We start from the raw sequence: 72,089 nt of genomic DNA, 5'->3' as shown, positions 1-72,089 counted from the left end.
ACATCCTCATTGATAAAACTAGTAAAGCTTCAGGCCTTACAGCTGATTGGGTCGAGCACAGGATATCTGTAGAATCCCAGGTTGGAGACCTTAGCGGAGAAGGGTTTGGAACTGGACTTGCTCCCACATCAGCGAAATCTAAGAAATTTAAAAAAAAGAACAAAGAAACAACTGGCTCTACCAAGAAGGAACGTGCTCCCGTCGTAGGAAAAGATCCTGAAATGATAGCCCAAGCAAAAGAACCTGTGCCTGATGTTCCTGCAAAACCTATAGCACAGAGAGAGCAAGATGCAGCTAATGCTGAGTCACTGTCACTATCTGGATCAATTGTCAAAGCGGAGGAGATCGGACCTAGCACTCCTCCACAGAAGTCGGTGATGTTTGAAATGTTCAAAGCAGGGAAAGGACGTGAGATTAATCGAATTCTTATTGAGAATAGAAGTATTCTCATTGAAAGGAAGAAGAGGATGAAGGAGCTGACTGAGCGAATCAACAACACCAAGGAAGAGATTGACATCACTAAGCGGTCACTCAACATCAAGAAACGGGGGTGAGAAGATGAAGGTGAATACATGAATGAACAAGATGAGCCTAAAGTTGATGAAGATGAGTTCAACCTGATCATTCAGTTGAAGGATCTGAAACAGCAGTACCGACAGGTTTTGATGTATTGCAAGACCTGCGAGTGGAGGTGCAGTACTGCCAGAAGCTGGTGGTTCAATGCAGGCTGCGGCTGCTGACTGAGTTTGATATTTGGTACAACGAATCCTCTCTGATTTCCAGTGACACTCAACTCGCACCACAAATGGATAACATTCGGCCAGGGTTGGTCCCCTATCCCACAATGATATCTTTGGAAGAAGACGATAAAGAGAAATTCCAACACATCCAACATGAAATCCTGGTGTTGAATCCAGAGTCGGTGTCATTTTACAAAGCACGAATGAAGCTGGAACAATCGCACAATTATATTAAAGTCGTGGCTCAGCCCCAACCGATAACCATAAAGAAGAAACCAGGAAAAATCACCTCAACTACCAAGAACAAGCCACCCTCCAATCTTCAATGTCATTAAATTCCAAGTTACAAGAAAAAATGACCAAAAGGAACCCACTCATGTCTTCTGCATGAAGAATATACAGTATATTATTTAGTTTTGAGATAGGGGCTGAAATTACTATCAAAAAAATTAAAGCCAGGCCCTTCTGAAAACAAGTACTGTAGAAAGTTTAATAAATCAATTAAGATTTTTTAAAAAAAGAAAAATTGTTCTGGTTAACCTATATGCACCTAATGTAGATGATCCTTTTTTTAAAAAAATGTATTTGCTTTATTGTCGGATTTAAATGAATATATGTTAATGGGTGGTGATTTCAACTATTGTTTAAATCCTTTGATTGACAAGAGTTCAACCAATCAGCGGCTTCCGAGTTGTTCTGCATCATTTATTAACTCTTTTCTAATTGATTTTGGCCTGGTTGGAGACATTTACATCCTAATGATAGAGATTATTCTCTTTTTTCACATGTTCACAAAAAATATTCAAGAATTGATTACTTTGTAGTTGATCCCCAATTTTTGTCCAAAGTCCAGAAATGTGAATATGATGCTATAGTTCTCTCGGTTCATGCACCTTTAAGTTTAGCTTTTGAATTGAATGATGTCGCTATTGCAAATTTGCCTTGGCGTTTCCAGAAAATTTATTACAAAGTCCATACTTTGTAAAATTTATTGAGACTCAGATAAAAGATTTTTTTCTTTTTAATAATATGGGAGATGTGTTGAAATTGATTTTATGGGATACATTTAAAGCATATTTGTGCGGACAGATAATCTCCTATTCAGCTAAGCTTAAGAAACAGACAAAAACAGAGTTAGATAAGATTTCCAAACAAATTAAAGACCTGGATGATATGTATGCAAACTCTCCTAACATTGATTTATTTAAACAAAGAGTTGAACTCCAATCACAATATAATTTATTATTAACTTACCCTATTCAAAGAAATTTGCTTAAATTGAAAAGTCAACTCTATGTGTTTGGAGATTTAAAAAAATAATAAGCTATTAGCATCTCAATTAAAAACAGCTAGAGATAAAAGACAAGTTTTAAAAATTCGTAAGGGAGATAGCAGTTTAGCATGTAATTAGGAAGATATTAATAACATTTTTCAGGACTTTTATATGGAACTTTATGAATCTCAGTTTCCAGTTGATTCTTCTGAAATGATTGCCTTTTTACAAAAGATCGATTTTCCTCGAAGTTCTGCTAAAGATCAACAAACTTTTGATGCTCCTATTACTGAAAGCAAAATTTAGAAAGCTATTTTTTCAATGCAATCTGGAAAAACTCCTGGACTGGATGGTTATTCTGTAGGATTTTATTAAAAAATTTGAAAAATTGCTCTCTTCATTTATGTTGGAGTCACTTAAAGATTCTTTATTGATAGGGGAGTTACCTCCCACATTTTATGAAGCTTCTATTTCTTTAATTATTAAGAAAGATAAGGACTGTACTGACTGCTTCATATAGACCTATTTCATTATTAAATGTGGATGCTAAAATTCTTTCAAAAAATAATGGCTAATTGGCTGGAGAATATTCTAGCTAAAATTATCTCGCAAGACCAAACAGGTTTTGTAAAGGGTCGTTATTCCTTCTCTAATGTTGGGAGACTCTTAAATGTTATATATTCATCTTTTTCCAAGACTCCCCAATGTGTTATCTCTCTTGATGCTGAAAAGGCATTTGACAGAGTTGAATGGACATACTTATTTAATGTTTCAGAGAAATTCGGCTTTGGTATTAATTTTAATAAGTGGATCAGAATGATATATAAAAGGCCTATTGCTACCGTTATTACTAACAATTCCAGATCTCCTTTTTCAGCTTTCATGGGGTATGAGACAAGGATGTCCATTAAGTCCTTTGTTATTTAATTTGCTGCTGGAACCCTTGGCTATTGCACTTCGTGAAGCTAAAGATATTCATGGCATTTTCATAAATGGGACTGTTCATAATATGTCACTTTATGCTGATGATCATTTAGTTTATATTTCGAATCCTGAAGAATCTATTCCTAGTTTATTGAAAGTATTAAATGATTTTGGAAAGTTTTCGGGATACAAGCTTAACCTTCATAAAAGTGAATTTCCCCTAAATGATTCTGCTTCTATATATGATAACATTCCTTTTAGAGTTACAGACTCATTTAAATACTTATGTAAGTATTATTACTAAAAATCATAAAGACCTTTATAAAGCTAAAATTATGGTTCCTTTAGTGGATCTTATGAAGCAATTATTTTGTAGAGGGAATCCACTTACACTTTTGTTAGTCGGCCGAATTCATGCAGTTAAAATGATGATTTTACCAAAATTTTTATATGTATTTCAAAATATCCCTATTTTTTAACTAAGAAGTTCTTTGATCAGGTTGACTATTATTTCATCTTTGTTTGGAATAATAAAAGACCAAGAATTGGTAAATATCATGTACAAAAATTTAAAAAAGATGGAGGTCTTGCTTTGCCTAATTTAAGAATGTATTATTGGGCTGTTAATATACGTTATATGTGTTTTTGGTTATATTGGGCTGATAAAAATGAATGACCTCCATGGGCTGATTTGGAATTGAATGCTGTGAAACAATTTCATTTAACCTCATTATTAGAAGCTTCTCTACCTGTACAACTGGCCAAAATTACTCTTTTAAATTTATATCCAGTGATTAAGCAGTCATTATGAATTTGGTTCCAGTTTCATAATTTTTTTAATCTCAAAAAATGTAAACTTTTTAGTTTAATTTATTGAAATTATTTATTTAAACCTTCATTGAGTGATCCTACCTTTCTTCTCTGGAGGAATAAAGGAGATTATTCCTTCACGGATCTGTTTCAAGATGGCCGATTGATGTCTTTTGAGAAATTAGTAAATAAATACTCTCTCTCGTATTCACATTTCCTGCAATATCTTCAGATCAGACACTTCTTACAAAAATACTTAAGTAATTTTCCATATATACAAGATTCTGACCTGTTAGATATTATTTTAAAAATGAATCCTTTAGTGAAGGGTTTTATTGGGACAATTTATAATCTATTGTTACAACAGGATAATTACCCTTCACTTAAGATTAAGCAAGATTGGGGGAGAGAACTTAACATGACCTGGATAACAGAAGATTGGTTGTGGATTTTGAAGTTGGTTAACTCTTCTTCGATCTGTGCCAATCACTCTTCAATTCAATTTAAAATTGTACATCGTTACTATCTGACAAAGGACAGATTGTCTAAAATGTTTCCTAATGTTGATAGTCAGTGTGACAGATGTAAGACTAAGACAGCCACATTGGCACATATGTTTTGGTCGTGTTCTGTACTGAAATATTTTTGGAAGTCTATTTTTTTTACAATTTCTTTTTTTTAATTGATTTTTAATGCATTTTCTACAACACTACAAATAAAAAAAAACCCAAAACAAAGTAGAAAATTGATACAGTGCAAAATAAACATACAATAATAATATAATACAAAAAAGATAATTGAGAAAGCACCCAAATTGAAGTCATGTAAAGTTAGTATCCTCCCCAAGCCCCACAACAAAAAAAAACTCCAGACCAACCACGACAAAATGTAGAGAATATAAATCAGGACATTCAAACCCCCAAAACTGTAAATACACTTGAAAACAGAAGATAATAATGACTACTACCAAAAAAAAGAGCTGAAAGCAAGGGACTGAAAAATAAACAATTAAGAGGAAAGTTATGAAAATACTCAATAAAAGGTCCCCAGACCTTATGAAACTTTATATCCAAATTAAGAATTGAATAATGGATTTTTTCAAGGTCTAAACAGGACATAATATCATTAAGCCATTGAGCATGCGTGGGCGGAGCAACATCTCTCCATCTAAGGAGGATTAGACGTCTAGCCAGGCGAGAAGCAAAAGATAATATTCGACACTTAGTCGAACTCAAACGTATATCTGTCTCACCCAAAAAACCAAACAGAGCAATTAAAGGGTTAGGTTCTAAGTGGTGATTCAGAATACAGAATAAAGTTATAAAAACATCTTTCCAAAATTTCTCTAAACTAGGACAGGACCAGTACATATGAATAAGAGAAGCCTCGCCCCTTTTGCATTTATCACAAAGAGGACTAATATTAGGGTAAAATCGAGATAATTTAGATTTGGACATATGGGCTCTATGAACAATCTTAAACTGTAAAAGGCAATGGCGAGCACAAAGAGAGGTTGAATTAACCGATTTGAGAATCGAGTCCCAAATCTCATCAGATAAAGAGATATTTAAGTCATGCTCCCAAGCCATTCTAATTTTATCCACAGGGGCACGCCGTAAGAATGCTAATTTATCACGAATAAATGATATTAAACCTTTACCCAGTGGATTAATAGAAAGAAATAAATCCATAACATTTTTCTCGGGCATTTCAGGGAAGTTAAGAATTAAAGGATTGATAAAGTGTCTAATTTGGAGATATCTAAAAAAAATGGGCATTAGGCAGATTGAACTTAGCAGAGAGCTGTTGAAAGGATGTGAAGCGATTATCGATAAAAAGATCTTCAAAATGTCTAATGCCCTTCCTATACCAATCACAGAATGTTGAGTCATACATAGTAGGTAAAAAAAGATGATTATGTAAGATAGGACTAGAAAAGGAAAAACCATAGAAACCATAAAATTTCCTAAACTGGGCCCATATTCACAAAGTGTGTCTAACAAGAGATTAACAATTAGTCTAGACAAACTACTAGGGAGTGCAGAGCCAAGAAGTGCAGAAATAGATCTTTAGTGGAATTCAACTCCATTGCCACCCAATTAGGGCATTCGGGTTGGCTATGAAAAAAAGACCTGGGGGGGAACATCACGTGATGACGTAGGATCGAGAGGCTGGAACCCAGCTCTCCCGTAAAAAGTTAATAAATTAATGTTTAAGTGAAGAAAAGTTAGTCAATACTTTCTAAAAGTTACTTATAAACTACTCCGGATTGTTTCAAGCTATGCCTCAAAAACAGAAGATGAAGAAAACTAATACTGGGAAGACAACGCAAGTTGGAGCAGGAGCAAGGCCCACGTCTACCAAAGAACCGCGGACTCAGGTACATTATACCACCGGCGATACGGAACAGGAAACTGCGGCAACATCGGCCATTTCTAAAGGAAAAGACCAACGAGAACTGCGCAAACGTGAAGGAAGGAGCATGCGCAAACGGGAGCAACCAGAACTACAAAGCCCAGTTACGACTGCAACTGAAAGTGAAAGTGACTCTGAGGGAGAGTCAGATTCTCTGGAAAGATCAGACGAAGAGGGAGATAAAAGTTCTTCTGGAAATATAGAAAAGACTTTGAGGCAAATAATGCGTAAATTAGACGCATTAAAAGTAATCAAAAAGTACTCCAAAAAATGATAAATATGGAGATTATGCTTGATAAAATGACAAAGAGACAGGAAAAAATGGAAAAGAGAATTATGGACTTGGAAACTAAAACGGAAGACATGGTTGAAAGAATGGACAAAATGGAAAATGAAAATACTGCTTGGACATCAGAAAGAAAACAATTTATGGAAAAAATTGATAAGCTTGAAAATTTTAGTAGACGAAATAATATTAAAATTGTTGGACTTAAAGAAGATATAGAAGGAGAAGATCCAATAAAATTTTTTCAAAAGTGGATCCCTGAAAATTTGGAAATGGAAAGAGAAACTCCAATTGAGATTGAAAGGGCTCATAGATCCTTAAGGTCAAGACCTCAAGCTGATCAAAATCCACGATCAATTTTGATAAAATGCTTAAGATACCAAGATAAAGAAAAGATCCTGAAGGCGGCTGTCCAAAGTGCCAAAAATAGAAATGGGCCATTGATGATAGAAGGGAAACCAGTTCGTTTTTATCCTGATATAAGTTACAACCTGTTGAAGAGAAAGAAGGAATTTAACCCAGTGAAAAAAGCCTTATGGGAAAAGGGTTATAAATTTATAATGCGTCACCCAGCAACACTGATAATTTTTTTGGAGGAGGGAAAAAGATTTTTTTCCGATTATCGAAAAGCGGAGGAGTTCGCACAAAAACTTTCATCTATTGACTAATTACACATAGAGGCTTTCAAACGTAATGGATTAAAGATGAAGATAGAGTCAACGAACAGAAGTGATGGACATTTATGGATATTATAGAGAAAAGCAAAATTTTAGAAATACTAATTGAGAATAGTATTTTTTTTCTTATATATATACTTTTTTATGTTGTGGGGGGGCTGGGGAGCTTTGGATCGGTTACTACGGGATTCACGTGTGTAATCATGGCGATTGCCATGACCCATACAACAGAGAGGGGTAATGTTGTGTTTTTTTTCACAACATTAGTAGGGGGGTATTTTGTTTTTTTCTTTATATTCTATTTTTCTTCTATCTTTTTGCCTGGATGATTGGTGGGGACACACATAGCAACATGGAGACTTTTATAAAGATTTCCCAGGATACCACAAAAGTTGAAAGATTAGGTATTATTATAGATTGGAGTAATATGATTTAAAAAATAATGACAAATCTACTGAATTTTTTAAGTTTTAATGTTAATGGGCTTAATGGGCCAGTAAAAAGAAAAAGAATTTTAACATACATTAAAAAAATGAAAACAGATATAGCTTTTTTACAAGAAACTCATTTAACAGACATAGAACATCAGAAATTAAAAAGAGACTGGGTTGGAAATGTTATTGCAGCTTCATTTAATTCAAAGGCGAGAGGAGTTGCAATTTTGGTTAACAAAAATTTACCAATTAAAATACAAAACGTATTAATTGATTCGGTGGGGAGATATCTAATTATATATTGTCAAATTTTTTCAGAACTATGGACCCTTATGAACATTTATGCACCAAATGAAAATGATGTAAAATTTATACAGGAGGTCTTTTTGAATTTGGCTAACGCACATGATAAAATATTAATAGGTGGAGATTTTAACTTTTGTCTAGATCCAGTTTTAGATAGATCAACAAAGGTTGTCACAAAATCAAAAGCAGTAAAATTAACTCTATCATTGATGAAAGACTTAAATTTGATTGATATATGGAGAAGAATTAATCCAAAAGAAAGAGATTATTCATTTTATTCAAATAGACATAAAACATATTCAAGGATAGATTTTTTCCTATTATCAACGAATATTCAAGATAGAGTGAAAAACGTGGAATATAAAGCAAGAATATTGTCAGATCATTCTCCTTTAATAATGACAATGATAATGATAGATAAAGAGGAATCAATTTATAGGTGGAGATTTAATTCAATATTATTAAAACGTTAAGATTTTTGTGATTTTATGAGAAAACAGATCAGTTTTTTTTTAGATATAAATTCACATTCAGTTGATGATAAATTTATAGTGTGGGAAGCAATGAAGGCATATTTGAGAGGTCAGATAATAAGTTATACTTATAAAATTAAGAAGGAATATATGATAGAAATAGATCAATTGGAAAAAGAGATTACAAAATTAGAAAAAGAATCCCAAAGAAATATGACAGAAGAAAAACGAAGACAACTTATTAATAAGAAGTTACAATATAATACACTCCAAACATATCGAACAGAAAAAGCAATTATGAGAACTAAACAGAGATATTATGAACTAGGTGAAAGATCACATAAGGTTCTTGCATGGCAGTTAAAAACAGACCAGATTTCTAAAACAATAAATGCAATTCGAACAAGAGTAAATAAAATTACTTATAAACATTTAGAAATTAATGAAGCTTTTAAGTATTTTTATTCTGAGTTGTATAAATCAGAATCACAAAATGACAATGTCAAGATAGAAAGGTTTTTATCACAAATAATTCTTCCAAAATTAAATACGGAAGAACAGAAGGGATTAGATATGCCTTTTACATTGAAAGAGGTTGAAGAAGCCCTAGGATCATTTCAAAGTAATAAATCTCCAGGAGAAGATGGTTTTCCGCCTGAATTCTATAAAAAGTTTAAAGATTTATTAATTCCTCCTTTTATGGAGTTAATACACCAAGCGGAAAGAACACATAAACTTCCAGAATCTTTTTCGACAGCTATTTTAATAGTATTGCCAAAAAAAGATAGAGATCTTTTAAAGCCAGCATCATATAGACCTATTTCTTTATTAAACACTGATTATAAAATAATAGCAAAAATCTTATCTAATAGATTATCTAAATGCTTACCAAAATTAGTACATATGGATCAAACAGGATTTATTAAAAATAGACAATCGACAGATAATGTAACTCGGTTATTTAGTATAATTCATTTAGTGCAGAAGAGGGAGGAAATGAGCGTGGCAGTTGCTTTAGATGCAGAAAAAGTATTTGATAGATTGGAATGGAATTTTTTATTTAAGGTATTGGAAAAATATGGATTGGGAGCATCTTTTATAAAATGGATTAAAACCTTAAATACTAATCCCAAAACTAAAGTAGTGACAAATGGTCAAATTTCAACACCATTTCAGTTAACAAGGTCAACTAGGCAAGGTTGTCCATTATCACCTGCTTTATTTGTGTTGGCGATAGAGCCATTAGCTGAATTGATTAGAATGGACCCAGATATTAAGGGTTTCAGAGTTAATCAGGAAGAATACAAGATTAACTTATTTGCTGATGATGTTCTGCTTTATCTAACAAACCCATTGCACTCGTTGCGTAAATTATCCTATAGATTAGAAGAATATGGGAAAATATCAGGTTATAAAATAAATTGGGATAAAAGTGAAATTTTACCCCTTACTAAAGGAGATTATAGTCAATGTCGATTAATAACCCAATTTAGATGGCTGGCAAATGGTATAAAATATTTAGGTATAAGAGTTGATAATGACATAAAGAACTTATACAAATTAAATTATTTACCACTATTGAAAAAAATTCAAGAAGATCTTGATAAATGGATGGTATTACCAATAACATTAGTAGGTAGAGTAAATACCATAAAAATGAATATATTCCCTAGATTACAATATTTATTTCAATCACTACCAATACAGTTACCCCAGAAGTTTTTTCAAGAGCTAAATAAATATGTGAGGAAGTTTCTTTGGAAAGGTAAGATGTCAAGAATATCGTTGGAAAAATTGACATGGAAATTTGAGCTAGGAGGGTTACAACTTCCAAATTTTAAGAATTATTATAAAGCAAATCAACTTAGATTTATTGCATCTTTTTTTGAGAAAGATAAACCAGCATGGATTAGAATAGAACTAGATAAAATAGGAGAAAACACACCAGAAGATTTTATATATAAATGGGAATCTAAATGGATACGGGAAAAGAAAGAATCTCCTATATTAAAACATTTGATTGACTTATGGAATAAGATAAATGTTGACGATGAGACAAAGAAATCCTTATTAGCAAAGAGATCTTTAATTCAAAATAGACATTCCTTTTACAATGGATAATCAACTTTTATATAATTGGTTTCAAAAAGGGATTAGATATATAGGAGATTGTTTTGAAGGAGGTATATTAATGTCATTCGATCAATTAAAGAATAAATATAAAGTATCAAACAACACTCTTTTTTGTTACTTTCAACTAAGGGCTTATTTAAGAGAAAAATTAGGCCAAACAATGTTATTACCGAAATCCAATGAAATAGAAACTTTAATTCAAAAAGGAAAGATTAAAAAATTTATCTCTTGTATGTATAATTTGATTCAAAAACAGGCAATTAAAAAAGGAGTCCATAAGTCAAGACAAAAATGGGAAAGTGACTTGAATATTAAAATTGAAGAAAAAAATTGGTCAAGACTATGTCTTGAGAGTATGACAAATACAATAAATGTCCGATTAAGATTAGTGCAATACAATTTTTTTACATCAATTATATATTACACCACAAAAAATAAATAAATTAAACCCAAATTTATCTGATCAGTGTTTCCGATGTAACCAAGAAATTGGTACTTTTTTACATTCTACTTGGTCTTGTTCTAAAATTCAACCTTTTTGGACAAATTTAAGAGTTTTATTGGAACAAATTATTGGAATACAACTTCCACATAATCCAATATTACTTTTACTAGGTGATATTGAAGGGATAAAACCGATATCCAAATTGAATAAATATCAGAAAGAATTTATAAAAATTGCATTGGCAGTAGCCAAAAAGGCTATTGCAGTTACTTGGAAATCGGATACATATTTAAGTATAGATGGTTGGAAGAAAGAAATTTATGGCTGTATTCCACTTGAAAAAATTACTTATAATTTAAGAGATAAATATGAAACATTTTTGAAAATATGGCGCCCTTATTTACAAAAGATAGGATTAAGTATATAGGTGCTCCGAAGATGAAATAATTGGTTACTTGGGGAAAGAAATAAATATATATACTAAAGTTATTACGAACTCCATGGAGCATGTGGGGATCTTCCAATATCCAGGCATTCCTTTTTTTTTCTTTCTTTCTTCTTTTTTTTTCTATAGGGATGTTAGGGGGGAGGGGTTAAGGGGAGGGGGGATGGATAACATACATTTTCTTTTTCATACACTTTTATTCTGTAACTACTTGAAAACACAATAAAAGTTTTAAAAAAAAGAAAAAAAGAAAAAAAGACCAAAAGGTAGTGCAACGTATGTTAGCTGCCCAGTAATATAAACGAAAGTTAGGTAAGGCCATGCCACCCTCTTTTTTAGATTTTTGAAGATAAACTTTATTAATTCTAGAACGCTTATTCTTCCACAGATATGACAAAATAATAGTCTAAGGAATCAAAAAAGGTTTTTCTACAATTTCTAAAGTTTTAAAAATTAATTTACAACCTAATAAGTTGACAGTTTTATTTGGTATAATCCCTCAATATATTAATGGTATTTCTCCATCAGACCAACATGTAATTGCATTTGTTACACTATTGGCCAGAAGGGCTATTTTGTTGAAATGGAAAGATGTTTCTGCTCCTACTTTGATACAATGGTTTTCCCAGGTGATGCTATGTCTCAGTTTGGAGAAAATCAGAAGTCGAACTTTTGATCCTCGGTTCGATTTTGAGAAAAGGTGGGGTTCATTCACCCGCTACTATCATCTGATTTGAGTTAATTAATATGGTTTCCTTCCGATTTTTTTTTTTAGTGGATTTGAGTTGACGGATTGATGTTTCATTTTATGGAAGCTTGTATGATGCATAGCTCCGGGGTTGTGCTCCCAATGGTTTTTTCTTTGTTTTTTTTTTCAGTTAGTAGGGGTTCTTTTTTTCCCCCTCCTACTTCTTTCAAAAAAAAAACTCTTAACACTTTATTTTCTCATTATTATTATGTTGCTTAGCTTTGTTAATCAGTTATTCGCTAATTTAATTCCTTCTTGTACATAATGATACATTGACTTCATGTATTTTTTTGTTAATCGTCAATAATAATTAATAAAAAGGATTTTAAACTGAAACGGAGCTTCAGCACGCCTGGTAGTTTACTGCTCTGTACCGGACAGTAAGCCAGCCCATGAAATCCTGCTCCCAGGGCAGCTGGTGCCGGAAGGAGATTAGGCTGTGGAGCATCTGACCCTTAAACTTATGCCTGATGGCAGTGGCCTCTGATCTTACTTGTCTCAAGAGGGAGGGCCTCACTGGGAACGAACGGTTCGGTCTGCCTGAGAGCGATCCATTGTGTGGGAACCATCACCAGCTCCATCTGCAAAAACCAGGCCCCTTCAGAGAGCCCGGTGTACCATCTCATCAGTCAGTCCTTAGGAAGAACACACCGCCTTCCCAAACGCTTTCTCAGAGGCCCAAACAATGCCTCCTCCGACCGGGTCCTCCACGGCCTCCGAGCACTGCTCCGGAGTGAATCCAGGGCGCAAAACGCATTGCAGCCTGCGTTCAGCCTCCACCGACTAAAACAGGGCATTGTACCCTGCGTTCAGCCTCCACCGACTAAAACAGGGCATTGTACCCTGCGTTCAGCCTCCACTGACTAAAACAGGGCATTGTACCCTGCGTTCAGCCTCCACCGACTAAAACAGGGCATTGTACCCTGCGTTCAGCCTCCACCGACTAAAACAGGGCATTGTACCCTGTGTTCAGCCTCCACCGACTAAAACAGGGCATTGCAGCCTGCGTTCAGCCTCCACCGACTAAAACAGGGCATTGTTCAAGGGCGGGGGAAGCAGCCGCCTTTGTGTAGTTCCCCGGAGGTCTGCAACTCCAGGGAGACAACCCGCAGCGGTGGTACTGCAGTCCGAAACGAGAAGCGAATAGAATAGTCATTGCAACAATGCAGGCCCACTGATAAAATCCTGGAGAGAGTAGCATCCCTGGGTGCAAATGTTTGGAGCTTCCCGCAGTTTGCCCACTCCTGCAGCATCAGCAGATCTTGCTGGCCTGGCCTCCCTAACGTTCTGGGTTCCAGAGAAGAGCTGGAGCACGTCTGACCCTGGGAGTGTGTGATTTTACAGTGCAGATTGAGCTTCACTGTGTATCTGACCCTGGGAGTGTGGGATCTTACAGTGCAGATCGAGCTTCACTGTGTATCTGACCCTGGGAGTGTGGGATCTTACAGTGCAGAGGGAGCTTCACTGTGTATCTGACCCTGGGAGTGTGGGATCTTACAGTGCAGAGGGAGCTTCACTGTGTATCTGACCCTGGGAGTGTGGGATCTTACAGTGCAGAGGGAGCTTCACTGTGTATCTGACCCTGGGAGTGTGGGATCTTACAGTGCAGAGGGAGCTTCACTGTGTATCTGACCCTGGGAGTGTGGGATCTTTCAGTGCAGAGGGAGCTTCACTGTGTATCTGACCCTGGGAGTGTGGGATCTTACAGTGCAGAGGGAGCTTCACTGTGTTTAACATCGAATGTGCGCAATGGGACAGCATGGAGGGAGCTTCGGTGATTTCTGACCCCAGGAGTGTGTGATGGGATGGTGTCGAACCTGTCCCAGATGGAGACACCCGCCTTAATATAACAGATATGGTTATCATAAGGGGTACGGAGTGAAACATACCACTTTGAAATGTGGCGCCTGGTCTAAATCCATGCAGTTCAGACCCATGCACAGGCACAAGTGTTGTTTGGAGACCACCACTTCAGCCTCCCCAAGTAGCCCGTACCTATCCAGCCACATGGACACCAGAGCTAAGACAGCTGACCAGCACCTCTACTTCCTCAGGAGATTCTGCATGTCTCCTCTGACCCTCAGTGTTTTTTCCCAATGACCCAGAGAAAGTATTCCACTAGATGCATCATGCCTTGTTATGACATCTACTTTGCTTTAGACTGATCTATCTGAGAAAACTATACAATACATTTAAGTTTAATGTTAGTATTCCGAGGAGCAGATGTAGGAGCCTGAAGGCACACACTCAACAATTCAGGAACGGCTTCTTCTCCTCTGCCAGCAGATTTCTAAACAGTCTATGAACACCACATTTCTATTTCTCTCTCGCTCTCACACAAACCCTTCCTCAGAGAGGAAGTGACGTTCCACTTCAACACTTCACCTTTCACCCTTAACCCATGACCTCTCCTCATTGTCCCACTCAGCCCCACTGTGAAAAGCCTGCTTGCACTCACCCCAGCATAATTTTGGATGCCTCTATCAAATCTCACCTTGATCTTCCACGTTCTCGGGAATAAATTTCTAACCTATTGTAATTCAGATCCTTGCTAGTTTTCTCCGTACTCTTTCAATCTTTCCTGTGGGTAGGTGACCAAAACTGCACAGAGTTAGATCACACCAAACTCTCAAACAACTTCGACTTAATATCTCATCACCCGTACCCAGTACTTTGATCGATGAAGGCCAATGGGCCAAAAGCTTACTTAACGGCCCTCTCTACCTTTGACGCCATTTTCAACAAATTATGGACCCATATTCCCAGATCCCTTTTTTCTACCGCACTCTTCAGTGCCCTCCCGCTCGCTGCTCAAGACCTACCCTGGATGGTCCTCCCAACGTGGAACACCTCACACTTGTCTGCATTAAATGACACTTGCCACCTTCTAGCCCATTTTTCCAGCTAGTCCAGATCCTGCTGAAAGATTTGCTAGTCTTCCTTGCTGTCCACTGCACCCCTAATCTTGGTGTCATCCACTGATTTGCTGATGCAGTTAACCGCATTATCATCTAGATCATTGATATAGATGAGAAACAACAACCAACCCAGCTCTGATCTTTGCATCAGTCCACAAGTCACAGGCCTCCAGTCAGAGAGGCAACTAACTACCGCCACTCTCTGGCTTCTCCCACGAAGTGAATGTCTAATCTAATTTGCTACCTGATCTTGAATGCCAAGCGATTGAACAGTCCTGACCAACCTTCACTGTGGGACAATGTCAGGAGCCTTGCTGAAGTCCATATAGACAACATCCACTGCCTTACCCTCATCCACTTTCCTGGTAACTTCCTCAAAAAACTCTGTAAGATTGACTGGACACAACCTACCACGCTTGAAGCCATGCTGACTATCCATAATCAGTACCTGTCCAACCAAATATTCATAGCTCTGTTCTCTTAGAATACCTTCCAATAACTTTCCCACTGCTGATGTTGGACTCACCAGCCTATAATTTCTGTTTTTATTCTTGGAGCCTCTGGGAACAACATTAGCCATCCTTCAATCCTCTGGTGCCGCACCTGTCCCGAAGGATGAGCTAAATACCTTCGCTTTAGCCCCTGCAGTTTCTGCACTTGGTCCCAGCTGGTCCGAGGGTGCAACTTCTTGGGGCCCTGAGTGATTTGTCCATCCTCATTTGCCTCAGGCCAGCAAACACCTACACATCTGTAATCTGTACAGGGTTCATGACCTCGCAGCTGCCTTGCTTCACGTCCACAGAAGTTCGTCTCCTGATGCAAAAAATCAATTTAAGATCTCCCCCATCTCTTTTGTCTCCACGTATGCATTACCAGCCTAAACTTTCAGAGCACCAATTTTGTCCCTTGCAACCCTTTTGCTCTTAACATACCTGTAGAAGCCCCTAGGATTCTCTTGTCACTTTGTCAGTTGGAGCAACCTCAAGCCTTCGTTTAGCCCTCCTGATTTCTCTTCCATTTCTTGTAATCCTCAAGTGCCTCGTTTGCTCCTATCTGCCTACGCACCTCCTTTTCCTTTTCTTCATCAGGGCCTCCGTATCTCTCAAAAACCAAGGTTCCCTTAAACTGATACTCTTGTCTTTTATTCTGACAAGCTTTGTACTCAGATATTAATTTTCAAAGGCCTCCCACTTACCAAGCGCACCTTTGCCAGAAACCAGCCTTACTAGTCAGGGAAAATGTCACAGCACTGTTCCGTCAGGACGGATTTGAGAGCTCGTCTGGTGAGGTTTTATGGGTGGAACTGACAATAAGGGACTACATTATAGACCACCCAACGGTCTGCAAGATTTAGAGGAACAAATTTCTAGCGAGATCGCTGACTGTTGCAAGAAACATAAGTTTGACGATTTTAACTTTCCACATATTTACTGGGTCTCCCATACTGTAAAAGGACCAAATGGAACAGAGTTCATCACGCATTCAGGAAAGTTTCCTTAACTACATCAAAGTCCCAATCAGATAGTGTGCATTACAGGATCTATAAGGGAATGGGACGGTACAGTTTGAGCAGGGAAAAACTTTGCGTCTAGTGATCATAATGCCACTAGCTTCCTAGTAGTTATGGAAAAGGACAGCTGTGATCTATGGGTTCAGACCACTACGGTCCGTTTTCAATCCTCTGAGATGAACTTGATGTTGATGGAGGTTGCCTTATGTGGGGATTTAGCATTGTACCAACCCAGCTAAGTTAAAGTGTTGTAGGAGCTACATTCAGATAGATAGATAGATAGATAGATAGATACTTTATTCATCCCCATGGGGAAATTCAACTTTTTTTCCAATGTCCCATACACTTGTTGTAGCAAAACTAATTACATACAATACTTAACTCAGTAAAAAGTATGATATGCATCTAAATCACTATCTCAAAAAGCATTAATAATAGCTTTTAAAAAGTTCTTAAGTCCTGGCAGTTGAATTGTAAAGCCTAATGGCATTGGGGAGTATTGACCTCTTCATCCTGTCTGAGGAGCATTGCATCGATAGTAACCTGTCGCTGAAACTGCTTCTCTGTCTCTGGATGGTGCTATGTAGAGGATGTTCAGAGTTATCCATAATTGACCGTAGCCTACTCAGCGCCCTTCGCTCAGCTACCGATGTTAAACTCTCCGGTACTTTGCCCACGACAGAGCCCGCCTTCCTTACCAGCTTATCAAGACGTGAGGCGTCCCTCTTCTTAATGCTTCCTCCCCAACACGCCACCACAAAGAAGAGGGCGCTCTCCACAACTGACCTATAGAACATCTTCAGCATCTCACTACAGACATTGAATGACGCCAACCTTCTTAGGAAGTACAGTCGACTCTGTGCCTTCCTGCACAAGGCATCTGTGTTGGCAGTCCAGTCTAGCTTCTCGTCTAACTGTACTCCCAGATACTTGTAGGTCTTAACCTGCTCCACACATTCTCCATTAATGATCACTGGCTCCATATGAGGCCTAGATCATCTATTCCAGTCATCTGGGCATGGTGAAGATAAACAGGTTGGCTCAGAGCTTTGTCTGGTGGCCTGGAACAGATCAGCAGCTTGCCACGGACTGTGCAGGATGCCAGTATGTCCAAAAGATGCCGAGAGCAGCGCCTCTCCATCCCTGGGAAGGGCCTGCATTGCCCTGGCTGAGGATTCATGTGGATTTTGCCCACCCATTCATGGGCACAAATTTCTTGGTGTTAGTGGATGCAGCTACAGAGTGGCCGGAAGAGTTCCCAATAGCCCCCACAACAGCGTTGGGAAGCCTCTTTACAGGGGCCGGTATTCCAGAACAGTCAGTGGCAGTGGACCACAGATTGTGCAGGGGCAGTGTCAGTCATCCCTAAAAATGGATGGAGTAGACATGATACAACCCAGCTACAAATGACTTGCTGGGAAGGTTCATCCAAAGTCTGAAGAACGCACAGCGAACACACTGTACTAACACTGAACCAGATATCGCCAATTTCCTCCTTGCTTATCGCAATGCACAACCAATGACCCAGCAGCTATGCTGCCCCTGGGCCGTCCTTTGCGTTCACTCTAGGATTTCCTCAAGCTCAATCTCAGAAGGTGTATGCAGGACAAACAGATGAGACGGATTGAAGGCTCCTCAAACAAGGAGTTTTGATGTTTCAAAAGTGAGTATCGAGAGGATGAAGGACAGAACAGGACCACTCTCCTACGCAGTGGAGATTGCGTCTGATATCATCGGGAGACGACACATCAATCTGTTGGGCAGAGTCAACTCTTACAACTATCAGGGAGAGCGCCCCCGAACCTGAGATTGTTTCACAGCCACAAGTCTCACCTGCTAAGTGTAGTGATCCCTCAGTCAGGAAAGACATTATCCCATCAGAGTAAGAAAACCTCCATCCATACTGTCTCAATCTTTAGGCCTTTTAATCTTTAGTAATTAAAATTTAGGCCACTTTAAAATTTACTGTGCTGTGGATGTCTGTCTATAGTAGTTGTATTATATAGTATACTGTGTATAGAGAGTTGAGATGCATTCTCCATTGAATCGGCGTTTATAGCTAAGCAGGTAGAAATAGTGTGCATTTAATATTTCAGTAATTTTGTAAATATATTGCTTAAACATTCTCCTTTGTTTAAATAATTACAGATTATCTGTAAAAATTAAAGAATTGCATACGTCATGAAGCTACCACGTGATACGTGTGTGCCTCGCTTAAAGTTAAAAAAAAGTTAGACTCACATTCCCGCTCCCGTGTCATTCTTTTCATTAGTTTAGTGTTTTGTAGTTACAAAACACAGCAGGTACCCATCTCCACTCATCCCTCTTACCTGCTGTTGATCCATAGCCTCTTGTGCTGTAGTAGTTTTTGATTTATATTTTCAGCTGGTTAGGCACAACATCATGGGCCAAATGGCCTGTTCCTATGCTTTACTGTCCTATGTTCTGTGAGAGACCAAGGTAAACTGACTCGGCCAGTGTGTGGGAGACACCAACACTGGGGGCATAGTGGGCGTGAGGAAGGCTATCAATATCTGCAGCAGGATCTGGATGAGCTGGGGAAATGGCAGATGGAATTTAATGCAGACAAGCATGATCGCACTTTGGGAATGTAAAGCAGGCTCAGACTCACACAGAGTACATAGCTTCTGTTCAGAATGATTCAGGAATTGTGGAATTATGTGAGTGTAGCAGATATTAATTCAATCCAGAACCGGTCTTCAGTGCTTAATGGAAATTGCAGGCAAGATAATCAGCTTGAACATAGTTTTGCTCTCTTTTTGCATGACTTACTTTTATATTCTGTACATTTCTTATTGTAATTTATAGTATTTTCTGCCTTACACTGTACTGCTGACACAAAACAACAAATTTCATGACATATTAAGGAAAGTTAGGAAAAGGGGAAGTACAACGAGATCTAGGTGTCCTTGTTCATCAGTCACTGAAAGTAAGCATGCAGGTACAGCAGGCAATGAAGAAAGCTAATGGCATGTTGGCCTTCATAACAAGGGGAGTTGAGTACAGGAGTAAAGAGGTCCTTCTGCAGTTGTACAGGGCCCTGGTGAGACCCCACCTGGAGTATTGTGTGCAGTTTTGGTCTCCAAATTTGAGGAAGGACATTCTTGCTATTGAGGGAGTGCAGCATAGGTTCACGAGGTTGATTCCCAGGATGGCAGGACTGTCATATGTTGAAAGATTGGAGCGACTGGGCTGGTATACACTGGAATTTAGAAGGATGAGAGGGGATCTGATTGAAACGTACAAGATTATTAAGGGATTGGACACGCTAGAGGCAGGAAACAGGTTCCCGATGTTGGGGGAGTCCAGAACCAGAGGCCACAGTTTAAGAATAAGGGGTAGGCCATTCAGAATGGAGTTCAGGAAAAACTTTTTCACCCAGAGAGTTGTAGGTCTGTGGAATGCTCTGCCTCAGAAGGCAGTGGAGGCCAATTCTCTGGATGCTTTCAAGAAAGAGTTAGACAGAACTCTTAAAGATAGCGGAGTCAAGGGATATGGGGAGAAGGCAGGAACGGGGTACTGATTGTGGATGATCAGCCATGATCACATTGAATGGTGGTGCTGGCTAGAAGGGCAGAATGGCCAACTCCTGAACCTTTTGGCTATATGTAGAGTTACTAAACCCAATTCTGAAAAGAACAGCTTTGCAATCAAAGTTCAAAGTAAATTTATTAACAGAGTACGTATACATCACCATATACTACCCTGAGACTCATTTTCTTACAAGCATTCACATGAAAATAAAGCATGATACAATTTACAAAAAATCTACATGTAAATAAACACCGACAAACAGCTGACGTGCAAAAAAAGACCAATTGTGCAGAAATGGTCTCCTTTCTCCACAAGCTGTTTGGGAATGTTCATTTATTTTGTGTCTTTATGATATTACTTTTAATAACAGTGATAAATGAATTTAACATCACAACTGAAGTAAAACAGAAATACATTCTTAATTAAAGTAACCGTGGACTATTGGAAATACAGAAACAATTACAGAGACATCCCAGGAACCTGAATGTGTCTTTCATTGCTTGGATTAAACCCATTATTACATTCAATTGATGAGAAATAATGAAAGATGAAAGAGTAATATGTTACTGATAATAAACCTGATTCTCATTGACATATACACAGTCTGATTGATTCTAATACCGTGCTCTGGTTCATATTTTTACTGTTATGCTGTATGTATTTCATTTAACAGTTCTGTACGAGCAGTCTGTTCTGTTTTCGGCTTGTTTGGGTTACTGTTGAAGATAAGGGATGAGGAAAAATGTGTGCCTTCCAATTAGGACGGTAGAGCCAAGGGGAGGTTTCTCTGGTGAAGGACACTGAGATTGGCCTTGAGGCTTTTGTTCGGCAGGAGGTGAAGAGAGAAGCCACTGGAGAGAACAGAACGTAGGATTCGACCCGGAGGGCACCGTGGTTCGACGGAGCCAGGGGCGAGATCAATCGGGGAACAGTGAACGTGCTGAAACTTTGAGCTCCAACTTGTGCACATTTGACTTTTTAATTAAAACGGGCCCACTTCTTTTTGGTTTTATTTACTAACCCTCTAGTTAAGATTCATGAATATAATTCCTTTAATCCTATGCAGTGTACTGTCTGTTATTTTGTGGCACTAGTTTGTAACAGGGTAGCAGATGACACAGCATCCACCGAGGTTTGGGGTGGGAGAGCCATCTCAATCTCATGAGTTTGGTGGAACAGGACAGTGTTTTCCCTAGACTCATGCAGCCAAGGAAACCGCGGGTTTCATGAATCATATTTCATTGATAATTTAATCTTGGATTCCCCACCGCCATCACACAACCCACTGAAACCTCACACTCCCCACCACAACCCATGGACACCTCACACATCGTCCATCACCCTGCGATACGTTGGACAAACACAATCTGAGATCTTCCTTCTCATTTCCTTCCCTTGTCGCGTTTGCTCTTGGACAGGTTGTGCTTGCAGGGGAGCTGTTCCCTCAGTATCTCACGTATCTGTGGACCAGGGATGTCGATGGTGAGGGACGGGTGAAGAAACACGGTTAGACCGCACTGTGTGGGGGATCAGGACAGCAGAGAGACCCTCCTCTCATCACCCACAAAATCTATCACTTACCACCAGGAGATTCCCTTCTTCACACCAAGAACTACATTCCCTATACACCAGGAAAATTCAATTCCTCAGAAATCACCATCAACCCCTCCCCAAACCCCATCCCCTCACCAGGAAAATCTGCTCCTCCAAACATCCCACAACAAGGAGCCACCTTCTCTTGGGATCAGAGCTCCAAACTGGGGACAGACCTTCCCTGAAAAGGAATCAGCTTTTCCCTCGGACCGGAGGGAAAAAAACCTTCCCCTCACACTCAGACCAGAGAATGCCGCTCACCCCCTCAAACAGGGGATTGTCCTTATTCCCTGATACCAGGAAATGACTCTCACACCCCAGTCCCTGGACAGGGAATAACCCTTACCCCAAGACCAGGAAATACCTCTCAGCCCTCTCAGATCAGGGGACTCTCCTCACCCACTGAGACTGACCAATGTACTCAGGAACAAGCCATTTAGAGGAATGGTGGAACCACGAAGGGACAATGATAACGGTAAATCTTATATTATGTTGTATAATAGTGTACAATTATAGTTGTATAAAAGTGTTTTGCTATATTACAACTGATGGACTTAGCGCATGTCTATCGAAAAATACCACCAAGAGGACCGGAACCTGGTCGTGGTTTGAAGACTTGCGTGCCTCAGTGTCCATGTTTGCTTGGAGTCAGGGCCTTGTGCCTTCGCTCATGGTAGGGTCGACCATGCCAAACAGGACAAAGGGTAGAGACCAGATAAGAGTGGTCTACGAGTCCTTTAGATTTGGGGGTGTAGCTCAGAGCTAAAAGCCCCGACAGGTCAAACAAATCGTAATGGAAACAGAAACAAAAGATCCAACATCAGTCAGGGACAATGGTGTGGGGTGCTGGACAGTGATGGGGGGGGGGGGGGGGTAACTGATGAGGGGAACAGGACGAGATTGTCAGTGATGAAGGGAACAAGGACGGGGGGGTCAGTGACATGGTGTCGGTGACACGGGGGGGTCAGTGACGGAGGTGTCAGTGATACGGGCACGCGGTCAGTGACGGGGTGTCGGTGATACGGGGATGTGGTCAGTGAGGGGGTTGCAGTCAGTGATACAGGGATGTGTTCAGTGAGGGGGTTGCGGTCAGTGATACGGGGGTGTGGTCAGTTACGAGGATGTCACGCACGTTGGGTGGTCTGTGACTGAGGGGTGGAGTGGTGGTCAGTGACAGTGCGTGCTGGAGAAGGTTAGTCACCGATTTGAACTGAACACTGACCGTGAAAGGGAGTCAGGGACAGTGAGGAAACTGAAAGGGACATGAACAGACTGGGGTGGAGTCGCCCGATATCCACCAGGGTGGGGGAGATGGTGTTTGTCAGCTGGTGGGGCAGTCCCCAGGCACCACACTGTTGTTGGGCATATTTAGGGCAGAGATTGATAGATTCTTGATCAGTCAGAGGGTTTGGATGATGGGACGAAAGTGCGATTTTAGTAAAATATTAGTGCAGCAGACTGATGGGCCCAATGGTTGCAATCTGTTCTTATCTCCTACATTGGGTGGTGACTGAGGACGGGGAGTCTCTGGTGGCTCAGATGTAACCATTTCAGGGTTGGGTGTTTCACCGTTCATCGGGAAGGGAGAGTCACTGATTATTGACCTGGACTGACCAAAGGCACATGAATCAGAATCTCCACCTCTGGGAATGAATGTGGACAACATCTCTCACCTGATTGAGGTAGGCCTCTCGCTCTCGGGGGTCTCCCAGGTTGTTCTGCCCAATGAACAGTACTTGGGCACTGTTGATCATCTCCTCACACTCCTCATCTGAAAGGAGCCCGTTCACTGGAAGATTGAGAGAAGTGTTCAGTCAGAGCAGATCCAGAGACAGCAGACTCACACCGTGTGATGGGTGGTCAGACTGGAGTGTTGGTGACAGTAAGTACGGGGACCCAGGCTGACCCCAGGTTCCCCTCCTGCCCATCGTTCCAGTAACCAGTCCCTCCCACCATCCACCACCAGGCTCTCTGTGTAAGCACGGGGACCCAGGCTGACCCCAGGTTCCCCTCCTGCCCATCGTTCCAGTAACCAGTCCCTCCCCCATCCACAACCAGCCTCTCTGTGTAAGCACGGGGACCCAGGCTGACCCCAGGTTCCCCTCCTGCCCATCGTTCCAGTAACCAGTCCCTCTTCCATCCACCACCAGCCTCTCTGTGTAAGCACGGGGACCCAGGCTGACCCCAGGTTCCCCTCCTGCCCATCGTTCCAGTAACCAGTCCCTCCCCCATCCACCACCAGCCTCTCTGTGTAAGCACGGGGACACAGGCTGACCCCAGGTTCCCCTCCTGCCCATCGTTCCAGTAACCAGTCCCTCCCCCATCCACCACCAGCCTCTCTGTGTAAGCACGGGGACCCAGGCTGACCCCAGGTTCCCCTCCTGCCCATCGTTCCAGTAACCAGTCCCTTCCCCATCCACCACCAGCCTCTCTGTGTAAGCACGGGGACCCAGGCTGACCCCAGGTTCCCCTCCTGCCCATCGTTCCAGTAACCAGTCTCTCCCCCCATCCACCACCAGCCTCTCTGTGTAAGCACGGGGACCCAGGCTGACCCCAGGTTCCCCTCCTGCCCATCGTTCCAGTAACCAGTCCCTCCCCCATCCACCACCAGACTCTCTGTGTAAGCACGGGGACCCAGGCTGACCCCAGGTTCCCCTCCTGCCCATCGTTCCAGTAACCAGTCCCTCCCCCATCCACCACCAGCCTCTCTGTGTAAGCACGGGAACCCAGGCTGACCCCAGGTTCCCCTCCTGCCCATCGTTCCAGTAACCAGTCCCTCCCCCATCCACCACCAGCCTCTCTGTGTAAGCACGGGGACCCAGGCTGACCCCAGGTTCCCCTCCTGCCCATCGTTCCAGTAACCACTCCCTCCCCCATCCACCACCAGCCTCTCTGTGTAAGCACGGGGACTTAGGCTGACCCCAGGTTCCCCTCCTGCCCATCGTTCCAGTAACCACTCCCTCCCCCATCCACCACCAGCCTCTCTGTGTAAGCACGGGGACCCAGGCTGACCCCAGGTTCCCCTCCTGCCCATCGTTCCAGTAACCAGTCCGTCCCCCACCCACCACCAGCCTCTCTGTGTAAGCACGGGGACCCAGGCTGACCCCAGGTTCCCCTCCTGCCCATCGTTCCAGTAACCAGTCCCTCCCCCATCCACCACCAGCCTCTCTGTGTAAGCACGGGGACCCAGGCTGACCCCAGGTTCCCCTCCTGCCCATCGTTCCAGTAACCAGTCCCTCCCCCATCCACCACCAGCCTCTCTCTGTAAGCACGGGGACCCAGGCTGACCCCAGGTTCCCCTCCTGCCCATCGTTCCAGTAACCAGTCCCTCCCCCATCCACCACCAGCCTCTCTGTGTAAGCACGGGGACCCAGGCTGACCCCAGGTTCCCTTCCTGCCCATCGTTCCAGTAACCAGTCCCTCCCCCATCCACCACCAGCCTCTCTGTGTAAGCACGGGGACCCAGGCTGACCCCAGGTTCCCCTCCTGCCCATCGTTCCAGTAACCAGTCCCTCCCCCATCCACCACCAGACTCTCTGTGTAAGCACGGGGACCCAGGCTGACCCCAGGTTCCCCTCCTGCCCGTCGTTCCAGTAACCAGTCCCTTCCCCATCCACCACCAGCCTCTCTGTGTAAGCACGGGGACCCAGGCTGACCCCAGGTTCCCCTCCTGCCCATCGTTCCAGTAACCAGTCCCTTCCCCATCCACCACCAGCCTCTCTGTGTAAGCACGGGGACCCAGGCTGACCCCAGGTTCCCCTCCTGCCCATCGTTCCAGTAACCAGTCCCTCTTCCATCCACCACCAGCCTCTCTGTGTAAGCACGGGGACCCAGGCTGACCCCAGGTTCCCCTCCTGCCCATCGTTCCAGTAACCAGTCCCTCCCCCCATCCACCACCAGCCTCTCTGTGTAAGCACGGGGAACCAGGCTGACCCCAGGTTCCCCTCCTGCCCGTCGTTCCAGTAACCAGCCCCTCCCCCATCCACCACCAGCCTCTCTGTGTAAGCACGGGGACCCAGGCTGACCCCAGGTTCCCCTCCTGCCCATCGTTCCAGTCACCAGTCCCTCCCCCATCCACCACCAGCCTCTCTGTGTAAGCACGGGGACACAGGCTGACCCCAGGTTCCCCTCCTGCCCATCGCTCCAGTAACCAGTCCCTCCCCCATCCACCAACAGCCTCTCTGTGTAAGCACGGGGACCCATGCTGACCCCAGGTTCCCCTCCTGCCCATCGTTCCAGTAACCAGTGCCTCCCCCATCCACCACCAGACTCTCTGTGTAAGCACGGGGACCCAGGCTGACCCCAGGTTCCCCACCTGCCCATCGTTCCAGTAACCAGTCCCTCCCCCCACCCACCACCAGCCTCTCTGTGTAAGCACGGGGACCCAGGCTGACCCCAGGTTCCCCTCCTGCCCATCGTTCCAGTAACCAGTCCCTCTCCCATCCACCACCAGCCTCTCTGTGTAAGCACGGGGACCCAGGCTGACCCCAGGTTCCCCTCCTGCCCATCGTTCCAGTAACCACTCCCTCCCCCATCCACCACCAGCCTCTCTGTGTAAGCACGGGGACCCAGGCTGACCCCAGGTTCCCCTCCTGCCCATCGTTCCAGTAACCAGTCCGTCCCCCACCCACCACCAGCCTCTCTGTGTAAGCACGGGGACCCAGGCTGACCCCAGGTTCCCCTCCTGCCCATCGTTCCAGTAACCAGTCCCTCCCCCATCCACCACCAGCCTCTCTCTGTAAGCACGGGGACCCAGGCTGACCCCAGGTTCCCCTCCTGCCCATCGTTCCAGTAACCAGTCCCTCCCCCATCCACCACCAGCCTCTCTGTGTAAGCACGGGGACCCAGGCTGACCCCAGGTTCCCTTCCTGCCCATCGTTCCAGTAACCAGTCCCTTCCCCATCCACCACCAGCCTCTCTGTGTAAGCACGGGGACACAGGCTGACCCCAGGTTCCCCTCCTGCCCATCGTTCCAGTAACCAGTCCCTCCCCCATCCACCACCAGCCTCTCTGTGTAAGCACGGGGACCCAGGCTGACCCCAGGTTCCCCTACTGCCCATCGTTCCAGTAACCAGTCCCTCCCCCATCCACCACCAGCCTCTCTGTGTAAGCACGGGGACCCATGCTGACCCCAGGTTCCGCTCCCGCCCATCGTTCAGTAACCAGTCCCTCCCCCATCCACCACCAGCCTCTCTGTGTAAGCACGGGGACCCAGGCTGACCCCAGGTTCCCCTCCTGCCCATCGTTCCAGTAACCAGTCTCTCCCCCATCCACCACCAGCCTCTCTGTGTAAGCACGGGGACCCATGCTGACCCCAGGTTCCGCTCCCGCCCATCGTTCAGTAACCGGTCCCTCCCCCATCCACCACCAGCCTCTCTGTGTAAGCACGGGGACCCAGGCTGACCCCAGGTTCCCCTCCTGCCCATCGTTCCAGTAACCAGTCTCTCCCCCATCCACCACCAGCCTCTCTGTGTAAGCACGGGGACCCAGGCTGACCCCAGGTTCCCCTCCTGCCCATCGTTCCAGTAACCAGTCTCTCCCCCATCCACCACCAGCCTCTCTGTGTAAGCACGGGGACCCAGGCTGACCCCAGGTTCCCCTCCTGTCCATCGTTCCAGTAACCAGTCCCTCCGCCATCCACCACCAGCCTCTCTGTGTAAGCACGGGGACCCAGACTGACCCCAGGTTCCCTTCCTGCCCATCGTTCCAGTAACCAGTCTCTCCCCCATCCGCCACCAGCCTCTCTGTGTAAGCACGGGGCCCAGGCTGACCCCAGGTTCCCCTCCTGTCCATCGTTCCAGTAACCAGTCCCTCCCCCATCCACCACCAGCCTCTCTGTGTAAGCACGGGGACCCAGGCTGACCCCAGGTTCCCCTCCTGTCCATCGTTCCAGTAACCAGTCCCTCCCCCATCCACCACCAGCCTCTCTGTGTAAGCACGGGGACCCAGGCTGACCCCAGGTTCCCCTCCTGTCCGTCGTTCCAGTAACCAGTCCCTCTCCCATCCACCACCAGCCTCTCTGTGTAAGCACGGGGACCCAGGCTGACCCCAGGTTCCCCTCCTGCCCGTCGTTCCAGTAACCAGTCCCTCCCCCATCCACCACCAGCCTCTCTGTGTAAGCACGGGGCCCAGGCTGACCCCAGGTTCCCCTCCTGCCCGTCGTTCCAGTAACCAGTCCCTCCCCCATCCACCACCAGACTCTCTGTGTAAGCACGGGGACCCAGGCTGACCCCAGGTTCCCCTCCTGCCCGTCGTTCCAGTAACCAGTCCCTTCCCCATCCACCACCAGCCTCTCTGTGTAAGCACGGGGAACCAGGCTGACCCCAGGTTCCCCTCCTGCCCGTCGTTCCAGTAACCAGCCCCTCCCCCATCCACCACCAGCCTCTCTGTGTAAGCACGGGGACCCAGGCTGACCCCAGGTTCCCCTCCTGCCCATCGTTCCAGTAACCAGTCCCTCCCCCATCCACCACCAGCCTCTCTGTGTAAGCACGGGGACCCAGGCTGACCCCAGGTTCCCCTCCTGCCCATCGTTCCAGTCACCAGTCCCTCCCCCATCCACCACCAGCCTCTCTGTGTAAGCACGGGGACCCAGGCTGACCCCAGGTTCCCCTCCTGCCCATCGTTCCAGTAACCAGTCCCTCCCCCATCCACCACCAGCCTCTCTGTGTAAGCACGGGGACCCAGGCTGACCCCAGGTTCCCCTCCTGCCCATCGTTCCAGTAACCACTCCCTCCCCCATCCACCACCAGCCTCTCTGTGTAAGCACGGGGACTTAGGCTGACCCCAGGTTCCCCTCCTGCCCATCGTTCCAGTAACCACTCCCTCCCCCATCCACCACCAGCCTCTCTGTGTAAGCACGGGGACCCAGGCTGACCCCAGGTTCCCCTCCTGCCCATCGTTCCAGTAACCAGTCCGTCCCCCACCCACCACCAGCCTCTCTGTGTAAGCACGGGGACCCAGGCTGACCCCAGGTTCCCCTCCTGCCCATCGTTCCAGTAACCAGTCCCTCCCCCATCCACCACCAGCCTCTCTCTGTAAGCACGGGGACCCAGGCTGACCCCAGGTTCCCCTCCTGCCCATCGTTCCAGTAACCAGTCCCTCCCCCATCCACCACCAGACTCTCTGTGTAAGCACGGGAACCCAGGCTGACCCCAGGTTCCCCTCCTGCCCATCGTTCCAGTAACCAGTCCCTTCCCCATCCACCACCAGCCTCTCTGTGTAAGCACGGGGACCCAGGCTGACCCCAGGTTCCCCTCCTGCCCATCGTTCCAGTAACCAGTCCCTCCCCCATCCACCACCAGCCTCTCTGTGTAAGCACGGGGACCCAGGCTGACCCCAGGTTCCCCTCCTGCCCATCGTTCCAGTAACCAGTCCCTCCCCCATCCACCACCAGCCTCTCTGTGTAAGCACGGGGACCCAGGCTGACCCCAGGTTCCCCTCCTGCCCATCGTTCCAGTAACCAGTCCCTCCCCCATCCACCACCAGCCTCTCTGTGTAAGCACGGGGACACAGGCTGACCCCAGGTTCCCCTCCTGCCCATCGTTCCAGTAACCAGTCCCTCCCCCATCCACCACCAGCCTCTCTGTGTAAGCACGGGGACCCAGGCTGACCCCAGGTTCCCCTACTGCCCATCGTTCCAGTAACCAGTCCCTCCCCCATCCACCACCAGCCTCTCTGTGTAAGCACGGGGACCCAGGCTGACCCCAGGTTCCGCTCCCGCCCATCGTTCAGTAACCAGTACCTCCCCCATCCACCACCAGCCTCTCTGTGTAAGCACGGGGACCCAGGCTGACCCCAGGTTCCCCTCCTGCCCATCGTTCCAGTAACCAGTCCCTCCCCCATCCACCGCCAGCCTCTCTGTGTAAGCGCGGGGACCCAGGCTGACCCCAGGTTCCCCTCCTGCCCATCGTTCCAGTAACCAGTCCCTCCCCCATCCACCACCAGCCTCTCTGTGTAAGCACGGGGACCCAGGCTGACCCCAGGTTCCCCTCCTGCCCATCGTTCCAGTAACCAGTCCCTCCCCCATCCACCACCAGCCTCTCTGTGTAAGCACGGGGACCCAGGCTGACCCCAGGTTCCCCTCCTGCCCATCGTTCCAGTAACCAGTCCCTCCCCCATCCACCACCAGCCTCTCTCTGTAAGCACGGGGACCCAGGCTGACCCCAGGTTCCCCTCCTGCCCATCGTTCCAGTAACCAGTCCCTCCCCCATCCACCACCAGCCTCTCTGTGTAAGCACGGGGACCCAGGCTGACCCCAGGTTCCCCTCCTGCCCATCGTTCCAGTAACCAGTCCCTCCCCCATCCACCACCAGCCTCTCTGTGTAAGCACGGGGACCCAGGCTGACCCCAGGTTCCCCTCCTGCCCATCGTTCCAGTAACCAGTCCCTCCCCCATCCACCACCAGCCTCTCTGTGTAAGCACGGGGACACAGGCTGACCCCAGGTTCCCCTCCTGCCCATCGTTCCAGTAACCTGTCCCTCCCCCATCCACCACCAGCCTCTCTGTGTAAGCACGGGGACCCAGGCTGACCCCAGTTTCCCCTACTGCCCATCGTTCCAGTAACCAGTCCCTCCCCCATCCACCACCAGCCTCTCTGTGTAAGCACGGGGACCCAGGCTGACCCCAGGTTCCGCTCCCGCCCATCGTTCAGTAACCAGTACCTCCCCCATCCACCACCAGCCTCTCTGTGTAAGCACGGGGACCCAGGCTGACCCCAGGTTCCCCTCCTGCCCATCGTTCCAGTAACCAGTCCCTCCCCCATCCACCGCCAGCCTCTCTGTGTAAGCGCGGGGACCCAGGCTGACCCCAGGTTCCCCTCCTGCCCATCGTTCCAGTAACCAGTCCCTCCCCCATCCACCACCAGCCTCTCTGTGTAAGCACGGGGACCCAGGCTGACCCCAGGTTCCCCTCCTGCCCATCGTTCCAGTAACCAGTCCCTCCCCCATCCACCACCAGCCTCTCTGTGTAACCACAGGGACCCAGGCTGACCCCAGGTTCCCCTACTGCCCATCGTTCCAGTAACCAGTCCCTCCCCCATCCACCACCAGCCTCTCTGTGTAAGCACGGGGACCCAGGCTGACCCCAGGTTCCGCTCCCGCCCATCGTTCAGTAACCAGTACCTCCCCCATCCACCACCAGCCTCTCTGTGTAAGCACGGGGACCCAGGCTGACCCCAGGTTCCCCTCCTGCCCATCGTTTAGTAACCAGTACCTCCCCCATCCACCACCAGCCTCTCTGTGTAACCACGGGGACCCAGGCTGACCCCAGGTTCCCCTACTGCCCATCGTTCCAGTAACCAGTCCCTCCCCCATCCACCACCAGCCTCTCTGTGTAAGCACGGGGACCCAGGCTGACCCCAGGTTCCGCTCCCGCCCATCGTTCAGTAACCAGACCCTCCCCCATCCACCACCAGCCTCTCTGTGTAAGCACGGGGACCCAGGCTGACCCCAGGTTCCCCTCCTGCCCATCGTTCCAGTAACCAGCCCCTCCCCCATCCACCACCAGCCTCTCTGTGTAAGCACGGGGACCCAGGCTGACCCCAGGTTCCCCTCCTGCCCATCGTTCCAGTAACCAGCCCCTCCCCCATCCACCACCAGCCTCTCTGTGTAAGCACGGGGACCCAGGCTGACCCCAGGGTTCCCCTCCTGCCCATCGTTCCAGTAACCAGCCCCTCCCCCATCCACCACCAGCCTCTCTGTGTAAGCACGGGGACCCAGGCTGACCCCAGGTTCCCCTCCTGCCCATCGTTCCAGTAACCAGTCTCTCCCCCATCCACCACCAGCCTCTCTGTGTAAGCACGGGGACCCAGACTGACCCCAGGTTCCCTTCCTGCCCATCGTTCCAGTAACCAGTCCCTCCCCCATCCGCCACCAGCCTCTCTGTGTAAGCACGGGGACCCAGACTGACCCCAGGTTCCCTTCCTGCCCGTCGTTCCAGTAACCAGTCTCTCCCCCATCCGCCACCAGCCTCTCTGTGTAAGCACGGGGACCCAGGCTGACCCCAGGTTCCCCTCCTGCCCGTCGTTCCAGTAACCAGTCCCTCCCCCATCCACCACCAGCCTCTCTGTGTAAGCACGTGGACCCAGGCTGACCCCAGGTTCCCCTCCTGCCCATCGTTCCAGTAACCAGTCTCTCCCCCCATCCACCACCAGCCTCTCTGTGTAAGCACGGGGACCCAGGCTGACCCCAGGTTCCGCTCCCGCCCATCGTTCAGTAACCAGTACCTCCCCCATCCACCACCAGCCTCTCTGTGTAAGCACGGGGACCCAGGCTGACCCCAGGTTCCCCTCCTGCCCATCGTTCCAGTAACCAGTCTCTCCCCCATCCACCACCAGCCTCTCTGTGTAAGCACGGGGACCCAGGCTGACCCCAGGTTCCCCTCCTGTCCATCGTTCCAGTAACCAGTCCCTCCCCCATCCACCACCAGCCTCTCTGTGTAAGCACGGGGACCCAGACTGACCCCAGGTTCCCTTCCTGCCCGTCGTTCCAGTAACCAGTCTCTCCCCCATCCGCCACCAGCCTCTCTGTGTAAGCACGGGGACCCAGGCTGACCCCAGGTTCCCCTCCTGCCTGTCGTTCCAGTAACCAGTCCCTCCCCCATCCACCACCAGCCTCTCTGTGTAAGCACGGGGCCCAGGCTGACCCCAGGTTCCCCTCCTGCCCATCGTTCCAGTAACCAGTCCCTCCCCCATCCACCACCAGACTCTCTGTGTAAGCACGGGGACCCAGGCTGACCCCAGGTTCCCCTCCTGCCCGTCGTTCCAGTAACCAGTCCCTTCCCCATCCACCACCAGCCTCTCTGTGTAAGCACGGGGACCCAGGCTGACCCCAGGTTCCCCTCCTGCCCATCGTTCCAGTAACCAGCCCCTCCCCCATCCACCGCCAGCCTCTCTGTGTAAGCACGGGGACCCAGGCTGACCCCAGGTTCCCCTCCTGCCCATCGTTCCAGTAACCAGTCCCTCCCCCATCCACCGCCAGCCTCTCTGTGTAAGCGCGGGGACCCAGGCTGACCCCAGGTTCCCCTCCTGCCCATCGTTCCAGTAACCAGTCCCTCCCCCATCCACCACCAGCCTCTCTGTGTAAGCACGGGGACCCAGGCTGACCCCAGGTTCCCCTCCTGCCCATCGTTCCAGTAACCAGTCCCTCCCCCATCCACCACCAGCCTCTCTGTGTAACCACAGGGACCCAGGCTGACCCCAGGTTCCCCTACTGCCCATCGTTCCAGTAACCAGTCCCTCCCCCATCCACCACCAGCCTCTCTGTGTAACCACAGGGACCCAGGCTGACCCCAGGTTCCCCTCCTGCCCATCGTTCCAGTAACCAGTCCCTCCCCCATCCACCACCAGCCTCTCTGTGTAAGCACGGGGACCCAGGCTGACCCCAGGTTCCCCTCCTGCCCATCGTTCAGTAACCAGTACCTCCCCCATCCACCACCAGCCTCTCTGTGTAACCACGGGGACCCAGGCTGACCCCAGGTTCCCCTACTGCCCATCGTTCCAGTAACCAGTCCCTCCCCCATCCACCACCAGCCTCTCTGTGTAAGCACGGGGACCCAGGCTGACCCCAGGTTCCGCTCCCGCCCATCGTTCAGTAACCAGACCCTCCCCCATCCACCACCAGCCTCTCTGTGTAAGCACGGGGACCCAGGCTGACCCCAGGTTCCCCTCCTGCCCATCGTTCCAGTAACCAGCCCCTCCCCCATCCACCACCAGCCTCTCTGTGTAAGCACGGGGACCCAGGCTGACCCCAGGTTCCCCTCCTGCCCATCGTTCAGTAACCAGTACCTCCCCCATCCACCACCAGCCTCTCTGTGTAAGCACGGGGACCCAGGCTGACCCCAGGTTCCCCTCCTGCCCATCGTTCCAGTAACCAGTCTCTCCCCCATCCACCACCAGCCTCTCTGTGTAAGCACGGGGACCCAGGCTGACCCCAGGTTCCCCTCCTGTCCATTGTTCCAGTAACCAGTCCCTCCCCCATCCACCACCAGCCTCTCTGTGTAAGCACGGGGACCCAGACTGACCCCAGGTTCCCTTCCTGCCCATCGTTCCAGTAACCAGTCTCTCCCCCATCCGCCACCAGCCTCTCTGTGTAAGCACGGGGACCCAGGCTGACCCCAGGTTCCCCTCCTGCCCGTCGTTCCAGTAACCAGTCCCTCCCCCATCCACCACCAGCCTCTCTGTGTAAGCACGGGGACCCAGGCTGACCCCAGGTTCCCCTCCTGCCCATCGTTCCAGTAACCAGTCTCTCCCCCATCCACCACCAGCCTCTCTGTGTAAGCACGGGGACCCAGGCTGACCCCAGGTTCCCCTCCTGCCCATCGTTCCAGTAACCAGTCCCTCCCCCATCCACCACCAGCCTCTCTGTGTAAGCACGGGGACCCAGGCTGACCCCAGGTTCCCCTCCTGCCCATCGTTCCAGTAACCAGTCCCTCCCCCATCCACCACCAGCCTCTCTGTGTAAGCACGGGGACCCAGGCTGACCCCAGGTTCCCCTCCTGCCCATCGTTCCAGTAACCAGTCCCTCCCCCATCCACCACCAGCCTCTCTGTGTAAGCACGGGGACCCAGGCTGACCCCAGGTTCCCCTCCTGCCCATCGTTCCAGTAACCAGTCCCTCTCCCATCCACCACCAGCCTCTCTGTGTAAGCACGGGGACCCAGGCTGACCCCAGGTTCCCCTCCTGCCCATCGTTCCAGTAACCAGTCCATCCCCCATCCACCACCAGCCTCTCTCTGTAAGCACGGGGACCCAGACTGACCCCAGGTTCCCCTCCTGCCCATCGTTCCAGTAACCAGTCCCTCCCCCATCCACCACCAGCCTCTCTGTGTAAGCACGGGGACCCAGGCTGACCCCAGGTTCCCCTCCTGCCCATCGTTCCAGTAACCAGTCTCTCCCCCATCCACCACCAGCCTCTCTGTGTAAGCACGGGGAACCAGGCTGATCCCAGGCTCCCCTCCTGCCCATCGTTCCAGTAACCAGTCCCTCCCCCATCCACCACCAGCCTCTCTGTGTAAGCACGATGACCCAGGCTGACCCCAGGTTCCCCTCCTGCCCATCGTTCCAGTAACCAGTCCCTCCCCCATCCACCACCAGCCTCTCTGTGTAAGCATGGGGACCCAGGCTGACCCCAGGTTCCCCTCCTGCCCATCGTTCCAGTAACCAGTCCCTCCCCCACCCACCACCAGCCTCTCTGTGTAAGCACGGGGACCCAGGCTGACCCCAGGTTCCCCTCCTGCCCATCGTTCCAGTAACCAGTCCCTCCCCCATCCACCACCAGCCTCTCTGTGTAAGCACGGGGACCCAGGCTGACCCCAGGTTCCCCTCCTGCCCATCGTTCCAGTAACCAGTCCCTCCCCCATCCACCACCAGCCTCTCTGTGTAAGCACGGGGACCCAGGCTGACCCCAGGTTCCCCTCCTGCCCATCGTTCCAGTAACCAGTCCCTCTTCCATCCACCACCAGCCTCTCTGTGTAAGCACGGGGAACCAGGCTGACCCCAGGTTCCCCTACCGCCCATCGTTCCAGTAACCAGTCCCTCCCCCATCCACCACCAGCCTCTCTGTGTAAGCACGGGGACCCAGGCTGACCCCAGGTTCCCCTCCTGCCCATCGTTCCAGTAACCAGTCCCTCCCCCATCCGCCACCAGCCTCTCTGTGTAAGCACGGGGAACCAGGCTGATCCCAGGCTCCCCTCCTGCCCATCGTTCCAGTAACCAGTCCCTCCCCCATCCACCACCAGCCTCTCTGTGTAAGCACGGGGACCCAGGCTGACCCCAGGTTCCCCTCCTGCCCATCGGTCCAGTAACCAGTCTCTCCCCCATCCACCACCAGCCTCTCTGTGTAAGCACGGGGACCCAGGCTGACCCCAGGATCCCCTCCTGCCCATCGTTCCAGTAACCAGTCCCTCCCACATCCACCACCAGCCTCTCTGTGTAAGCACGGGGACCCATGCTGACCCCAGGTTCCCCTCCTGCCCATCGTTCCAGTAACCAGTCCCTCCCCCATCCACCACCAGCCTCTCTGTGTAAGCACGGGGAACCAGGCTGACCCCAGGTTCCCCTCCTGCCCATCGTTCCAGTAACCAGTCCCTCCCCCATCCACCACCAGCCTCTCTGTGTAAGCACGGGGACCCAGGCTGACCCCAGGTTCCCCTCCTGCCCATCGTTCCAGTAACCAGTCCCTCCCCCATCCACCACCAGCCTCTCTGTGTAAGCACGGGGACCCAGGCTGACCCCAGGTTCCCCTCCTGCCCATCGTTCCAGTAACCAGTCCCTTCCCCATCCACCACCAGCCTCTCTGTGTAAGCACGGGGACCCAGGCTGACCCCAGGTTCCCCTCCTGCCCATCGTTCCAGTAACCAGTCTCTCCCCCCATCCACCACCAGCCTCTCTGTGTAAGCACGGGGACCCAGGCTGACCCCAGGTTCCCCTCCTGCCCATCGTTCCAGTAACCAGTCCCTCCCCCATCCACCACCAGACTCTCTGTGTAAGCACGGGGACCCAGGCTGACCCCAGGTTCCCCTCCTGCCCATCGTTCCAGTAACCAGTCCCTCCCCCATCCACCACCAGCCTCTCTGTGTAAGCACGGGGACCCAGGCTGACCCCAGGTTCCCCTCCTGCCCATCATTCCAGTAACCAGTCCCTCCCCCATCCACCACCAGCCTCTCTGTGTAAGCACGGGGACTTAGGCTGACCCCAGGTTCCCCTCCTGCCCATCGTTCCAGTAACCACTCCCTCCCCCATCCACCACCAGCCTCTCTGTGTAAGCACGGGGACCCAGGCTGACCCCAGGTTCCCCTCCTGCCCATCGTTCCAGTAACCAGTCCGTCCCCCACCCACCACCAGCCTCTCTGTGTAAGCACGGGGACCCAGGCTGACCCCAGGTTCCCCTCCTGCCCATCGTTCCAGTAACCAGTCCCTCCCCCACCCACCACCAGCCTCTCTGTGTAAGCACGGGGACCCAGGCTGACCCCAGGTTCCCCTCCTGCCCATCGTTCCAGTAACCAGTCCCTCCCACATCCACCACCAGCCTCTCTGTGTAAGCACGGGGACCCATGCTGACCCCAGGTTCCCCTCCTGCCCATCGTTCCAGTAACCAGTCTCTCCCCCCATCCACCACCAGCCTCTCTGTGTAAGCACGGGGACCCAGGCTGACCCCAGGTTCCCCTCCTGCCCATCGTTCCAGTAACCAGTCCCTCCCCCATCCACCACCAGCCTCTCTGTGTAAGCACGGGGACCCAGGCTGACCCCAGGTTCCCCTCCTGCCCATCGTTCCAGTAACCAGTCCCTTCCCCATCCACCACCAGCCTCTCTGTGTAAGCACGGGGACCCAGGCTGACCCCAGGTTCCCCTCCTGCCCATCGTTCCAGTAACCAGTCTCTCCCCCCATCCACCACCAGCCTCTCTGTGTAAGCACGGGGACCCAGGCTGACCCCAGGTTCCCCTCCTGCCCATCGTTCCAGTAACCAGTCCCTCCCCCATCCACCACCAGACTCTCTGTGTAAGCACGGGGACCCAGGCTGACCCCAGGTTCCCCTCCTGCCCATCGTTCCAGTAACCAGTCCCTCCCCCATCCACCACCAGCCTCTCCGTGTAAGCACGGGGACCCAGGCTGACCCCAGGTTCCCCTCCTGCCCATCATTCCAGTAACCAGTCCCTCCCCCATCCACCACCAGCCTCTCTGTGTAAGCACGGGGACCCAGGCTGACCCCAGGTTCCCCTCCTGCCCATCGTTCCAGTAACCACTCCCTCCCCCATCCACCACCAGCCTCTCTGTGTAAGCACGGGGACTTAGGCTGACCCCAGGTTCCCCTCCTGCCCATCGTTCCAGTAACCACTCCCTCCCCCACCCACCACCAGCCTCTCTGTGTAAGCACGGGGACCCAGGCTGACCCCAGGTTCCCCTCCTGCCCATCGTTCCAGTAACCAGTCCCTCCCCCATCCACCACCAGCCTCTCTCTTTAAGCACGGGGACCCAGGCTGACCCCAGGTTCCCCTCCTGCCCATCGTTCCAGTAACCAGTCCCTCCCCCATCCACCACCAGCCTCTCTGTGTAAGCACGGGGACCCAGGCTGACCCCAGGTTCCCCTCCTGCCCATCGTTCCAGTAACCAGTCCCTCCCCCATCCACCACCAGCCTCTCTGTGTAAGCACGGGGACACAGGCTGACCCGAAGGGGTAAAACTAACCACATCTAGTGGAATGGATTGAAGAGAAATTTGACCCGAAGTCCTCATTGAAAGTTGGATATTGTGGGGGGGCTTCCGCTCTCAGAGGGAGTGTAATGACATCTAGAGAGGGATCTAGATCTTTGGGTGATACAGCACTACAGTACAGAAACAGGCCCTTCAGCCCATCTAGTCCTTGCCAAACTATTATTCTGCTTCGTCCCATCTACCCGCACCGGGACTGTGTCCCTCCGAATCCCTCCCATCCATGTACTTATCCAAACTTGTGTTACATGTTGAAATCAAACCCAGATCCACCACTTCTGCTGGCAGCTCGTTGTACACTCTCACTACCCTCCGAGTGAAGAATGTCCCACTCAGGCTTCCCTCAAATATTTCACCTTTCACCCTTAACCCATGAACTCTAGTTCCAGTCCCACCCAACCTCAGTGGAAAAAGATTGTTTGCATTTACCCTCTCTGTACCCCTCACAATTTTGTATATCTCTATCAAATCTCCCCTCTGTCTCCTACATCCCCGGGAATAAACTCCTAACCTATCCAACCTTTCCCTAAAACTCAAGTCCTCAAGTCTTGGCCACATGCTTGTAAATTTTCTCTGCTCTCTTTCAATCTCATTGATATCTTTCCTGTAGGTAGGTGACCAGAACTGCATACAATCTCCAAATTAATCCTCACCAATGTCTTGTACAACTTCAGCATAGCATCTCAACACTTGCAGTCAATACTTTTATTTATGAAGGCCAATGTGCCAAAAGCTCGCTTTACAACCCTATCTACCTGTGGCACCACTTTCAAAGTGTTATGGATCTGTCTTCCCAGATTCCTCTGTTCTACCGCACCGTTCCCTGTGTGAGTCTGAACCTGCTTTACATTCCCAAAGTGCGATCATGCTTGTCTGCATTAAATTCCATCTGCCATTTCCCCAGCTCATCCAGATCCTGCTGCAGATATTGATAGCCTTCCTCACGCCCACTATGCCCCCAGTGTTGGTGTCTTCCACACACTGGCCGAGTCAGTTTACCTTGGTCTCATACAGAACAGAGATCAGTACAGCACAGGAACAGGCCATTCGGCCCACAATGTTGTGCTGGACCAGCTAAAAAGTAAATCAAAAACACACAAAATCCAACCCCTCCTTCCCACACAATGTCCAAATGCCTCCATCTTCCTCACATCCATCTGTCAATCTAAATGTCCCCTAAAAGCCTCTAACATATTTGCCTCTACCACTATACCAGACAGTGCATTCCAGGCATCCACCATTCTGAGTAAAAAAACGTTACCCCTCACATCCCCCTTGAATCTACCCCCTCTTGCTTTCAATGCATGCACTCTGGTATCAGATATTTCTGCCCTGGGAAACACCAAGACAGAGTAAGGACTCCTCCCGCAACCCCCCCCCCCCCCCCCCGGGCTGAAAGTGGTGGGGTTTGGGAGAGGGGAATGCCAGTCGCTCCATGCAGTCTCCAATCACCCAAAGGCCAGATGCATCAGAAAGGGTCCCTGTGATCAGGAGTACCTGACGGTTCCCCTATCAGAACTCAGTGGTTACCTGGGACCATCTCAGAGGCTTCACATGTGGCATCCGTCGGCTTCTCCTGCCCGGCGTCGGGGCTTGTCCTCCTATCCGGATCTGGGACGAGAGAAGGTCCAGGTGAGAAATGGAGTTTGGAGGATTGGTCCAGGGCTGAGACTGATTCTTCCTGCTACATCCACACACCAGCCAGTTCTGTTCTTCCACCACAGTCCCCCAGTCTCTCCACCAGGCTCAGTTCCATCACTCTGACACACTGCACACACAGACTCCTTCCCAATTCCCCCATTTGCTCATCCCCAACCTCCTCCGTCATTCAGAAGGACAGGCTCGTAGGCAGAGGAAGTGGAGTGGCTCTCTTGGTAAAAACTAAAATCAAATCTTTAGAAACAGGTGAATAATATTGGAAGATGGTGAATCCTTGTGGGTTGAGTTTAGGAAATGCAAGGATAAAAAGACCCTGCTGGGAGTTATATACAGGATTCTCAACAGTAGCCAGGATGTGGGGTAGAATTTACAACAGGAGATAGAAAAGGCAGGAAAAAAAGAGCAAAGTTACGATAGTCATGGGGGATTTCAATATGCAGCAGATTAGGAAACTCAGATTGGTGCTGGATTCCAAGAGAAGGCATGAGAGTGGAGCTCGCCAAAGTTGATTGAAAGGGAATACTAGCAGGGATGACAGTAGAACAGCAATGGTTGGAATTTCTGGAGAAATTCAGAAGGTGCAGGATAGATAAATCCCAAAGAAAAAGTAGTCTTTTAAATGGAGGATGATGCAACTATGATGACAAGGGAAGTCAAAGTCAGCATAAAAGCAAAACAGAGGGTACATAATAGAGCAAGAATTAGTGGGAGGTTAGAGGATTAAGAAGCTCTTAAAAACCAATAGCAGGTGACTGAAAAAACAATATGCAGAGAAAAGATGAAATATGAAAGTAAGCCAGCCAATAATATAAAAGAGAATGCAAAAAAGTTTTTTCAGATATATCAAGAGTAAAAGAGAGGTGATAGTAGATATCGGATCGATGGAAAATGATACTGGAGAAGTAGTAATGGGGGGCAAAAAATGGTGGATAAATTTAGTAAATGTCTTCAAGTTTACGTTCTAGTTCAGTTTATTGTCATTCAACAGTACACATTTAGCACCAAACGAAACACAGTACATATAAAACACACACATCATAGAGCCATAGAACATTACAGCACAGAAACAGGCCTTTTGGCCCTTCTTGGCTGTGCCGAACCATTTTTCTGCCTAGTCCCACTGACCTGCACCTGGACCATATCCCTCCATTCAACTCTCATCCATGTACCTGTCCAAGTTTTTCTTAAATGTTAAAAGTGAGCCCGCATTTACCACTTCGTCTGGCAACTCATTCCACACTCCCACCACTCTCTGTGTGAAGAAGCCCCCACCAATATTCCCTTTAAACTTTCGCCCCTTCATCCCATGTCCTCTGTTTTTTTCTCCCCTAGCCTCAGTGGAAAAAGCCTGCTTGCATTCACTCTATCGATACCCATCATAATTTTATATACCTCTATCAAATCTCTCCTCATTCTTCTACACTCCAGGGAATAAAGTCCTAACCTATTCAACCTTTCCCTGTAACTCAGTTTCTCAAGTCCTGGCAACATCCTTGTAAACCTTCTCTGCACTCTTTCAACCTTATTAATATCCTTCCTGTAATTAGGTGACCAAAACTGCACACAATACTCCTAATTCTTCCTCACCAATGTCTTATACAACCTCACCATTACATTCCAACTCTTATACTCAATACTTTGATTTATAAAGGCCAATGTACCAAAAGCTCTCTTTAATATCCTATCTACCTGTGACGCCACTTTTAGGGTATTTTGTATCTGTATTCCCAGATCCCTCTGTTCTACTGCACTCCTCAGTCCCCTACCATTTACCTTGTATGTTCTACCTTGGTTTTTCCTTCCAAAATGCAATACCTCACAATTGTCTGTATTAAACTCCATCTGCCATTTTTTAGCCCATTTTCCCAGCTGGTCCAAATACAAGCTTTGAAAACCTTGCTCACTGTCCACTACACCTCCAATCTTTGTATCATCAGCAAATTTGCTGATCCAATTTACCACATTATCATCCAGATCATTGATATAGATGACAAATAACAAAGAAACCAGCACTGATCCCTGTGGCACACCACTAGTCACAGGCCTCCACTCAGAGCAGCAATCCTCCACTACCACTCTCTGGCTTCTTCCATTGAGCCAATGTCTAATCCAATTTACTACCTCTCTATGTATACCTAGCGACTGAATCTTCCTAACTAACCTCCCATGTGGGACCTTGTCAAAGGCCTTACTGAAGTCAATGTATTCAACATCCACTGCCTTCCCTTCATCCACTTTCCTGGTTACCAACTCGAAAAACTCCAATAGATTTGTTAAACATGACCTACCACGCACAAAGCTGTGTTGACTCTCCCTAATAAGTCCTTGTCCATCCAAATACTTGTAGATCCTATCTCTTAGTACTCCTTCCAATAATTTACCTACTACCGACGTCAAACTTACCGGCCTATAATTTCCCAGATTACTTTTAGAGCCTTTTTTAAACAACGGAACAACATGAGCTATCCTCCTCCGGCACCTCACTCATTGATACCGACATTTTAAATATATCTGCCAGGGCCCCTGCAATTTCAACACTAGTCTCCCTCAAGGTCCAAGGGATTTAATCTGTCAGGTCCTGGGGATTTATCTACTCCGATTTGCCTCAAGATAGCAAGCACCTCCTCCTCTTCGATCTGTATAGGTTCCATGACCTCACTACTTGTTTGCCTTATTTCCATTGACTCTATGCCAGTTTCCTTAGTAAATACAGACGCAAAAAAAAGCTTCTAAGATCTCCCCCATTTCTTTTGGTTCCATACATAGCCGACCACTCTGATCTTCAAGAGGACCAATTTTATCCCTTATTATTCTTTTGCTCTTAATATACCTCTAGAAGCTCTTTGGATTATCCTTCACCTTGACTGCCAAAGCTACCTCATGTCTTCTTTTAGCCTTCCTGATTTCTTTCTTAAGTATTTTTTTGCACTTTTTATACTCCTCAAGTACCTTATTTGCTCCCTGTTTCTGATACATGTCACACATCTCTCTTCTTCTTTATCAGAGTTCTAATATCCCTAGAGAACCAAGGTTCCTTATTCTTATTCACTTTGCCTTTCATCCTGACAGGAACATACACTCTCAAAATTTCTCCTTTGAAGGCCTCCCACTTCCCAACGACATCCTTGCCAGAGAACAACCTGTCCCAATCTACGCTTTTTAGATCCTTTCTCATTTCTTCAAATTTGGCCTTTTTCCAGTTTAGAACCTCAACCCGAGGACCAGATCTACCTTTATCCATGATCAAGTTGAAACTAATGGTGTTATGATCACTGGAACCAAAGCGTTCCCCTATACATACTTCCGTTACCTGTCCTAACTTGTTTCCTAATAGGTGATCTAGTATTGCACCCTCTCTAGTTGGTAACTCTATATATTGATTGAGAAAACTTCACTGAACACATTTTTCAAACTCTAACCCATCTAGACCTTTAACAATATGGGAATCCCAATCAATATGTGGAAAATTAAAATCCCCTACTATCACAACTTATGTTTCCTGCAGTTGTCTGCCATCTCTCTGCAGATTTGCTCCTCCAATTCTCACTGACTATTGGGTGGTCTATAATACAAATTAATATACAACACACACAAAATGCTGGTGGAACACAGCAGGCCAGGCAGCATCCACAAGGAGAAGCACTGTCAACGTTTCGGGCCGAGACCTTTCATCGGGACTAACTGAAAGGAAAGATAGTAAGAGATTTGAAAGTAGTGGGGGGAGGGGGAAATGCGAATTGATAAGAGAAGACCGGAGGGGGTGGGATGAAGATGAGAGCTGAAAAGGTGATTGGCAAAAGGGATACTGAGCTGGAGAAGGGAGAGGATCATGGGACGGGATCGTGATCGGGATCGTCCCATGACCCTTTCCCTTCTCCAGCTCTGTATCACTTTCGCCAATCACCTTTCCAGCTCTCAGCTTCATCCCACCCCCTCCGGTCTACTCCTATCATTTCGCATTTCCCCCTCCCTCCACTACTTTCAAATCTCTTACTATCTTTCCTTTCAGTTAGTCCCGATGAAGGGTCTCGGCCCGAAACATCGACTGTGCTTCTCCTTATAGATGTTGCCTGGCCTGCTGCGTTCCACCACCATTTTGTGTGTGTCGTTTAAATTTCCAGCATCTGCAGATTTCCTCGTGTTTGCTATACAAATTAATATCACCACTTGTAAATTCATAAATAATAAGGGGCATTTGCGACACAGGTTAAAAAGTAGACAGCATCATGCTTCAAGTGTGATTTGGCCTGGTAGGAGGCTGGGAGTTCAGTGTCTGACAGCCTGGGGGAAGAAGCTATTTTCCATCCTAACGGTTCTTGCGTCAGTCTTTACGATGGAAGAAACCAGTCATACACCAGAAATTGGAGAGTGTCTCGGGGTAGAAGTAAGTGAACTTGCTAATACTAAGGAGAAGGTGTTTGGGAAGCTGAAAGGGCTGAAAGTAGGTAAGTCACCTGAACCAGATGGACTGCACTCCAGGGCTTTGCAAGAGCTGAAGGCATTAGTAGAGGAATTGGAAAGCGTCACAGGGTAGAAGTGAGTGTAGTTGCTCATACTAAGGAAAAGGTTCTTTTAGAAGTTGAAAGTTCTGAAAGTCGGACCAGATGGACTACACCCCAGTGTTCTGAATGAGGTAGGTGAAAAGATTCTGGAAGCAGTGGTCCCCCATAACCTTTCAACTAATTTAGATTCTGGAATGGTTCCGGAGGACTGGAAAATTGTAAATGTTACTCCACTCTTTAAGAAGGGAAGGAGGCAAAAGAGAGGAAATTATAGGCCAGGTAGCCTGACTTCATTGTCAGGGAAAATGTTGGAGTCCATGATTAAAAATGAGGTCTCAGGATACTTGGAGGCACATGATAAAATAGGCCATAGTCAGCATCGTTTCTGTTGGAATTCTTTGAGGAAATAACAAGCAGGATAGACAAATGAGAATTAGTGGATGTTGTGTATTTGGATCTTCAGAAGACCTTTGACAAGTTGCTGCACATGATGCCACTAAACAAGAGCCCATGATAGTACAGGAAAGATAGGAGCATACTGTAGTTAGAAGATTGGCTGACTGACAGAAGGAAAGAGTGGGATTAAAGGCCTTTTCTGGTTGGCTGTCGATGACTGTTGGTGTTCCATAGGGTTCGATATTGGGACAGCTTCTCTACAAGCCATGTACCTGTTCTCTATCTGCATTCTATTCTTAGTTCCGTGTTTATTATGGTAACTAGTCACATGAGTGGGGATGGGGTAAAAGTGAAGGGAATAAGTTCCGCCTGCATGGTTTGTTCATTGCAGTTTGTCGCATCTTTTGTTGATCACTCGATAAAGCTCAATCACGCTGAGCTTACACTTAGGTACACTTAAGTTTAATCGCCTCAAGACTGCATGTTTGCTAATTGCTAATAAAGGATTGAATACACATCCTCAACATTTGGAGCAATAATTATTGGAGTGAGGATGTGTCATGGAAGTATAACAAATGTGTAGGGTCACTGGCAGCAGCAATTGCTTTCGATTTGGTTTGATTTGGCTGTGACAACTCCTTTCCACATTATATGTCAATGCTATGGATGACAGAATAGATGGCTTCGTGGTCAAGAGCGTTTATCGGACCCTTATTTGAGAAAGGATGTGCTGGCATTGCAGGTGGTCCAGAGGAGGTTGATGAGAATGATCCCGGGATTGAAAAGGTAAAAGTATTAGGAGTGTTTGATGTCTCTGGGTCTGTACTCGCTGGAGTTTAGAAGAATGAGGGGGGATCTCATTGTATGAGGAGTGTTTGATGTCTCTGGGCCTGTACCCACTGGAGTTTAGAAGAATGAGGGGGGATCTCATTGTATGAGGAGTGTTTGATGTCTCTGGGCCTGTACCCACTGGAGTTTAGAAGAATGAGGGGGGATCTCATTGTATGAGGAGTGTTTGATGTCTCTGGGCCTGTACCCACTGGAGTTTAGAAGAATGAGGGGGGGATCTCATTGTATGAGGAGTGTTTGATGTCTCTGGGCCTGTACCCACTGGAGTTTAGAAGAATGAGGGGGGATCTCATTGTATGAGGAGTGTTTGATGTCTCTGGGCCTGTACTCACTGGAGTTTAGAAGAATGAGGGGGGATCTCATTGTATGAGGAGTGTCTGATGTCTCTGGGCCTGTACTCGCTGGAGTTTAGAACAATGAGGGGGGGGATCTCATTGTATGAGGAGTGTTTGATGTCTCTGGGCCTGTACTCACTGGAGTTTAGAAGAATGAGGGGGATCTCATTGTATGAGGAGTGTTTGATGTCTCTGGGCCTGTACTCACTGGAGTTTAGAAGAATGAGGGGGGGATCTCATTGTATGAGGAGTGTCTGATGTCTCTGGGCCTGTACTCGCTGGAGTTTAGAAGAATGAGGGGGGATCTCATTGTATGAGGAGTGTTTGATGTCCCAGGGCCTGTACTCACTGGAGGTTAGAAGAATGAGGGAGGATCCCATTGTATGAGGAGTGTTTGATGTCTCTGGGCCTGTACTCACTGGAGTTTAGAAGAATGAGGGGGGATCTCATTGTATGAGGAGTGTTTGATGTCTCTGGGCCTGTACTCACTGGAGTTTAGAAGAATGAGGGGGATCTCATTGTATGAGGAGTGTCTGATGTCCCAGGGCCTGTACTCACTGGAGTTTAGAAGAATGAGGGGGGATCTCATTGTATGAGGAGTGTTTGATGTCTCTGGGCCTGTACTCACTGGAGTTTAGAAGAATGAGGGGGGATCTCATTGTATGAGGAGTGTTTGATGTCTCTGGGCCTGTACTCACTGGAGTTTAGAGAATGAGTGCAGGTCTCATTGAAGCCTATCGAATACTGAAAGATCGATATGGAGTGGACATGGAGACAATGTTTTCTATAGTGGGGGAGTCTGGGACCAGAGTGGGCACCGCCTCAGAATAGAACGACGTTCCTTTAGAACACAAGTGAGCAGGAATTTTATTACCAAAGAGTGGTGAATCTATGAAATTTATTGCCACAGGCGGCTGTGGAGGCCAAGTCATTGGGTTCTTGGTCAGTAAAGGCATCAAAAGTTACAGAAGGCAGGAGAACGGAGACGAGAGGAATAGTAAATGCAATGTGATGGAATGGCGGAGCAGACCCAATGGACTGAATGGCCTAATGCTGCTCATGGATCTGATGGTCTTTTCCCTTTCCATTTGTGTCCATCTCCCCACTTTCGGAAAAGGGACCTCAATGCACGACTAAGAATTGTCCAGACAGGGGACGAGCCACTGACACCGATGATCCCCACCCCACGGGAAACCACATCCAACAGGGGAGACGATGCACGACTGAGAATTGTCCAGACAGGGGACGAACCACTGACACTGATGATCCCCACCCCACGGGAAACCACATCCAACAGGGGAGACGATGCACGACTGAGAATTGTCCAGACAGGGGACGAGCCACTGACACCGATGATCCCCACCCCACGGGAAACCACATCCAACAGGGGAGACGATGCACGACTGAGAATTGTCCAGACAGGGGACGAGCCACTGACACCGGTGATCCCCACCCCACGGGAAATCACATCCAACAGAGGAGACGATGCAGGACTGAGAATTGTCCAGACAGGGGATGAGCCACTGACACCGGTGCTCCCCACCCCACGGGAAACTACATCCAACAGGGGAGGCGATAGACACGAGCTACAAGGACATCCAGTGAGAGAGGTTGTCCATTCCCCACAGAAACAAGGTCTTGGTACCTGAGGATGTATCTCCTGCTGGGACAGGGGGCAGTTCCCGGCTGAGTTCACCAGTAGATGATCCTTTGGCTTGTTCCTCTGTGGAATTCCAGTGAACTGGAATAACGGACCACAGACGTGGGAGGGAGATGGAGAGGAGACACCAAACCTGGTGATCAATCCGGGACAGAGGGGGAGAAACCAAAACCATTTGGTGTGCCTTCACCGATTCGCTCTCTCAAACCTCCGTCACTCCACGTGACTCCCCTCAGTGGGAGTGAGGAGGAATTTCCAGGACTGAAACCGAGGAGAATCATTCCCTTTGGTGAACCCAACGATGGATACCTGAGCTTGCAGACCCTGCTGGGGTGGTGGACAAACCTGGACCAGGTCCTCCAGTCGCAGACCCCTGGTGTTCCTGAGTTGTGTCCGACTGGGAATCTGCAAAGAGAGAAACAGGGTGGGTGGGGACAGGCGAGCAGCGGATCAGTGTGGAGAGAGTAAATGAGATGGGGAGTGGTCATCATGAACAGAAACATCTATAATCTACCAGTGTGAAACTGGTCAAACCTCTGGATCAGACACAACATAATCCTCTCAGGCACTACGCACCTCCCTCTTCACTCAATCCTCTCCTCTCAACTCAGTGCCCATTCCTCACTTCTCCCCCCACTCATCCCTCGCTCCTCCATCTCCCACCCTTCCTCACCCTACAACGATCTTTCTCATCCACTTAAATCCTCTCACCCAGCAAACCGCTCCTCTTCGTCCTTGTTCTCTGACAACATCATCATCATGTGTTGTACGACATGGATGACCAAGATCTATCGATGACCATGATTGTTCCTGATTGACCATAACAGAAGCAGTTTGCTATTGCCTTCTACTTGGCAATATCTTTAGAAAATGGCTGCTCCAGCCATTATCAATACTCTTCAGAGATTGTCAGTCTGGTGTCAGTGGTTGCAGACCCGGGGCATGTGATATGCACCAGCTGTTCAACAACCAGCCAGTACCTGCTCCCATGCCTTCCCGTGACCCTGATCGGGTAGATGGGGAGCGGGTAAGGAGGGTTGCTACACTTCAGCCACACTTGACTAGCAGGGTAACAGAAGGAAGGAGCACCTTACACCTCCTTTGGTAGAGATGTATCTCCACCCCACCAGTTCCCTGCCATCTTATAGCAACCAACCCCGTGGACTGTTCACCACAACAACGCTCACTGCCTTTGGAGAGACGGTGGATGTTGGTGGAATTTGATGCAAGATGGAGAGAAGGATCGGCTGAACAATCACTATCACCTCACCAGGACGCACATCCAGCAGGTGAGTCAGTCTATGAGAGGTTCGATGTCACAGAGCGAGAAACTGAAAAACCCCAATGGACATGAGACCTGATACCTGAGGATCTCTCTCCTGCTGAGACAGAGGATGGTGATGGGGTGGGTTGTCCTGTAGACGATCCATCGGGCTGATCCATTGTGGAAACCTCCAGGTCTGGAACAAAGTAACAGTGACATGGGAGAGTGACAGAGGTTAAACAGGGACAATAATTCATAAAGATGAGAGATTCTGCAGATGCTGAAAATCCAGAGCAACACACAGAGCAATGCTGGAAGAACTCAGCAGGTCAGGCTGCATCTCTGGAGGGGAATAAACAGTGAATGTTTTGGGCTGAGACCCTTCATCCGCACTGGAGAGGAAGGGAGAAGAAGCCAGAATAAAGAGGTGGGGAGGAGTACAGCTGGCAGGTGATAGGTGAAGCCAGGTGAGTGGGAAGGTGGGTGGGTGAGGGAGGGGGTGATTTGAGAAGTTGGGAGGTGATATGTGGAAGAGGTAAAGGGCTGAAGGAGGACTAATCCAACTGGAGACAACAGAATAAAGCAATGGAGGAGGGGGACCAGAGGGAGGTGATGGGCAGGTGAGAAGAACAGAGTGGGAATGGATAAAGAGAGAAGTGGAAAGGGGGAGAAATTACTGGAAGTTAGAGAAATCAATGTTCATGCTGTCAGTTTGGACACGACCCAGACACAGTATGAGGTGTTGCCCCTCCAATCAAAGTTTGACCTCACACTGTCAGTGGCGGAGGCCTTGGACAGACACGTGGGAACGGGAATGGGAAGTCGAATTGAAATGGGTAGCCACTGGGACAACAATTTGAAAAGGCGGTCTCTGATCTGAAGAGATACCAAAACCATCCAGTCCCTGTTCAGCAACTCTCCCTCGTGAATGTCTGTGACCAGTCACTACTCTCAGTCAAAGCCCAGATGAATAGAGGATTACAGAAAGGAAAGATCGTTCCCTTCAATGACCCCCTCCCCAATGCAGATACCTGAGTTCACAGACCCTGGTGGGGTTGTGGTTAAACCCGGTCCAGATTCTCCAGTTGCTGATCTCTGGGGTTCCTGAGTTGTGTCCAACTGGGAATCTGTACGTAAGCTCGAAGACCCTGCTGGGGTGGTGGTCAAATCCAGTCCAGGTTGATCTGTCACTGATCCCTGGGGTTCCCGAGTCGTGTCTGACTGGGAATCTGTAATAAGAAGATATACAAAGGAAAGGTAAAGTAGTAACAAGTTTTACCTTCGATCAGGAAGGAATTCAATGGTAGGAACAGGAGGCTCTAGTCCAGGTCAAATCTTTCCTCTGAAATACACACACTCCCCCCGCTTGGCTCTTTAATTCCTCTCCTCACATCTCCTTCTCTCGGCATTCACTCTGTCTGCATCACTCTCTTTACAGTCTCTCCCTCCCTCCCTCCAGTTGGAAAATCACTCTCACTGATCTCTCTGCCCAACTCTCCTCACACAGTCATCACTCGCCTCATTCCTCCCACTCCAGCATCCCACCTCTCTCTCCATCCCTCTCTCCTGTGTGTTTTCACCCATTTCCTTCTGTCCACGTACTGAATTCCTCAAATCCCACTCCGGTCGTATCTATGTCTCATCAGTCACCGTGTAACTCCTCACAGTCATTCCTCCCTTCCTCTCTGTGACCATCCTCCCCTCTCAGCTCCATCACTCCTCCCCTCCCTCCTGTGTCACTCAGTCACTCCACCCCTCTCTGTTCAATCCTCCCACCCCACCCTCTCCAACCCCCAACAGAGCCTCATCCCTCATGACTCACCAAACCCAACCCAACAGACAGGAGAGAGGAACCACTGACTCCATCATTCACACCCCTACCCACAATGCACTGTACATCCAGTAGGTGAACTGGTCCATGGGAGGTTCAACCTCACAGAGTGACAGAGACTGAATGAACACAGACAGACATGAGACTTGGTACCTGAGAATGTGTCTCCCGCTGGGACAGAGGACAGTTCCTGGGTGTGCTCTCCAGTTGATAACTCTTTAGGCTGTTCCCATGAGTAAGTTTTCAGATCGGGAATAAAGGAACAGGGACACAGGAGTGCGTCCAACCCTCCTGGCACACTGAAGTCCCTGCTAAATTGCTCAGCAATACCCTGACCCTCCTCGTGCCCCCGATGCCCAGGGCCAGCACTCACTCACTCACATTGCTAACATCTAGTGTACTCTAATGGTCAATCTGCCAACATCCTCTCCCATATCAGGACCTGCTGAGTGTCCTCTGATGTTCAGTCTCCCTGCTGGAATCGCCTCTGAAAGATGATGACCCAAGAAGGCATCCGTCATTAAGGACTCTCACCACCCAGGACACACCCACCCTCCTCTCGTTGCTACCATCAGGGAGGGGGTACAAGAGCCTGAAGACACAAACTCAACACTTTTAGAAGTTTCTTCCCTTACATCAGATTTCTGGACGATCCATGAACTCTTGAATACGACCTCACTATTCCTCCTTTTGCACTAGTTATTTATTTTTTTGATTGGAACGTACAGGAATTTTTTTTATGTCTTGCACTGTACTGCTGCCAAAAAACAACAGATTTCACAAGAGACGTAGTGATAATAATCCTGATTCTGATCCTGAATCTCTGACCACTGACCATAAATCGATGTTCAGTTATATTCACCCTGATCAGTGGTAATATTCCCGGCAGGAGGTCCCACACCAGCAGCTTCAGGAACATTTATCACCCCACAATCATCAGACTCCTGACCGGTGTGGATAACTTCACTCACATCAACTCTGAACTGAATCCACAACCTACAGACTCACTTTCGAGGAATCTACAACTCATCAGCTCAGTATTATTTAATATTTTATTTGTACAATTTGCTTTCTTTTGCACGTTGGTTGTTTGTCAGTCTTTGTTTTTGTATAGTTTTTCATAAATTCTGCTGTATTTCTTTATTTTCCTGTAAATGACTGCAATAAAATGAATCTCAGTGTAGTGTATGGTGACAAATAAGTACTTGGATAATAAATCTTACTTTCACTCTGAGTCAACCCTATCTGTACCCCTCGTAATCTTCTATACATTTTTATATATCCTCAGAATCAGAATCAGACCAATTATCACCACTGGGCATCACTGGAAATCTGTTGTTTTACAGCAACAATGCAGTGGAAAACTTGAATTTCCTTTAAACTACTTAAAAATATTTACTCATTTATTGGAAGGTACAGCAGGGTAACGGGTCCTTTCGGCCCAACAAGTCCGTGCTGTCCTATTACACCCATGCAGACAAACATTGTGCAAAAGACAACAAACTGTGCAAATACAAAAAAAATTACAGTAATATATGAATAAACAATAAGTATCGGGAACATGAGGTGAAAAGCCCTTGGAAGTGAGTCCATAGGTTATGGGAACAGTTCAGTAATGGGGTGAGTGTTGAGTGAAGATTACCCCTCTGGTTCAAGAGCCTGATGTCTGAGGGGTAATAACTCTTCCTGAGGCTCCTGTACCTTCTTCCTGATGGCAACAACATGAAGAGAGCATGTCCTGGGTGGTGGAGGTTCCTGATGATGAATGCTGACGACGCTCCATGTCGATATGCTCAATGGTGGGGAGGGCTTTATCTGTGATGGACTGGGCCATCAATTATTTACAGATTCAGCACAGTAACCGGCCCAACGAGCCCCACCACCCATGTGACCAATTAACCTACTAACCCAGACGTCTCTGTAATGAGGGAGGAAACCGACACAGTCACAGGGAGAGTGTACAATCTCCTTACAGACAGCGACGGTAACAATTAAACAAATAGAGAAAACATCCTGCCTGAAGGTCACTCCAAACCTCACCCACCGGACACTTTCATTTCCCCCACCCCTGAGCACCAGGTCTCAGCCCCCCTGCTCTGTCACTGAGCCGTCTCCACATGTCTTCCAGACCGGCCTCCATCCAAGGCAGGTCATTCCGGATGAGTGAATCACCCTTTCCGGAGAGCTCATGTACTCCTGAGATTGTTAGTGGGGATAGAACGGACTCCATCGTTCACATCCCACTGAGAAACACAGATAACCACTGAATCAGCTCACGAGAGCCTGTAGACCACAGAGTTGTGGAATGACCCCCTTCCCCACTGTCACAGGACATGCTACCTGAGGATGTGTCTCCCGATGGGACAGAGGGCGGTTCCCGGGTGGCCCCTCCAGTCGATGACCCTTTGACCTGTTCCCTTGGAGAAATCCCCAGGTCTAGGATAAAGGAACAGAAACATGGGAAAAAGAAAATCACTGGAACATCGTACCTCTCTCCCACCACTGAATCTCACCTAAAATCTTCATCACTACGGGTGACTCCCGTCATTCGCAGTCGGGATGAAATTCTGGGACTGACCACAGGGATCAGCATTCCCTTTGATGATCCCCACCACCAATTCCTGAGCTGTGGACTGTCCAGCATCCATTGTCTCTCCCCCCCACCACCCCCACAACTGTCTACAGCTCCCTCTCAGCACCCCTCCTTCCTCCAGTCCCCATCTCATGCCCCAGAACTCTCTCCCAGCCACAGCCACAATCTCCCTCCATTGTCCTCATTCCTCCTCCCTCCCCACCACTCTCCCTCCTCTCCACTTTCCCACTTCCCTCCACCCCAGTCATTCCCCTCTGACCCCTCCATTCTCCTCAGTGTGCCCTCCCCTCTTCCCCCCAACAACCTTCACATGGTCCCTATGTGTGACAGGGCAGCCCGGGAGTCTCAGGTCACCTCATTGTAGGAAGGATGTGGAAGCTTTAGAGAGAGTGCAGAATAGATTTACCAGGACGATGTCTGGATTAGAGAGCAGGTCTTGTCAGGAGAGGTTGAGGGACTGAGGGCTTTTCTCTTTGGAGTGAAGGAGGATGAGAGGTGACGTGATGGAGGTGTACAAGATGGTACAAGGCATAGATCAAGTAGACAGCCAGAGACTTTTTCCCAGGGAGGAAGTGGCTGATACCAGGGGGTGAAATTTTAAAGTGACTGGAGGGAAGTACAGGGTGGATGTCAGAGGTAAAGTTCTTTACACAGAGAGTGGTGGGTATGTGGAACACCCTGCAAGGGGAGGTGGTACAGACAGATACATTAGGGACATTTAACAAACTCATAGACACATGGATGACAGAAACATGGAGGGTTATGTAGGAGGGAAGGGTTAGATTGATCTCAGAGTAGGTCTGCACAGCATTGTGGGCCGAAGGGCCTGTGCTGCGCTGTACTGTTCTGTGTTCTATGATCTCTGTCACAGGTCAGACTGGGCAGTTTCATTCTGACCCCGGTGTGAAGGGGGATACGGGAAAGGTGATCACAGACCACGGGCAGGGCAGCCGACTGGAAAACTCAGCCCATGGTGTGTGTTGGTGACTCAGGACGTCCCAGAATTTCCCCACAACTACCACACTGCTGTGTCACTGGGGAACGGTGACCTACCTGTACAGTACACACCATGTTGCCGGGGTGTCGGCCCCAGCCGATACACGAAGTAACTGGAGCAGTTTTTCACCCTGATCTCCTGGCTCCTGTGACAGGTGTTTCCACCCACAGTGAAGCAGACGGTCCTGGTCACCTCCCCCTCTCCCACGTTGGGATGGAGACCTGGAATGAGATTTATAAACACTGTAAAATGTACCCGGTCCCACAGTACAGCGGGGAATGTGAATCAGGACCCACTGTAAATCAGTGGTTCACAACCCACGGTCCGGTCCGGCCTCAGTCAGCACTGAGCTGCTGCCCTCTCCCTCTCCACCCCACCCTCCCCACAGCAGCACCTTCATCTTCTGAATGAGCCTCCCATGAGGGACCTTGTCAAACATGTTATGAGGGGAAGGCATGAGAATGGGACTAAGAGGGATAGTAAATCAGCCATGATTGAATGGTGTTGAGACTCAATGGGCCAAGTGGCCTAATTCTGTTCCTCTGTCTGATGAACTTATGGTCAAAAGTCTTTGAGGACAACAACCTCAGCTCTAACTTCATCAATCGCCTCTGTCAACCCCTCGAAAAAATCAAACAAGCCAATGTGTCACAACTTGTCCCTCAAGAAGAAAAGTTGACTGTCCCTAATTCACCCATGGACTTCCAAAAGTTCATAAGTCCAGTCCCTCAGAATCCTCTTCACTAGCTTCCCTACCACTGACATGAGACTTGCTGTCACAGAATTATAGAGTCATAAAAAACTGGAATACAGAAAAAGGTCCCTCGGCCCATCCAGTTCGTGCTGACCCATTTACACTGCCTAGTCCCATCAACTTGCACCTGGTGACACATCACTCCATACCCCTCCCATCCATGTACCTATTCAAACTTCTCTTCAACATTGAAATCGAAATGGCATCCACCACTTGCTCAGGCAGCTCGTTCCACACTGTAGCTTCCAGGATTATTCCAGTTTCCTGTCATTTTCTCCACATTTGAACTGAACGTTCAGTCCATTTTGCATTCTTATTTACTTATATATTTGGCAATCAAGCGTGAAGTAGGAGCTACTGACACTTTGAGCCACACCACCCCAGTAACCCTCGACAACCATATTATTGACCCAAACCTAATCATGGGACAATTTACAATGCCCAATTAACTCAGTGGGAGTGGAAGGCAACCGGGGAAAATCCACCCGGTACGTCTTTGGACAGTGGGAGGAAACCGGAGAACCCGGGGAAAACCCATGCATTCCATGGGGAGGACGGACAGAGACTCCTTACAGATGAGGCTGGAATTGAACTCTGAACTCCGACACCCCGAGCTGTAATAGCGATGTGCTAACCGCTATGTTACCATGGCAACCATTAATTTATCTCACTAGTTGGTGAACGATGATGTCTGCAGACTCCCCCAACTCCCTGGAGGTTGCCCCACCACTGAAATGAGTCTGGGGTCATTGAAACTCCTCTGGGTCGTATCCAGAATGCGGTCAGTGGGCAGATCAGTTCTGTAACCCAACTCCAGGAAGTTGTCACTCCTCCACCGGACTCCATGACGATACAGGACCGTAGAGCGGTCTGAGCGACTGTGGGGAGACCTCTCAGGGAGATGGGGTTCTGTGTCCATGCTAGGGCCCTCTGAAGAGATTTAGGTTGTCAGTTTATCTCTCCCTAAAAATAACCAAGACCCACTGTTGTAAACTCTGACTCTACCGTTTAACCAGCCTGGGGCCTTCCCAGAGCAGCGATGCTGTGGAACGACCGTCTCAGGAATCTTCCATCCTCCGGAACTGAAACAACAATCAGAGAGTCAGTCACTGATCTGAGGGAGTTTATTCACTCAGAGAGACATGGGAAATTACACTCACCCTGTCTGTACCCTGTCTCTGGTCAATAACCCCACCAATCCTGGGAATTCCCTCTCTGTTGTACCTCCCCCTTGTCTCTACCCTGAGAATGTGGGATCTCCCCTCTCCCTGTATTTACTCCCCATCTCAGTGTAGTCACTGATGATCCTGGTCTCCCTGTATTTCCCATTCACACACCCCTTGTTCCCCTGTTTACATTTCCCTTCTGTGTCCAGTTTCTCAGTGATAATCTCCTCACTTTACCTGTTAAATCTGTACCATCCCACTTCAAGATTTCCATCATCCATCCATTGTCCACCGGTACACTCAGTGTTGGAACAATCCGTGCTCCTCCAGGGCTGATCCAGGACGGTGTGGTTTACACACGGATCACTGAGTGCAGAGTCTGTGGCTGAGGGACAGAACGATGTTCAGTGTTAATGTACAGCTCACATTCCCCATCCTCTTTCTCTGCCAACCACAACCCCCATCTGCACTTCCACCCTCAGCTACCGCTGGGCAACATTAGTTATTTCTACACATCGAAGGGACGTTAAGTTTCAGAGGCTTTAACTGCCCCACCGGAGGTGCCCACTGTACAGTGGGACCGGGTACATTTTACAGTGTTTATAAATCTCATTCCAGGTCCCCATCCCAACGTGGCAGAGGGGGAGGTGACCAGGACCCTCTGCTTCACTGTGGGTGAAGACACCTGTTCCGGGAGCCAAGAGATCAGGGTGAAAAACTGCTCCGGTTACTTTGTGTATCAACTGAGGCCGACACCTTGGCGACATGCTGTGTACTGTACAGGTAGGTCACCGTTCTCCAGTGACACAGCAGTGTGGTAGTTGTGGGGAAATTCTGGGACGTCCTGAGTCACCAACACACACCATGGGCTGAGTTTTCCAGTCGGCTGTCCTGCCCGTGGTCTGTGATCACCTTTCCCGTATCCCCCTTCACACCAGGGTCAGAATGAAACTGCCCAGTCTGACCTGTGACAGAGATCATAGAACACAGAACAGTACAGCACAGCACAGGCCCTTCGGCCCACAATGCTGTGCAGACCTACTCTGAGATCAATCTAACCCTGTTTCCATCCAAGGGGTCAGTGTGAACATGGTGCAGGATTACAAATACCTGGGGATACGAGTGGACAATAAACTGGACTGGTCAAAGAACACTGAGGCTGTCTACAAGAAGGGTCAGAGCTGTCTCTATTTCCTGAGGAGACTGAGGTCTTTTAACATCTGCCGGACGATGCTGAGGATGTTCTACGAGTCTGTGGTGGCCAGTGCTATCATGTTTGCTGTTGTGTGCTGGGGCAGCAGGCTGAGGGTAGCAGACACCAACAGAATCAACAAACTCATTTGTAAGGCCAGTGATGTTGTGGGGGTGGAACTGGACTCTCTGACGGTGGTGTCTGAAAAGACGATGCTGTCCAAGTTGCATGCCATCTTGGACAATGACCCCCATCCACTCCATAATGTACTGGTTAGGCACAGGAGTACATTCAGCCAGAGACTCATTCCACCGAGATGTAACACTGAACGTCATAGGAAGTCATTTCTACCTGTGGCCATCAATCTTTACAACTCCTCCCTCGGAGTGTCAGACACACTGAGCCAATAGGCTGGTCCTGGATTTAATTTTTCCACTTGGCATGATTAACTTATTACTATTTAATTATTTATAGTTTTATATTGCAATATTTCTTCACTATTCTTGGTGGTGCGGCTGTAATGAAACCCAATTTCCCTCGAGATTAATAAAGTATTTCTGTCTGTCTAACCCTTCCCTCCTACATAACACTCCATGTTTCTGTCATCCATGTACCTATGAGTTTCTTAAATGCCCCTAATGTATCTGTCTGTACCAGCTCCCCTTGCAGGGTGTTCCACACACCCACCACTCTCTGGGTAAAGAACTTTACCTCTGTCATCCACCCTATACTTTCCTCCAGTCACTTTAAAATTACACCCCCTGGTATTAGCCACTTCCTCCCTGGGGAAAAGTCTGGCTGTCCACTTGATCTATGCCTCTTACCATCTTGTACACCTCCACCAATCACCTCTCATCCTCCTTAACTCGAAAGAGAAATGCCATTGCCCACTCAACCTCTCCTCACAAGACCTGCTCTCTAATCCAGACATCTTCCCGGTAAATCTATTCTCCATTCTCTCTGAAGCTTCCAGATCCTTCCTACAATGAGGTGACCTGTGACCCTGTCACACATAATGAGCATGTGAAGATCGTAAAGGGAAGAGGGGAGGGGACATTGAGAAGAAGGGAGGGGTAAGAGGGGGATGACCCCCCCCCACCTCCAATCACCTCGCTTCATCCCACACCCCAGACCTTAATCCCGTCCCCCACCTCCGGTCTCCCTCAACTTTCCCTTCCCCTGATGTCTCCTCCCCACTCTCCTTCCTCTCCCCATGGTCTTCACTCCACCCAACTCTTTCCCCTCCTACCCCTCTGTTCTCCTTCACTCTTCCCCATTCCCTTCCTCCCCACCGTGGCCTTTACAATGTTTCCCTGCTCCCCATGTGTGTCAGGGCAGACTGGGTTGGGTGGTTCTGCTCACCTCATTATGGGAAGGATGTGGAAGCTTTCGAGAGTGTGCTCAGGCTTTTATCACTGGAGTGAAGGAGGATGAGAGGGGACTTGATAAAGGTGTAAAGGATGGGAAGAGGAATGGATCGAATGGACAGCCAGCTATTTATTTCCCAGGATGGATGTGGCTAATACCAGGGGCCATAATTTTCAAAGCTAAGTTTTTTTCTTTATTTTTTTTAACATACAGAGAGTGATGGATGCATGGAACGTCCTGCCAGGGGTAGTGGTATTTAAGAAATACTGAGATAAATATTGACATTATCCACACTGGTTCTATCGTACAACACTCCCCAGACACCATCTTGACCATCTATTGTACACTCTCCAGACACCATCTTGTCCATTTATTCTACAACACTCTCCAGACACCATCTTGACCATTGATTGTACAACACTCCCCAGACACCATTTTGACCATCGATTGTACAACATTCCCCAGACACCATCTTGACCATCGTTTGTACAACACTCACCAGAAGCCATCTTGACCATCGATTGTACAACACTCCCCAGACACCATCTTGACCATCTATTGTACAACATTCCCCAGACACCATCTTGACCATCTATTGTACAACACTCCCCAGACATCATCTTGACCATCTATTGTACAACACTCCCCAGACACCATCTTGTCCATTTATTCTACAACACTCTCCAGACACCATCTTGACCATCTATTGTACAAACACTCTCCAGACACCATCTTGTCCATTTATTCTACAACACTCTCCAGACACCATCTTGACCATCTATTGTACAACACTCCCCAGACACCATCTTGACCATCTATTGTACAACACTCCCCAGACACCATCTCGACCATCTATTGTACAACACTCCCCAGACACCATCTTGACCGTCGATTGTACAACACTCCCCAGACACCATCTTGACCATCGATTGTACAACACTCCCCAGACACCATCTCGACCATCTATTGTACAACACTCCCCAGACACCATCTTGACCGTCGATTGTACAACACTCCCCAGACACCATCTCGACCATCTATTGTACAACACTCCCCAGACACCATCTTGTCCATCTATTGTACAACACTCCCCAGACACCATCTTGACCATCGATTGTACAACACTCCCCAGACACCATCTTGAGCATCTATTGTACAACACACCCCAGACACCATCTTGACCATCGATTGTACAACACTACCCAGACACCATCTTGTCCATCGATTGTACAACACTACCCAGACACTATCTTCACCATTGATTGTACAACACTCCCCAGACACCATATTGACCATCTTTATCTGCCTGGCCTGCTGAGTTCCTCCAGCATTTTGTATGGAAAACCTCTCACCCACCAAACTGCACCTCTCAGTCCTTGTTCTCCGACATCATTATCATTGCGTGCTGTATCATATCACGTGGGCGATCAGGGTCTGTCCATCACCCTGATTGTTCTGGGTGGTGAGACAGAAGCTGTTTGCCGTTGCCTTCATCTGCGCAGTGTCTTCACAGGATGGGTGGCTCCAGCCATTAGAAGTTTACACACACTTTGCTAGCATTTGGTAGCATTGCTTTTAAATTTCATATTAGCAAACTATAGTTTTCACAAGACGTTGAGGACATCTACTTTGTGCACAACACAAATAATTTTTCCAACAATTGTTTACAGACAGATTATTTCACTTTTAATTGACAATACTGTATCACAATTCCAGTGAGTCAGATGTTTACAAACAAAATCAAAAGAAATCAGCCAAAACCTCAGAAAAAAATTGTGGACCTCCACAAGTCTGGTTCACCCTTGGGAGCAATTTCCAAACACTTGAAGGTACCGCGTTCTTCTGTACAAACAATACTACGCAAGTATAAACATCATGGGACCGCGCAGCCATCATACTGCTCAGGAAGGAGACACATTCTGTCTCCTAGAGATGAACGTACTTTGGCACGAAAAGTGCAAATCAATACCAGAATAACAGCGAAGGGCCTTGTGAAGATGCTGGAGGAAACAGGTAGACAAGTATCTATATCCACAGTAAAACAAGTCCTGTATCGACATAAACTGAAAGGCTGCTCAGCAAGGAAGAAGCCACTGCTCCAAAACCACCATAAAAAAGCCAGACTACAGTTTGCAAGTGCACATGGGGACAAAGATCTTACTTTCTGGAGAAATGTCCTCTGGTCTGATGAAACAAAAACTGAACTGTTTGGCCATAATGACCATCGTTATGTTTGGAGGAAAAAGGGTGAGGCTCGCAAGCCAAAGAACACCATCCCAACCGTGAAGCATGGGGGTGACAGCATCATGTTGTGGGGGTGCTTTGCTGCAGGAGGGACTGGTGCACTTCACAAAATAGATTGCATCATGAGGAAGGAAAATTATGTGGATATATTGAAGCAACATCCCAAGACATCAGCCAGGAAGTTAAAGCTCGGTTACAAATGAGTCTTCTAAATGGACAATGACCCCAAGCATACCTCCAAAGTTGTGGCAAAATTGCTTAAGGACAACAAAGTCAAGGCATTGGAGTGGCCATCACAAAGCCCTGACTTCAATCCGATAGAAAATTTGTGGGCAGAACTGAAAAAGCGTGTGCGAGCAAGGAGGCCTACAAACCTGACTCAGTTACACCAGTTCTGTCTGGAGAAATGGAACAAAATTCCAGCAACTTACTGTGAGAAGCTTGTGGAAGGCTACCCAAAACATTTGACCCAAGTTAAACAATTTAAAGGCCAAATACTAACAAAGTGTATGTAAACTTCTAACCCATTGGGGATATGATGAAAGAAACAAAAGCTGAAATAAATCATTCTTTCTGTTATTATTCTGACATTTCACATTCTTAAAATAAAGTTGTGATCCTAACTGACCTAAGACAGGGGATGTTTTCTCGGAATAAATGTCAGGAATTGTGAAAAACTGAGTTTAAATGTATTTGACTGAGGTATATGTAAACTTCTGACTTTAACCATATGTGATATGCACCAGTTGTTCATACAACCATCCAGTACCTGCTCCAACACCTTCCCGTGACCTTGATCGTGGGGGGGGGGGGGGCTAAGATCTCGACAGATCTCAGGATATCATCTTATAGCAACCAACCCCATGGACTGTTCACCACAACAACACTCACTGCCTTTGGAGAGACGGTGGATGTTGGTGGAATTTGATGCAAGATGGAGAGAAGGATCAGCTGAACAATCACTATCACCTCACCAGGACGCACATCCAGCAGGTGAGTCAGTCTATGAGAGGTTCGATGTCACAGAGTGAGAAACTGAAAAACCCCAATGGACACAAGACCTGATACCTGAGGATCTCTCTCCTGCTGAGACAGAGGATGGTGATGGGGTGGGTTGTCCTGTAGACAATCCTTCGGTCTGATTCATTGTGGAAACCTTCAGATCTGGAACAAAGTAACAGAGACATGGGAGAGTGGCAGAGATTAAACAGGGACAATAATTCATAAAGATGAGAGATTCTGTAGATGCTGAAAATCCAGAGCAACACACACAAAATGCTGGAAGATCTCAGCAGGTCAGGCTGCATCTCTGGAGGGGAATAAACAGTGAATGTTTTGCGCTGAGACCCTTCATCAGCACTGGAGAGGAAGGGGGCAGAAGCCAGAATAAAGAAGTGGGGAGGAGTACAGCTGGCAGGTGATAGGTGAAGCCAGGTGAGTGGGAAGGTGGGTGGGTGAGGGAGGGGGTGATTTGAGAAGCTGGGAGGTGATATGTGGAAGAGGTAAAGGGCTGAAGAAGGACTAATCCAATTGGAAAGGACAGAGGACCAGAAAATAAAGGAATGGAGGAGGGGTCCAGAGGGAGGTGACAGGCAGGTGGAGAGAAGAGAAGGGCGAAGAGGTGAGCTGGGATGGGAATGGAAATACAGTAGAGTGAAGTGGAAGGGGAGAGGAATTACAGGAAGTTGAAGAAACCAATGTTCATGCCATCAGTTTGGAGGCTACCCAGATGGAATATGAGATGTTGCCCCTCCAATCTGATTTTGGCCTCATCATGTCAGTGGCGGAGTCCTTGGACAGACACGTGGGAATGGGAATGGGGAGCTGAATTGAAATAGGTAGCCACTGGGGCAACAATTTGGAAAGGAGGTCTCTGATCTGAAGAGATACCAAAACCATCCAGTCCCTGTCCAGCAACTCTCCCTCGTGAATGTCTGTGACCAGTCACTACTCTCAGTCAGAGCCCAGATGCATATTGAGGACAGAAGGACGGAAACATGACCCCACCACGGATACCTGAGCTCACAGACCCTGGTTGGGTGGTGAACAACCCTGGACCAGATTCACCCGACACTGATGCCAGGGATTCTCGAAATGTGTCTGACAGGGAATCTGTACCTGACGTCACCGACCCTGCTGTGGTGGTGGTCAAACCCAGACCACATTCTCCCATCACTGACCCCTGGGCTTCCCAACCTGCATCAGACTGGAAATACATACCTGAGCTCGCAGATCTTGCTGGGGTGGTGGTCAAAGCCGGACCTGGCTCTCCTGTCGCTGATCGCTGGGCTTCCTGAGCTGTGTCTGACTGGGTATGTATACCTTCTGGTCTGTTGTTCAAATCCAGATTTTGTTCTTCAGTCACTGTTCTGTGGGCTTCCTGATTTGTGTCCGGCAAGGAATATGTAGCCGAGCTTGCCAACCCCGGGGGGGTGGCGGTCAAACCTGGATCATCTTCTCCCGTCGCTGATCCCTGGAGTTCCCGAGTTGTGTTCGACTGGGGATCTGTAGTCGAAATCCAAGACCCTGCTTGGCTGGTGGTCAACACCCAACCGCTGTCTCCTGTCTTTGATCCCTGGGGTTCCCGCGTTGTGTCCGACTGGGAAGCTGTGCCTGAAACCGCAGACCCCACAGGGCTTGTGGTCAAATCCACACCAGGTTCTCCCAGTGCAGACCCCTGGGCTTCCTGAGTTGCATTTGTCTGGGAATGTGTATCTGAGAGCGCAAGCCATGCAGAGCTGGAGGTCAAACCCAGACCAGGCTCTCCCGTCACTGATCCCTGGGCTTTCCCAGTTGTGTTCGACTGGGAATCAGCAGCTGAAGACACAGACCCAGCAACTGTGGTAGTGAAACCTGGACCAAGTTCTCTGCTCACTGATCCCTGGGGTAAGGGAGTTCTATATGACTGGGAAACTGTATCTGAGCCCGCAGACCCACCACGACTGGTGGCCAAACCCAGATTAGGTTCTCCAGTTGCTGATCCCTGGGCCTCCCCAGTTTTGTATGACTGGGAATCAGTACCTGAACTCACCAGCACTGCTGGGTTGGTGGTCGCTTGGGTAGTAGTCAAACCAGGACCAGATTCTCCTGTCACTGATCTCTGTACTCTCGTAGTTGAGTCTGACCGGGCATCTGCCCCTGAGCTCAAAGACCCTGCTGTGATGGTGGTCAAACCCGGCCCAGATACACCCGTTGCTAATCTGTGGGTTTCCTGAGCTGTGTCCGAATGGGAATCTGCACCTGATATCGCAGAGCCAGCTTCTTTGGCAGTCAAACCTGGACTAAGTTCTCTGGTCACTGATCCCTGTGGTAAACGAGTTGTAAGTGGTTGTGAGTCTGTACCTGAGCCTGCAGACCCAGCTCGGCTGGTGGTCAAACCTGGACCAGGTTCTCTAGTTGTTAATCCCTGGGCCTCTCCAGTTTTGTATGACTGGAAATCCGTACCAGAGCTGGCTGACCCTTCTCTGGTGGTGGTCAAACTCAAACCAGGTTCTCCAGTCGCTGTTATCTGGGTTTTATGACTTGTGTCTGACTGGAGATCTGTCACTGAGCTCGCAGACCCTGCTGGGTTGGTTGTCAAACTCAAACCAGGTTCTCCAGTCGCTGTTACCTGGGGTTTATGAGTTGTGTCTGACTGGGAATCTGTACCTGAGCTCGCAGATCCTGCTGGGCTGGTGGTCAAACCCAGACCATGTTCCTTGGTCATTGATCCATGCGTTTCCTGAGTCGTGTGAGGCTGGGAATCTGTACTTGAACTCACAGTCTCTGCTGGGGTGGTGGTCAAACCCGGACCAGGTTCTCTAGTTGCTGTTATTTGGGTTTTATGAGTTGTGTCCGACTGGAGATCAGTCACTGAGTTCGCAGACCCTTCTGGGGTGGTGGTCAAACCCGGACCAGGTTCTCTAGTTGTTGATACCTGGGCCTCCCTGGTTTTGTATGACGGGGAAAACGTACCAGAGCTGGCTGACCCTTCTCTGGTGGTGGTCAATACTGGCCCAGATACTCCCGCCGCTGATCTGTGGGTTTCCTGAGTTCTGTCTGACTGGGGACCTGTCACTGAGCTCGAAGATCCTGCTGGGGAGGTGGTCAAACCCAGACCAGGTTCTCCAGTCACTGCTAACTGGATTTTATGAGTTGTGCCTGACTGGAGATCTGTCACTGAGCTCGCAGACCCTGTTGGGGTGGTGGTCAAACCCGGACCAGGTTCTCCAGTCACTGATCTGTTTGTTTCCTGAGTTGTGACTGACTGGGGACCTGTCATTGAGCTCGAAGACCCTGTTGTGGGGGAGGTCAGACTCGGCCTAGACATCCCCGTCGCTGATCTGTGAGTTTTACGAGGTGTATGTGACTGGGAATCTGAACCCGAGCTCGCAGACCCTGCCGGGGTGGTGGAAAAAGCCAGACCGGATTCTCCTCTCATTGATCCCTGGCTTTCCCGAGTTGTGTTCGACAAGGTATCTGTACCTGAGCTCACAGACATGCCTGTGGTGGTGTTCGTACCCAGAGCAGACTCTCCCATCGCTGTCCCGTGAGGTTCCCGAGATGATTGTGACCGGGAATCGTCACCTGAGCTCGAAGACCCTGTTGCATTTGTGGTCAAACCCCGATCAGGTTCATCCGACGCCGATCCCTGGGCTTCCTGCGTTGTGTCCGACTGGGAAACTGTGCCTGAACCCACAGATCCAGTTGGGGTGGTGGTCAAACCCAGATTAGGCTTTCCCGTCACTGATTCCTGAGCTTCCCGAGTTGTGTTTGCCTGGGAATCTGAGCCTGATGTCGGAGACTCGGTTTCGGTGGTAGTCAAACTTGCAGCAGGTTCACTGCTCACTGATCCCTGGGGTAACCGAGTTGGATCTGACTGGGATTCTGTACCTGAGCCCGCAGACACAGTTCGGCTGGTGGTCAAACCTGGACCAGGTTCTCTAGTTGTTGATCCCTGGGCCTCCCCGGTTTTGTATGACTGGAAATCCGTACCAGAACTGGCTGACCCTTCTCTGGTGGTGGTCAGTACTGGCCCAGACACTCCCGCCGTTGATCTGTGAGTTTCCTGAGTTGTGTCTGACTGGGGACCTGTCACTGAGCTCGAAGATCCTGCTGAGATGGTGGTCAAAGTCAAACCAGGTTCTTCAGTCGCTGTTATCTGGATTTTATGAGTTGTGTCCAACTGGAGATCAGTCACTGAGCTCGAAGACCCTTCTTGGGTGGTGGTCAAACCCAGACCAGGTTTTCCTGTTGCTGATCCTTGGACTTTCCAAGTCGTCTCCAACTGGGAATCTGTACCTGAGATCGCAGAGCCTGCTGGGGTGGTGGTCAAACTCAGATCATGATCTCCTGTCGCTGTCCCCTGGGCTTCCGGAGTTGTCTTTGTCTGGGTCTGTGTACCTGAGCTCACAGACGCTTCTGGGCTGCTGATCAAATCCCGATTATGCTTTGCTGTCACTGATCCCTGGGGTTCTCGAGTTAAGTTTGTCTGGGAATCTGCACCTGTTGTCGCAGACCCAGCTCGGCTGGTGGTCAAACCTGGACTAAGTTCTCTGGTCACTGATCCCTGGGGTAACTGAGTGGTACGTGACTGTGAATCTGTACCTGAGTCTGCAGACCCAGCTCGGCTGCTGGTCAAACCTGGACTAAGTTCTCTGGTTGCTGATCCCTGGCCCTCCCCAGTTTTGTATGACGGGGAAACTGTACCTGAGCTCGCCAGTCCTGTGGGGTTGGTGGTCAAACCTGGATCACCTTCTCTCGTTGCTGATTCCTGAAGCTCCACAGTTGTGTCCGACTGGGGTTCTGTACCGGAGCTCGAAGACCCTGCTGTGGTGCAAGTCAAACCCCGTCCAGACTCTCCTCTCATTGATCCCTGGCTTTCCCGAGTTGTGTTCGACACGGTATCTGTACCTGAGCTCACAGACGTGCCTGTGGTGATATTCGTACCCAGAGCAGACTCTCCCATCGCTGTCCCGTGAGGTACCCAAGATGATTGTGACCGGGAATCGTCACCTAAGCTCGAAGACCCTGTTGCATTTGTGGTCAAACCCCGATCAGGTTCTTCCGACGCTGATCCCTGGGCTTCCTGCGTTGTGTCCGACTGGGAAACTGTGCCTGAACCCACAGTTCCAGTTGGGGTGGTGGTCAAACCCAGATTAGGCTTTCCCGTCACTGATTCCTGAGCTTCCCGAGTTGTGTTTGCCTGGGAATCTGAGCCTGATGTCGGAGACTCGGTTTCGGTGGTAGTCAAACTTGGAGCAGGTTCACTGCTCACTGATCCCTGGGGTAACCGAGTTGGATCTGACTGGGATTCTGTACCTGAGCCCGCAGACACAGTTCGGCTGGTGGTCAAACCCGGACCAGGTTCTCTAGTTGTTGATCCCTGGGCCTCCCCAGTTTTGTATGACGGGGAAAACGTACCAGAGCTGGCTGACCCTTCTCTGGTGGTGGTCAATACTGGCCCAGATACTCCCGCTGCTGATCTGTGGGTTTCCTGAGTTGTGTCTGACTGGGGACCTGTCACTGAGCTCGCAGTCACTGCTGGGCTGGTGGTCAAACCCAGACCAGGTTCTCCAGTCACTGTTATCTGGATTTTATGAGTTGTGTCTGACTGGAGATCTGTCACTGAGCTCGCAGACCCTGCTGGGCTGGTGGTCAAACCCGGACCAGGTTCTCCAGTCACTGATCTGTGAGTTTCCTGAGTTGTGTCTGACTGGGGACCTGTCATTGAGCTCGAAGATCCTTCTGGGGTGGTGGTCAAACTCAAACCAGGTTCTCCAGTCACTGTTATCTGGGTTTTATGAGTTGTGTCCGACTGGAGATCAGTCACTGAGTTCGCAGACCCTGTTGGGGTGGTGGTCAAACCCGGACCAGGTTCTCCAGTCACTGATCTGTGAGTTTCCTGAGTTGTGACTGACTGGGGACCTGTCATTGAGCTCGAAGACTCTGCTGTCGGTGAGGTCAGATTTGGCCTAGACATTCCCGTCGCGGATCTGTGGGTTTTACGAGTTGTGTCGGACTGGGAATCTGTACTTGACCTCGCAGTTCCTGCTGGGGTAGTGGTCAAATTCAAATCAGGTTCTCTAGTTGCTGTTATCTGGGTTTTATGAGTTGTGTCCGACTGGAGATCAGTCACTGAGCTCAAAGACCCTTCTTGGGTGGTGGTCAAACCCAGACCAGGTTTTCCTGTTGCTGATCCTTGGACTTTCCAAGTCGTCTCCAACTGGGAATCTGTACCTGAGATCGCAGAGCCTGCTGGGGTGGTGGTCAAACTCAGATCAAGATCTCCTGTCGCTGTCCCCTGGGCTTCCGGAGTTGTCTTTGTCTGGGTCTGTGTACCTGAGCTCACAGACGCTTCTGGGCTGCTGATCAAATCCCGATTATGCTTTGCTGTCACTGATCCCTGGGGTTCTCGAGTTAAGTTTGTCTGGGAATCTGCACCTGTTGTCGCAGACCCAGCTCGGCTGGTGGTCAAACCTGGACTAAGTTCTCTGGTCACTGATCCCTGGGGTAACTGAGTGGTACGTGACTGTGAGTCTGTACGTGAGTCTGTAGACCCAGCTCGGCTGCTGGTCAAACCTGGACTAAGTTCTCTGGTTGCTGATCCCTGGCCCTGCCCAGTTTTGTATGACGGGGAAACTGTACCTGAGCTCGCCAGTCCTGTGGGGTTGGTGGTCAAACCTGGATCACCTTCTCTCGCTGCTGATTCCTGAAGCTCCACAGTTGTGTCCGACTGGGGTTCTGTACCGGAGCTCGAAGACCCTGCTGTGGTGGAAGTCAAACCCCGTCCAGACTCTCCTCTCATTGATCCCTGGCTTTCCCGAGTTGTGTTCGACACGGTATCTGTACCTGAGCTCACAGACGTGCCTGTGGTGATATTCGTACCCAGAGCAGACTCTCCCATCGCTGTCCGGTGGGGTTCCCGAGATGATTGTGACCGGGAATCGTCACCTGAGCTCGAAGACCTTGTTGCATTTGTGGTCAAACCCCGATCAGGTTCTTCCGACGCTAATCCCTGGGCTTCCTGCGTTGTGTCCGACTGGGAAACTGTACCTGAACCCACAGATCCAGTTGGGGTGGTGGTCAAACCCAGATTAGGCTTTAACATCACTGATTCCTGAGCTTCCCGAGTTGTGTTTGCCTGGGAATCTGAGCCTGATGTCGGAGACTCGGTTTCGGTGGTAGTCAAACTTGGAGCAGGTTCACTGCTCACTGAGTCCTGGGGTAACCGAGTTGGATCTGACTGGGATTCTGTACCTGAGCCCGCAGACACAGTTCGGCTGGTGGTCAAACCTGGACCAGGTTCTCCAGTCGCTGTTATCTGGGTTTTATGAGTTGTGTCCGACTGGAGATCAGTCACTGAGTTCGCAGTCCCTTCTTGGGTGGTGGTCAAACCCGGACCAGGTTTTCCTGTCGCTGATCCTTGGACTTTCCAAGTCGTCTCCAACTGGGAATCTGTACCTGAGCTCACAGATCCTGCTGGGCTGGTGGTCAAACCCGGACCAGGTTCCTTGGTCATTGCTCCTTGCGTTTCCTGAGTCGTGTGAGGCTGGGAATCTGTACCTGAGCTCGCAGACCCTGCTGGGGAGGTGGTCAAATTCAAACCAGGTTCTCCAGTCACTGTTATCTGGGTTTTATGAGTTGTGTCCGACTGGAGATCTGTCACTGAGCTCGCAGACCCTTCTTGGGTGGTGGTCAAACCCGGACCAGGTTCCTTGGTCATTGCTCCTTGCGTTTCCTGAGTCGTGTGAGGCTGGGAATCTGTACCTGAGCTCGCAGACCCTACTGGGGAGGTGGTCAAATTCAAACCAGGTTCTCCAGTCACTGTTATCTGGGTTTTATGAGTTGTGTCCGACTGGAGATCTGTCACTGAGCTCGCAGACCCTTCTTGGGTGGTGGTCAAACCCGGACCAGGTTTTCCTGTCGCTGATCCTTGGACTTTCCAAGTTGTCTTTGTCTGGGTCTGTGTACCTGAGCTCACAGACGCTTCTGGGCTGCTGGTCAAATCCTGATTATGCTTTGCTGTCACTGATCCCTGAGGTTCTCGAGTTAAGTTTGTCTGGGAATCTGCACCTGATGTCGCAGACCCAGCTCGGCTGGTGGTCAAACCTGGACTAAGTTCTCTGGTCACTGATCCCTGGGGTAACTGAGTGGTACGTGACTGTGAGTCTGTACGTGAGTCTGTAGACCCAGCTCGGCTGGTGGTCAAACCTGGACTAAGTTCTCTGGTCACTGATCCCTGGGGTAACTGAGTGGTACGTGACTGTGAGTCTGTACGTGAGTCTGTAGACCCAGCTCGGCTGCTGGTCAAACCTGGACTAAGTTCTCTGGTTGCTGATCCCTGGCCCTCCCCAGTTTTGTATGACGGGGAAACTGTACCTGAGCTCGCCAGTCCTGTGGGGTTGGTGGTCAAACCTGGATCATCTTCTCTCGTTGCTGATTCCTGAAGCTCCACAGTTGTGTCCGACTGGGGTTCTGTACCTGAGCTCGAAGACCCTGCTGTGGTGGAAGTCAAACCCCGTCCAGACTCTCCTCTCATTGATCCCTGGCTTTCCCGAGTTGTGTTCGACACGGTATCTGTACCTGAGCTCACAGACGTGCCTGTGGTGATATTCGTACCCAGAGCAGACTCTCCCATCGCTGTCCCGTGGGGTTCCCGAGATGATTGTGACCGGGAATCGTCACCTGAGCTCGAAGACCCTGTTGCATTTGTAGTCAAACCCCGACCAGGTTCTTCCGACGCTGATCCCTGGGCTTCCTGCGTTGTGTCCGACTGGGAAACTGTGCCTGAACCCACAGTTCCAGTTGGGGTGGTGGTCAAACCCAGATTAGGCTTTCCCGTCACTGATTCCTGAGCTTCCCGAGTTGTGTTTGCCTGGGAATCTGAGCCTGATGTCGGAGACTCGGTTTCGGTGGTAGTCAAACTTGGAGCAGGTTCACTGCTCACTGATCCCTGGGGTAACCGAGTTGGATCTGACTGGGATTCTGTACCTGAGCCCGCAGACACAGTTCGGCTGGTGGTCAAACCCGGACCAGGTTCTCGAGTTGTTGATCCCTGGGCCTCCCCAGTTTTGTATGACGGGGAAAATGTACCAGAGCTGGCTGACCCTTCTCTGGTGGTGGTCAATACTGGACCAGATACTCCCGCCGCTGATCTGTGAGTTTCCTGAGTTGTGTCTGACTGGGGACCTGTCACTGAGCTCGAAGATCCTGCTGGGCTGGTGGTCAAACCCGGACCAGGTTCTCCAGTCGCTGTTATCTGGGTTTTATGAGTTGTGTCTGACTGGAGATCTGTCACTGAGCTCGAAGATCCTGCTGGGCTGGTGGTCAAACCCGGACTAGGTTCTCCAGTCGCTGTTATCTGGGTTTTATGAGTTGTGTCTGACTGGAGATCTGTCACTGAGCTCGAAGATCCTGCTGGGCTGGTGGTCAAACCCGGACCAGGTTCTCCAGTCGCTGTTATCTGAATTTTATGACTTGTGTCTGACTGGGGACCTGTCACTGAGCTCGAAGATCCTGCTGGGCTGGTGGTCAAACCCAGACCAGGTTCTCCAGTCACTGTTATCTGGATTTTATGACTTGTGTCTGACTGGAGATCTGTCACTGAGCTTGAAGATCCTGCTGAGTTGGTGGTCAAACTCAAACCAGGTTCTCCAGTCGCTGTTATCTGGGTTTTATGAGTTGTGTCCGACTGGAGATCAGTCACTGAGTTCGCAGACCCTGTTGGGGTGGTGGTCAAACCCGGACCAGGTTCTCCAGTCACTGATCTGTTTGTTTCCTGAGTTGTGACTGACTGGGGACCTGTCATTGAGCTCGAAGACTCTGCTGTCGGTGAGGTCAGATTCGGCCTAGACATTCCCGTCACGGATCTGTGGGTTTTACGAGTTGTGTCTGACTGGGAATCTGTACTTGACTTCGAAGATCCTGCTGGGGTAGTGGTCAAACTCAAACCAGGTTCTCCAGTCACTGTTATCTGGGTTTTATGAGTTGTGTCCGACTGGAGATCAGTCACTGAGCTCGAAGACCCTTCTTGGGTGGTGGTCAAACCCGGACCAGGTTTTCCTGTCGCTGATCCTTGGACTTTCCAAGTCGTCTCCAACTGGGAATCTGTACCTGATGTCACAGAGCCAGCTTCTTTGATAGTCAAACCTGGACTAAGTTCTCTGGTCACTGATCCCTGGGGTAACCGAGTGGTACGTGACTGTGAATCTGTAGACCCAGCTCGGCTGGTGGTCAAACCTGGACCAGGTTCTCTAGTTGTTGATCCCTGGGCCTCCCCGGTTTTGTATGACGGGGAAAACGTACCAGAGCTGGCTGACCCTTCTCTGGTGGTGGTCAAACTCAAACCGGGTTCTCCAGTCACTGTTATCTGGGTTTTATGAGTTGTGTCTGACTGGAGATCTGTCACT

The 72,089-nt window shown here is 48.7% G+C and overlaps 1 long non-coding RNA gene and 1 pseudogene across 1 annotated transcript; one reads left to right on the top strand and one right to left on the bottom strand.

Annotated features, from left to right (window-relative positions):
• Window positions 1-1,121, top strand: part of LOC140723867 (kinesin-like protein KIF9) — a 13,031-nt pseudogene extending 11,910 nt beyond the window's left edge.
• Window positions 1,122-47,624: 46,503 nt separating this feature from the next.
• On the bottom strand, window positions 47,625-49,771 carry LOC140723864 (uncharacterized). The gene is made up of 3 exons (XR_012097990.1): window positions 49,586-49,771; window positions 48,655-48,750; window positions 47,625-47,695 (listed from the first exon to the last, which is right to left on the bottom strand). It is a non-coding gene; the product is annotated as an uncharacterized lncRNA (long non-coding RNA).
• Window positions 49,772-72,089: the final 22,318 nt, after the last annotated feature.

This window comes from Hemitrygon akajei, unplaced genomic scaffold, assembly GCF_048418815.1.
Source record: "Hemitrygon akajei unplaced genomic scaffold, sHemAka1.3 Scf000142, whole genome shotgun sequence".
NCBI classification, from domain to species: domain Eukaryota; kingdom Metazoa; phylum Chordata; class Chondrichthyes; order Myliobatiformes; family Dasyatidae; genus Hemitrygon; species Hemitrygon akajei.
This window is presented reverse-complemented; position numbering and strand designations above follow the sequence as displayed.